At 35.4% G+C, this 72,089-nt stretch overlaps 1 long non-coding RNA gene and 2 pseudogenes across 1 annotated transcript; 2 read left to right on the top strand and 1 right to left on the bottom strand.

The window, feature by feature from the left end:
* Nucleotides 1-3,642: 3,642 nt before the first annotated feature.
* Nucleotides 3,643-4,857, top strand: LOC148872166 (wall-associated receptor kinase-like 2 pseudogene; annotated as a pseudogene).
* Nucleotides 4,858-26,513: 21,656 nt separating this feature from the next.
* Nucleotides 26,514-40,801, top strand: LOC148872167 (wall-associated receptor kinase-like 9 pseudogene; annotated as a pseudogene).
* An 8,357-nt stretch (nt 40,802-49,158) lies between these two features.
* On the bottom strand, nt 49,159-54,640 carry LOC148872168 (uncharacterized). The gene is made up of 4 exons (XR_016108002.1): nt 54,116-54,640; nt 52,751-52,887; nt 52,470-52,635; nt 49,159-49,336 (listed from the first exon to the last, which is right to left on the bottom strand). It is a non-coding gene; the product is annotated as an uncharacterized LOC148872168 (long non-coding RNA).
* Nucleotides 54,641-72,089: the final 17,449 nt, after the last annotated feature.

Genomic DNA, 72,089 nt, shown 5'->3' on the forward strand with positions numbered 1-72,089 from the left:
GATAAGATCTTTGAGATGATGCAAACACTAGGATGTGTGGCACCGCCCATCCGAGCCGTCCCCCCCTCATGCCACGACATGTACGAACGATGATCCTCATCCCAAGGACCCCAAAACGCATCAACCGGAAAGGAGGGGAATGCGGTCCGAGCGAGAAGAGAGGCACAGTAAGGTTCCGCCTCCACGGCTCGCTCCCGTGAGCCCGACAACCACACACACAGCCGTGCTACACCGCCATGCTACATAGCCACGCTACACCGTCACGCTACATTGCCGCACTACAAAACTGCACTGCATAGTCGCACTACACAGCCACGCTATACCGCTGCGCTACACAGCTGCACTACACCGCCGCGCTACATAGCTGCACTACACAGATGCTACATAGTCACGCTACACTACACAACCACGCTACATTGCTGTGCTACACAACCGTGCTACACATCCGACTGACTGAGCATGCACGACACATTGCACACACATCATCTAGGTCGCACAAAAAATGTCACGCAACATAGGCAACGCAACATTGAATCAGCTGACCTACCAATGGGCATGGCATGAAGCTCGGCAGTGAATCACTGACTAATAAAACTGACTCAGCCGACCTATAATGGCTCGAGCCCTTAACGCGTAGCTCGTAGCTAGCTCGACAGCGTATAGCCGAATCTGACTCGGCTGATCAATGACCAGAGCCCAAATCGGAGAAGATCGTTCCCGCCTCTGAGGATAGAGGGCGATCATTGTACTCTGTACTTTGGCGACAAAATGTCACAGAGCCACCTTAACAGCGTCTGGGCCACGAAGGGCCCCAAAGGCTCCCGAGACTAGAAACTGAGCATCCCAAAGTTGAGAGCTCGGAATACACTCCGGCCACACTATCCGGAGACCGAAGATCTCGACAACCCCAGACCTCGACTAAGGTAAGGCCGAGGAACCAACTTGTATGTATGCACACAAGTTCAGAACAAAACAATTTCATTAATTTAAGCCATTAATACAACAGGTTAAAAAAAAAGAAGATAAGACAATTCTAAGAGCAACCCGCAGCTATTCAATCCTCGGCGGGGGGGGGGGGTCGGCGGCCTCAACACCGAATCTCAGCTTTCCACCGGCATCAGAAAGCACCAGGTTGAGCTAAGCCCCTGACTTTGGAGCTCGGCACACCATGGTCGAGCATCACAGTGGCCTCAACACCAAAGCTTGGCATCCACCGACATTAGAAAGCACCCGGCCGAGCTAAGCCTCAGACTTCGGACCTCGGCACACCATGGTCGAGCATCATAGTGGCCTCAACACCGAAGCTAGGCCTCCCACCAGCAATAGAAAGCATGTGGCTGAGCTAAGCCACCGACTTCGGAGTTTGGCACACCATGGTCGACACCACATTAGCCTCAGCACCAAAGCTCGGCCTTCCACTGGCATTAGAAAGCCCTTCCTCGGCACCTGACCGAGCTATGCCCCTGTCTTCGGAGCTCTGGCACACCATGGCCGAGCATCACAGTGGCCTCAACACCGAAGCTCGGCCTCCTACCGGCATTAGAAATCCCTTCCTTGGAACCCAGCCAAGCTAAGCCCCCAACTTCGGAGCTCGACACACCATGGCCGAGCATCACAATGGCCTTAACACCAAAGCTCGGCCTCCCACCAGCATCAAAAAGCCCTTCCTCGGCACCCTGCCGAGCTAAGCCCCTAATTTCGAAGCTCGACACACCATGGCCGAGCATCACAGTGGCCTCAACACTGAAGCTCGGCATCCACCGGCATCAGAAAGCCCTTCCTCGACACCCGACCGAGCTAAGCCCCCGACATCGGAGTTCAGCACACCATGGCCGAGCATCATAGTGGCCTCCACACCGAAGCTCGGCCTCCACCAGGAATCAGAAAGCCCTTCCTCGACACCCGGTCGAGCTAAGCGACCACACAGCATTTTAGCCGAGGAACGAAGAGCCCTTCGTTAGCTCCACCAAGAAGACGGACCTCGAAGCTCATCTCGACACCTCGGTGCCATGCCGAGGTACCCGACCGCACAACACTTCGGCTGAGCACTCCCCCTCCTTGGCTCTAGACTGGGGGAGTGGTGTTCGGATTCTGAAGCTAGAATTCTTGGAGTCTGCAACCGACGTTTGAAGGACTCCTCGGCCACAACCCACATTGCGCAGACCTCACATTCTGGCCAACACCAAGGAACATCAAGTGGACCAGACTTCAACTAGACTTCGACTTGGAGTTCCTCAGCTGAGAAACAAGGAGTCCTGCCACGATACACCTCGACAAAACACCTCATGCCTCGACTTCAGAAATGGGGGAGTGGTGCTTGGGTCATAGCTGAGCTGGTCCAGAGAGACATGTGGCCGCCTAGTCATCACCCAGTCAGCCCAGCCCCATTAGCACAGCTCGGCCAGCTCTGCAGCACACACTCATTCCGTGGCCTAGGCCGGGCTACGCTATTACTGTGGTCCCCCATCTTATCCCCCTCAGCCACGTCATTTACCCGTGGCGCGAATAAGCATAACTACGAATAAAGAGGAGTAAGGAAGACAACTCACCAAGGATTAGGACTCTATCCTAAATACCTTGGCAGCTTACCTCATCTTGATAACCCCAAGAGCCCAATCTGACTAGGACATGGGTCCACAGCTATAAGAAGGTAGTCCGTGCTCAAGGTAAGAGGCCAAACTTCTGACACCCATACTACTACTTAGCTCAGACCAGTACCCTTATTGCTCGGCCCGACCATCTACCACCTTCTACTGACTTGGGCATCGGAGTATCTACCCAGGATAGCTCCTCGGGCCTCTGAGTTCTCCTTTCTTGGTCACAGGTCTTGAAGCGCGGCCTCGTCCTTGTAGCTCAGTACCGCCCTGTTGGCAAGAACTATCTGGTTGCTCTTCTCAGTTCGTGCATCACCTCGGATTGAGCAGCATCACTAGTTGAATGAAAAAGCCTAAGCAAAGGTTGATGCTTTGTACCACTACTAGTTTAACAAAATTTCAACTTGATTTTTTAAATTGGATAAAAGATTAGGCATTTAAGATTTTCTTTTCATTGGGAAAAATCCAAATGAACTTAGGCTTGATTTGGAAAGAGTACAAATGCAAATATGTACCATGCAAATACATATAAAATAATATAAAATATACGGTTTTTCACCTACACATTTGCATTTGTACTCCTTGCAAACTGAGCCTTAGTAAAAAATCCACAAAAGGAATGTAATATCTCTAACCTTCAATGGTGACATAAAGAAGAGGGGTCCCTCAAACAGTGAAGTGCAATAACCCAAGTGAACAAGTAAAAGAGAATGGAAAGTTATGACTCTTGCCAAGAGGGCATGAACTACAAATAGAGCATTTATGAATGAAATATGAGCATTTATGAATGAAATTTGCTTTTTTAGGATTTCTGTAGCAAGGGTCTTCAAGAAAAACTTGCCTATTGATATTACCTTTATACATTATAGAACCACTTAAGCATTAATAAACAAGATTCTTAGCTTACCACTCTATATCTACATGCATACATGACGCGTGCGTGATCAAAGACTTTTAAACAAAGTTAACACATGGGATTTGTTGCATTAAAATCTTCTATTTGTTGGTTTCCTCTTGATCATTATGTTATCTTAACCAATTATCTTCCATGGATCATGCAGGTGTATGTTTAGGTATGGTGTTACTTCTATCCAGTTATTGGTTATACCATGTTTTGAAAGAAGACAAATAAAGAAACGAAAAGAAAATCTCTATAAAAGAAATGGTGGTTTGCTATTGGAACAACAAACTTCATCAAAAGAAGGCAATGTCGAGAAACTAAAAGCTTTTACAGCAGATGAATTAGCAAAGGCAACTGATCAATATAATGAAAATCGAATTCTTGGTCAAGGGGGACAAGGTACAGTTTATAAAGGTATGCTATCAGATGGAAGAATTGTGGCAATCAAGAAATCCAAGATAGAGGATGAAAGTCAACTTGAACAATTCATCAATGAGGTTGTCATACTTTCTCAAATCAACCATATGAATGTGGTTAAATTGTCTGGTTGTTGTTTAGAGACAGAAATTCCTCTATTAGTTTATGAATTCATCTCTGGTGGAACTCTTTTCTACAATATTCATTATCAAAATGAGGATTTCTTATTAACATGGGACAATCGCTTAAGAATTGCCACAGAAGTTGCAGGAGCAATTGCTTACTTACATTCAGCAGCTTCAATACCAATTTACCACAGAGACATAAAATCTTCAAACATCCTCTTAGATGACAAAGGTAGGGCTAAGGTGTCTGATTTTGGGACTTCAAGATCAATTGCAATTGATAAGACTCACTTAACCACTATGGTACAAGGGACCTTTGGATATTTGGATTCCTGAATATTTTCAGTCAAGTCAACTCACGGACAAAAGTGATGTTTATAGCTTTGGGGTTGTTCTTGTGGAGCTCCTAACAGGGGAGAAGCCAATTTCTTTTACTAGACCATCAGAACGGAGAAATATTGTGACTTATTTTATTTCTGCAATAATGGAGAACCATCTTTTTGAAATTCTTGATGCTCAAGTCTTAAAAGATGGTAGAGAGTATGAACTCCAAAAGGTTGCCAACATTGCAAAGAGATGCTTGAGTTTAAATGGAAAGGAAGGGCCAATAATGAAAGAAGTTGCAATGGAGCTCGAGGGATTGAGGAGGTCTGAAGGATATTCGCATGTTGAACGAAACATTCAAGAGGTGGAATGCATCACAGATAAACCAATGGGCCTTTGGGATACAGGTTCAACTTCAACAGGATGCAAAAGTATGGAGAATAGTTTCAAAACACAAGTTGATGAGCAACCACTACTTCATAATCCATCCCTGTAGTCATCTTTACTAAGATATAGATATTAAAGATATTCAACTTCAGATGTTGTATTCTAAAGAGTTGCATTTGTGTTGTATGTCCTCTCTCTACCATAGGTGTGTTTTATACCATTTAGTTGTATGATCCATATTTTACTCTTGATATATTTGAAATATGAATAGTTTCTTAAAAGAATAATCGTTGAGCTATTAATTCGCACATCCAAGCTAATGGGTTTCTAGCTGGTTAAAGTTGACTATTAGCATTCTTTTTCTAATATATTATTCACTTGGTATGTGTAATTTGACAAATAATCTTTAGGGGGGGTCATAGAAGGAATAAGATGAATTAGGGGGTTATATGTGAAAAGAAAAAGGAGGAAGTATTTGAAATGTAATAAATTTTTCAAAAATTTTCATAAAACTATATTTTTGTAAAATAACATATTTGAAATTAAAAGATATAAAGTATTTGAATGTTTAATTAAAATGCATTAAATAATTATTGAAAATTATTAGAATATTTTGGAAATTTTAGGAAAATTTATTACATTTGATAATTTTGGAAAACCACTTAAAAAATTATATAATTTTCATTACAAATTATTGAAAATTATTAAAGATAAATGACTATGTGACATGGAAAACTATAATTTAAACAAATAATTACACAAATTATTAAGATAAATTAGTATAATATTGGAAAAAGGAAATTATTGGTTAGTTTATATTAGAAATTATAAGATAAATTAGTATAATTCTATAAGTAAACCATATAAAAAGAAAATACAATATTTAATAAAAATTTAAAAAAATTTCAAAATTACACAAGTACAATAAATTTTCCAAAATTTTCATAAAATTACATTTTTGAATATTAAAGACAATTTAGTGTACTTTTAGAATTTACCATGTGGTTAATACTTTATATCTCTTTTTCCACCATTTCTATCATCAAATTGAATATTGGGTTGACGGGGACAATGTTTTCAAAACTGGATCAAACCAGATGGTTAGATCTGAAAAATTGGGAATTGGACACCGTTTCACGTCAAAATAGCTTTTTGTCCAAAAACTGTTTATTTGGTTAGCGAACCGCTTCGGCTGCGCGGTCGAACCGTTAATCCGACAACAATTTTTGGCCTTTTTTTGTTTTTCTAATTTTTTATTTTTTATGTTAGAGCGGGTCATATGTTCGAATCGAACAGACAGGCTGTTCGATCTCATAACGGTTCCCTATCCGGTCCAATTTTAAAAAACCTTGGAAGGGGAGTGGGTGACTTACCTTGAGCTTGGCTTGGTGTGCGGCATGGCCTAGCCCATGGTCCAGCCCATGGACCAGCTCGACCCATGGCACGACATGGGCCCGTGTGGGCTTGAGACATGGGTTGCGTTGAACCGACCCCCCGAATTATCCTAGAGGAGGGAGGCATGGCCCAAGACACCTCGTGGGCCAGCACGATATGACTTGCACTTTATGCGGGCCACATGTGGGTTGTGTCGTGCCGGCCCAGCACGACCCAATTTACACCTCTACTCTCAACCCGCCCAATACTAGGGACAGGGCAGGGAAGTTCGAGGATTCTCCATCCTTAATGAGGAGTGGGGTGCCTTGCCCCTGAACTCGCCCGACATTGAGGAGTGGTTACTTGTGGACGTGGTGGGGATGGGGTAGAATGTCTTGACTATGGTGCAAGGAAAGGGATGGAGTGCCTTGCCCCTGAACTCGACTGACATTGAGGAGTGGTTACTTGTGGACGTGGTGGGGTGGGGTAGAATGTCTTGACTATGGGGCAGGGAAAGGGATGGAGTGCCCTACCCTGAACCCACCCCATTGTCATTCCTATATAATTGTTAATTATTAGTGGAATTAATAATGTTAGATTTTATAATTATTTTTATTTATTTAAAATTAATCCAAATTTCATTTAAAAATAATAAAAAAAATAAAAATTATTCAAATTACTACAAATTATTAATAAAATTAAATTTATTAAACAAATTTATTCATATTCAACTAACAATAATTACTTTTTATAAAATCAACATTAATTGAAAAATAAAATTATTAAATCTTTGGATTTTCCCGTGCATCACACGGGTCCCTGCTAATATAATAGTAAAAACGAAGAAGGATAGAAAAACCTAGGCCTCAAGTTTATTGGGTCCCGAAGAAAACATTGTCAGATTTTCTAGTGTTTTGGCCTTTTAGTATCTGATTGTCTTAATTTGAATTGTAATTTAATCCTATTAAAAAGTGATCTGAATCCGATCAATTTATCATTTGATCAAATATGGATGCACCTCCTTAGTATCTACTAAGGAGCTTTTGGAGTTGTGTCTCCCACCTATATAATGCATTTTGTCCTACTTACATCTGGCTTGGGCCCTGCCCATTGTAATTATAACATGAGTTTAACCTGATCCCACCCAAATTGTAACCCTATCCAGAAATCAACCCACGTCCAAAAACTTCATTTAAAGCTTTCCAAAATTTAACGTTTTTAATCTTTTCAGATCTTTCTATGCACGCATCTTCTAATCTTACTGATTTAACGTTTTTGTTTGGTTTGATTTTTGAGTTTCATTTTGTCTATCATTTGTTCCCCTTTTCTTCTATCTATCACGATCAAGATGCGTTGGTGTTATGGTTATGGCATCCAAAAAGTTAATCAAGATTATAATTTTGAAAGTGAGTGCCAGTTGGCAAAGTCTGTGGATGCAGTTTCCATGCATTGACCTAGATTTGTATACTGCCTTGACCTCCTCAAGTTCACTCACAAGTTTGATGTGAAAAAATGAAGTGAATAATTATCTCCCTCTTTTTCCCCATTCAAATGAACCAACTTCACTCACAAGTTTTTCCCCACCTGATATTCATGTCAGTGAAAGAATAAAGACAAGCTTTGCTAGCGAAGCTTCCGTTAAGCCGGGTCAAGGTAGACCCGAACTACATAATCCAATTTTAAAGCATCATATGTCAAAAGTAATTCAGACCCTAAGAACCATAAGACATTAAGTTTAAAATTAAAGATGGACGAGGAGCCAAATTGAAGTCTAAGTCGTTGAGTGAAGTCAACGGAAGAAGCCCATCAAAACTGAATAATTGGTTCATTTCAATGGGGAATGGGTGATATATATTGATGTGGCCCTTTATGTACCTGAAATGATGAGAGATCCATCATATAGATGGCCAAACCTAGTAGGCAGGTTGGGCGAAATTTCAAAAATTTCTCTCTCTTCCATGTGGAAATCACATTCCCTATTTAAGAAAACTGCACTTTCAATGATCAATCTTGAACCTAAACCAGACCAGATCTAAAACCAAAAAGTAGGAGAACGATATACCTGATACGGAGTAGTAGTAACCCCCAAAGAAGATGTTCACGCCCAAGGAGAATACCAAAGACTGCTCCCAATGAAGATGACACAACATAGGGTGGAGCATAATCAGTTGCATGGTTCTTCAGCAAGACCAAATTCTTCAGCAAGAACTCGATGGAGGGCAGGTGAGCACAACTTCTGATTATATTTTCTCCCAATAGATAAGATCAAGAACTCTTATTGATCGCTCCTACAGGTGGAGATCGAACTAGTAGAGGTGGCAAGAGTAGGAAGGGTAGAAATCTAAAGTAGTCGAACTACAAGATTTCTTTTTCTTGTGATCTACGAACCAGAAGATCTCTCTTCTTTTCTTTGTCTTGTGTAATTTTCGTTCGCTCCTTGCTGCTTTATTTATAACCTTTAAAGAGAGGTTCTCCTAATCCCATTAGGAGTTTCTTAATCCAAATCTTGTATTTGGATGTGAACTCTCTTTAAGAGATAAGGATAATCCCTTATCTTATCTGCAGATAAATATTAGCCCTCCTAATCTTATTAGGAGTTTCCTGATCCAAATCTTTATTTGGATCTGGACTCTCTGAGTGGATAGGGATAATCCCTTATCCTATTTGCTAATCTCCGAATCACAAAATCGCCCTCTTTTAATTAATCACATTAAGCTAGTTCGATTTGGGCTTTAGGCCCATTAACTCTTTATGCTCACTTATCCTCCAATTGGATATCCTTGTAATGCGTGGGACCCAAACATTGATCGACACATCAGCCACATGGGTTCAGCCCAGGCTCTGTTACAAGGCCTGGCTGAATTCACTATAGGAGACAGTGAACCCCTGAGTCCATCACCATGGGCTCTTAATAGGCCCAACATTTACACTAAATGGTCCTTAGGTCAAGCCACCTTATAAAAACCCAAGGACTATGGGTAGATGCAAGATTAGCCCATCGGGTATTACCCTCAATGGTTTTACACTCAACCTCTCAACCCATAATGATGAAACACTACCCGACAAGAGATGACCTCTCCCTCGGCTGCAAGGTACAGTGCTGCACTCTCTGCACACATGGATCCCGGTAATTAAAACATTTTGCAAACATTTTGAAACCATAATATATATATGTATATCTCTATATAAATATATTTTGTAAAACAAATTTCAACGATTGAAATCGACTACCGGCAGTTTTGGTTTCTATTAGAGAGAGTGCAACCCCGATCATTCACTTTGTCCGACAAAGGGGCTGATCCTGTCACTATGATCACCCACTCAGATGAATTCTCAGACTCTCCTAACATACCCAGGTTTTGACCCTCTCTAAGGATCTCACTAATTGGCATATCAAAGACAACGCAATCCGACACCTAGTGCAGTATCATAATCGAGTGTAGGGGTCAGGTGTAACATTTCAGTGTTGCTCATTTATCTCTAAGGTCCAGGGCAATACTGGAATTCTGGTCCAGTTCAGGGTCTCAAGAAAACCCACACTGCATGTACCTTAGGTCTCACCCTGGCAGGTGAGACAAGCCACCCCAACGATCTTGGCGGCACATCAGTGTCAGCCTTGGTAGGACAAAATCTCCCTAGATCTATCCAACGGCTGTGGAGATTCTAAACTTACATGAGTGTCATATGTGTCCAGTTTATGGGTATTACACAGAAACACACCACAATAATATGAATCAAATATGTACTTTATTCATTTACAATAAATGTCATAATGTACATCATTCTTATTGGAGTTAAGGGCATACACTGTCTAACAGCTCCCCACTACACTCAGGTCCAATCTGGTATAAGCCGGAGTCCCATGCTTTCCACGTGTTTCTCAAACACTTTCTGTGTTAGTGGCTTAGTCAATGGGTATGCTACATTTTCCGCTGATGCTACCTTTTGAATCAGGACGTCTCCTCTTCCAACTATCTCCCACAGTACGTGGTACTTCCTCTCGATGTGCTTTGACTTCGAGTGGGCTCGTGGCTCCTTAGCCTGAGCGATAGCTCCAGTGTTGTCAGATAACAATGGAATGGGTGATGTGCTGGATGGAACTACTCCTAATTCGTGAATGAACTTCTTCATCCAAACGGCTTCTTTGGCAGCTTCACTTGTGGTAATGTATTCGGTTTCGGTTGTGGAATCCGTCGTGGACCCCTGTTTGCTACTTTTCCAGCAAACAACACACGATCCTATCATGAAAACGTATCTAGATGTAGACTTTCTATCATCTGGATCTGACTGGAAATCGGCCTCAGTATACCCCTGGATCTATAGTGAACTACCATTGAATACCAGACAAAACTCTTTTGTCCTTCGAAGGTACTTTAGTATGTTTTTCACAGCAATCCAATGCTCCTACCCTGGGTTTGACTGGAATCTGCTTACCACACTCACTACCTGAGAAATGTCAGGACGAGTGCACAGCATGGCATACATGATGCTCCCTACGGCTAAGGCATAGGGAACATCGTTCATTCCCTCAATCTCCTCGAGAGTCTTGGGAGGCATACCCTTGAAGAGAGTGACTCTATGCCTGGAAGGAACATTTCCTTTTTTGGAGTTCTCCATGCTGTATCTCTTGACTATTTTGTCAATATAAGCAGATTGGGATAATCCTATTATCCTCTTCGATCTATCTCTATAGAGTCGAAGACCCAATATGTAGGAGGCTTCTCCAAGATCTTTCATGGAGAACTGCTATGAAAGCCATACTTTCACCGTAGTCAACATTCCTACATCATTCCCAATGAGTAGAATGTCGTCTACATACAGAACCAGAAATGTAACCTTATCTCCACTAGATTTCCTGTAAACACAGGGCTCATCTGGGTTTTGCTCAACGTCAAATTGTTTGATAGTAGAATCAAACCGGATGTTCCAACTCATAGAAGCTTGTTTAAGTTCATATATGGATTGGTTTAGTTTACATACCATGTGTTCCTGATCTGCAGCTATAAAACCTTGTGGTTGCTGCATGTAGATATCTTCAGTAAGATCTCCATTTAGGAACGCAATTTTGACATCCATTTGCCAAATCTCGTAATCATGGTATGCTGCTACAACTAGCAGGATCCTAATGGATTTAAGCATGGCCACCGGCGAAAAGGTTTCCTCATAATCGATTCCTTCTTTCTGAGTATACTCTTTCGCCACAAGACGAGCCTTGTAGGTCTCAACCTTACCATCGGGGCCCTTCTTCCTCTTATAGATCCATTTGCAACCGATTGCTTTCACCCCAGGGGCGGATCTACTAGAGTCCAAACTCCATTGGTCTCCATTGAGTCCATCTCACCTCTCATGGCATCTACCCATTTCAAGGAATCTATGTTCAACATAGCTTCTGTATAAGTTACAGGATCCTCCTCACTGGTCGTGGCTCTCCACCAAGTAACTTCCTGGCCATACCCGAAATGAACTAGAGGCCTGGAAACCCGGGTAGATCTTCTAGGTTGGTCATTACCTGGAGCTTGTGGGGACACTTCCCACTACCCCTGAGCTCTCCTCATCAAGAACAACTTCTTGATGATGGTTGTTCAGGATGTAATCATCTTCCAAGAAATGGACGTTTTGACTACAGAACACCTTCTATTCTCCTGGGTCATAGAATAGATAACCCACAGAGCCTCTGGGGTAGCCTACGAATAGGCAACGACTGGTCTTGGATTCCAATTTGTCCGCACACATTCTTTTAACTTGTGCCAAACAACCCCAAATCTTCAAGTGTCTCACACTTGGTTTCTTACCGATCCAAAGCTCATAGGGAGTCTTCGGAACTGATTTTGTTGGAACCCGGTTCAGCACGTATATCACAGTCTCTAATGCGTAACCGCAAAAGGATGTGGGTAACTCTGAGTGCACGAGAAGTGATCAGACCATATCTAATAAAGTCTGGTTCCTCCTCTCTGAAACACCATTTAATTGTGGCGTAGCAGGATGAGCTAGTTGTAATACTATCCCATTGTCCTTTAAGTAGTCTCTAAATTCATCAGAGAGATACTCGCCACCTCGATCCGATCAAAGGGTCTTAATTTCCCTCCCTAACTGCTTCTCGACCTCTTATCTGAATTCTCTGAACTTTTCAAAGGATTTAGACTTGTGTCTCATTAGGTACACGTAACCATTCGTGAGTAATCATCGGTAAATGTTATGAAATAAAGGTGCTGGTTATGTGTCCTAACATTCATGGGACCACATACATCAGTATGTATAAGGTCAAATGTGCATGTACATCTTTCAGGCTTACCGTTAAATGGCCGTTTCGTCATCTTACCCTGAAGGCAAGGTTCACAGGTTGAAAGATCTTCTCAATTAGAAAATCCAAAGGACCATCCTTTATCAACCTTGTGATACGATCTATGTTAATGTGGCCAAGTCGGTAATGCCATAGGCACATGGGATTAACTGTATCATGGGTTCTTTTCTTGGGGATACCATCCGACGTAGTTTCGGTTATGATAGTTTCCAGAGAATGATGGAGAACATAGAGACCATTCTCAAGTTCTCCGTATGCGAGGAATTTGTTATTTCTTTTGATAGTAATCATATTACTAAAGAGAACAGAATATCAATCTGCACACAGTTTTGAAACAAAAATCAAATTTCTTCTCAAATTAGGTACATAAAGACAATCTTTCAGTACAATAATTCCTTCTCTGAAAATTAACTCTACAGATCCTATGGCTGTAGCTGCAACACTTGCGACGTCCCCAAGTAAAGAGTCACATCTCCGTCACTCAGTCTTCTGCTTGTCCTGAACCCCTGCAGTGAGTTACACGCATGAGTCGAAGCCCCAGAGTCAATACACCAGGAAGCAGAAGTAACCAACAAATTGGTTTTATGACAATGGATTCAAAACTACCTTGTTTCTTGGAGTCCAGGTACTAAGGACAATTCCTCTTCCATTGGTTGGCCTGCTTGCAGAAGTGACAAGCATCTGATGCTTTGTCCTTCTTCTGCCTTCTGGACTTAGTAGCTTTCTTCAGAGGCTTTCTCTTGCTTTCCTCTTCTTCTTGCCCGATTTACCAGCTTCAACAAGCATGGCAATGGGCTCATCCTTCCTAATCAGTTCCTCGGCCCTCTACAACATATTGTTGAGTTCCTGGATGCTAACATTTAGCTTATTCATGTTATAGTTCATGATGAACTGATTGATTGAGGAGGCAAAGAATTTAGGATGGCATCCACCTTGGTGAACTTGCTGGTTCTTGGACATCTGCGTGGTCATGAACTGTTTCAAGACCTTTTGACGAGTAGAATGATTCTGCTCTTCATACATCGTCCTTAGACTGTCCAAGATAACCTTGGACAATTCGATCTAATCGAACTGTCGCTGTATTGGATTGTTTAAGGATGCTATGATATAGCAGTGGGCCAGGGAAGTTTTTTCTTCCCATTCTAGGTAGTCCCTCCTATCAGCCTCAGAAACCCCATCTCTCAGACGTTTCGGGGTAGGGGTTTTAGCTATTTTGTCCAATTTTTCAGATGTCAGGACTAGCATAAGATTATGGTACCAGTCAGCGTAGTTTGGGCCCTTAAGTTTGTTGTCATCCAACAATTTAGCGAATTGTCCGTTTGCCATTTCTGATAAAAAACAAATATTAGTCCACAACCTTATTTGATTCATGTTATCTACATAGATATGGCTTTTAATCTATGTTCCATTCCCATTTATTCATCTCTGAGATTTCCCTCCTATCTCAGTGACGGAGACTGCAAATTATTTCCCTAGAAATGTGGAAAATCACATAGGATGCATGGAGCCAACTGTTTCAGCTGCATAACCCCACCACCTTTCTATGAAGGATCATATACACTCATCTTATGAGCTTTCCCTTTGGCCTCTGTCAAACAAGGTTCATTGCCATTTTAGGTTAAACCTTTCTGTCCAATGAGTGCTCACCCATCATATTCGTGAACGCCAAGGTACCATGAGAGAGTCTCCATCTTAGCATAGCGCCTCCCCACATCGGTCTATGACGCCCCTATCGTCTTATGCAACATTCCAACAGATCCAACAGCAAATGGATAGCCCAATTTTATGGTGTGTTTCCTCATTACTGAAGGACCCATCTTCATGCTAATGACGGAAGGCCTTTAGAGATTTCATCATATGAATCTCCCTATCACATGCACTCATATTTTAGTGGAGGGAACAGAATATTACGCCCTAGTTTGATTTAGGTCAAACCAAAGTGGCTCCCACTGGCTTTCATAAAGTCAGATTAGATGAGCCCTAAACAGCTAGGGTTTCGTATGGTTCCTCTTGGGGAGGAAGCTGGAGTAGGGCCCACCACAAAGGGAGATAACCCAATGATCTTAAGGACACCATGGAAATGATGTGCATTCAGCCATGGTGTGCGCAAGAGCCACTATCGTATCTGCATGGGCCAAGTACTTATCGCCCATGAACGTTGCACATCACACATCCATACATCACATGCATGAAAATAAAATTGATCCAATCAATTAATAACTGTTTAATTCAAAATTTAATTGAAGATTATGATCTGAAATTAAATTACTAATAAAAGACATTCAAGAATCAGTAGAAGGGTTGTTCGTAGATCTGCTACCCTACAAAACAGAGTTAGTTCGCAGTTTGTAGTTTCTCAAACTGCAAATCACAGATGGCCGAACCCTAATCTGCGAAATTCCTCCCTTCTGTGCGATCTGCTTCGAATTTGAATGAAATAAAAAAGAGAACCCTAATTTTCTATTAATATTACATCAAATCGAATTCCTATACATTTAGTCTAAAATTAAAAAAATTAATTATAGACAAGAATGAATAGAACAGTAGAAGCGTAGACTTCTTGCGCCAAATCAAGATTTTGATCTCCACCGTACGAACAACCCATAAATCAAGATAAATATAAAGAACAATTCTAAATATAAATCAGATTTAAAAAGATTTAATTGCAGATCAATTGCCCTTAATCTAGGAAACGATTTCCCAGAAAATCAACAATCCGTGCAAATCGGGTAGAACGCCTTCTGCCCATTTGCGCAGTTCCAGATCTGGTTAAATTTGGTTCAAGATTTGAACATGACTCTAATACCACTGAAGGGATGAGAGATCCATCATATGGATGGCCGAACCCTGCAAGCAGGTTGGGCAAAATTTCAAAAATTTCTCTCTCCCGTGTGGTAATCATATTCCCTATTTTAGAAAATTGCATTTTCAAGGATCAAACTTGATCTTAAACCAGACAAGATCTGAAACCAAAAGGTAGGAGAGGGATATACCTGATACGGAGTAGTAGTAACCCCCAATTAAGGTGTTCATGCCGAAGGATAATACCAAGGACTACTCCCACTGAAGATGACACAGCGTAGGGTGGAGTAGAATTAGTAGGATGGTTCTTCAACAAGAACTCGATGGAGGGCAGATGAGCACGACTTCTGATTATATTTTCTCCCAAAAGATAAGATCAAGAACTCTTATTGATCGCTCCTACAGGTGGAGATCGAACTAGTAGAGGTGGCAAGAGTAGGAAGGGTAGAAATCTGAAGTAATCAAACTACAAGATTTCTTTTCTTGTGATCTGCGAACTAGAAGATCTCTCTTCTTTTCTGTGTCTTGTGTAATTTTCGTTCGCCCCTTGCTGCTTTATTTATAACCTTTAAAGAGACGTTCTCCTAATCCCATTAGGAGTTTCTTAATCCAAATCTTGTATTTGGATGTGAACTCTCTTTAAGAGATAAGGATAATACCTTATCTTATCTGCAGATAAATATCAGCCCTCTTAATCTTATTAGGTGTTTCCTGATCCAAATCTTTATTTGGATCTGGACTCTCTGAGTGGATAGGGATAATCCCTTATCCTATTTGCTGATCTGAATCACAAAATCACCCTCTTTTAATTAATCACATTAAACTAGTTCGATTTGGGCTTTAGGCCCATTAAGTCTATATGCTCACTTATCCTCCAATTGGATATCCTTGTAATGCATGAGACCCAAACATTGATCTACACATCAGCCACATGGGTTCAGCCCAGGCTCTGTTACAAGGCCTGGCTGAATTCAATGTAGGAGACAGTGAACCCCTGAGTCAATCACCATGGGCTCTTAATGGGCCCCAACATTTACACTAAATGGTTCTTAGGTCAAACCACCTTATAACAACCCAAGGACTATGGGTAGATCCAAGATTAGCCCATCAAGTATTACCCTCAATGGTTTTACACTCAACCTCTCAGCCCATAATGATGAAACATTACCCGACAAGAGATGACCTCTCCCTCGGCTGCAAGGTACAGTGTTGCATTCTCTACACACATGAATCCTGGGAAATAAAACCTTTTACAAACATTTTGAAACCATAATATATATATATGTATATCTCTATATAAATATATTTTGCAAAACAAATTTCAACGGTTGAAATCGACTACCAGTAGTTTTGGTTTCTATTAGAGAGAGTGCAACCCCGATCATTTACTTTGTCCGACAAAGGGGCTGATCCTATCATTATGATCACCCACTAAGATGAATTCTCTCGACTGTCCCAACATACTCAGGTTTTGACCCTATCTAAGGATCTCACTGATTGGCATATCAAAGACAACCCAATCCGACACGTAGTGCAGTATCATAATCGAGTCTAGGAGTCAGGTGTAACATTCCAATTTTGCCCATCTATCTCCAAGGTCTAAGGCAATACTGGAATTCTAGTCCGGTTCAGGGTCTCAAGAAAACCCACACTACAAGTACCTCAGGTCTCACCCTAGCAGTTGAGACAAGATACCCCAACGATCTTGGCGGCACATCAGTGTCAGCCTTGGCAGGATAAATCTCCCTAGATCTATCCAACGGCTGTGAAGATTCTAAACTAACACGAGTCTCATGTGTCTTGTTTATGCTATTACACAGAAACACACCATAATAACATGAATCAAATATGTACTTTATTGATTTACAATAAATGTCATAATGTACATCATTCTGATTGGAGCTAAGGGCGTACATTGTCTAACAGTACCATCAAATTGATGGGTATGGTATGCTTAGACAGCCACTTAGAACTTCGGAGATATATTAATATATATATATATATATATATATATATATATATATATATATATATATATATATATATATATATATATATATATATATATATATATATATATATATTAATAGGATAGGGGTGCTCCGTGCAGGAAATGAAATCTACTCCTACAAGTACATTCCCACGTGAGGACAACGTAGTAATTACAGTAATTAATGGAATCTACTGATTATTACAGTAATTAATTACTATAATTTAATAATTACTGTTTATTACAGCAATTTAATAAATATATAATTAGTGATTATAGTTAATAATTACTGTCATTATAAATATTGTTAATAACTAGATATTAACTTTCAAATTATAAATACTGTCATTAAAAAATACTGTTAATAAATTACTGATTATTACAGTAATTTAATAAATATATAATTAGTTATTATAATTAATAATTACTGTTATTATAAATATTGTTAATAAATAGATATTTACTTTAATTTTACTTTAAATTAAAATTACAAATATTGCTATTCATAAATACTATTAATAAATTTAGTAATTATTTTTATATTAAAAATAATTAATAAATACTAAGGTCATTGAACGGAGTCACCCTTTCAAAATTTAGGGTTGAAATGGTATGTTACTTTCATTTTTATAAAATCCAAAAAAAGATTTCCTCTCTTAGGTTAGGTGTGCCCATTGTAAAAATTAGTCAAAGTTAATTTGCACCCATAGTCCAATTATTGTTCCAATGTGAAGTAGAGAGAGAGAGAGAGAAGAGCATGAAGAAGGAGATGAAGGAGAGAGAGAAAGAGAAGGGGAGTTGCCACGTTCAATTTGTTGGGAGTAAATGGAGGACGATGAAGAGAGGAGAGGAAGGTAAGAAAATGAGTGGTAAAAATTAAAAAAAAAATTAAATATATGTGAAATAGAGGAATGGTTCCAACCATACTCGACTGGGCAATAGAGGAACGGTTCCCTATCTGGTCCAATTTTAAAAACCTTGGATAGGGAGTGGGTGCCTTGCCTTGAGCTTGGCTTGGTGTGCGGTATGGCTTGGCCCAAGGTCGGACCCTTGGCATGGCATGACCCATACTGGCTTGAGTCACGGGCTCTTCTGAACCGACCCCAAAATTATCCTAAAGGAGGGAGGCATGGCCCAGGACGCCTCGTGGGTCAGCACAATATGACTCGCACTTTGTGCAGGCCACATACGGGTCATGTCGTGCCGACCAAGCACCACCCAATTTACACATCTACTTGAACCTGCCCAATACTAGGGATGGGGCAAGGAAGTTTGAGCGACTCTCCATCCTTAATGAGGAGTGGGGTGCCTTGCCCCTGAACTCGCCCTAACATTGAGGAGTGGTTACTTGGGGACGGGGTGGGGATGGGGTAGAATGTTTTGACTATGGGGCAGGGAAAGGGATGGAGTGCCCTGCCCTGAACAGATCCCGTTGTCATTCCTATATAATTGTTAATTATTGGTGAAATTAATAAAAATGTTAGCATTTATAATTATTTTTATTTATTTAAAATTAATCGAAATTTTATTTAAAAATAATAAAAATAATAAAAATCATTAAAATTAGTATAAATTATTAATAAAACTAAATTTATTAAAAAATTGTTCATATTCAATTAGCAATAATTATTTTTTACAAATCAACATTAAATAAAAAATAAAATTATTAAATATTTTAGATTTTTTCTTAGATCACACAGGTCCCAACCAGTATAGTGTAAAAAAAAGATGGATAGAGAAACCTAGGCCTCAAGTTTACTGGGCCCCAAAGAAAACATTGTCAGATTTGATATAAAAAGAGTTTTGATAAATAACAAGTCATTTGCTAGTGATTTGAGTTTATTTGTCAGTTGATTTTTCGATATTATATATTTTCTATATCATATCATAGTGGAGACATGGTACTCAGTACGTCATGACTGATGTTGCTAAAGGATTGGAAAAGAAAAGATATGAATCATTGTACCTCAAGGAACGCGGATGTTACGGTTGGCAAAGTTTGTGGATGCAGTTTCCATGAATTGACCTAGAATTGTATACTGCCTTGACCTCCTCAACTTCACTCACAAGTTTGAAGTGAAAAAATGAAATGAATAATTGTCTCCCTGTCTTCCCCATTCAAATGAACCAACTTCACTCACAAGTTTTTCCCCACCTGATATTCATGTCGGTGAAAGAATAAAGACAAGCTTTGCTAGCTGTTTGATAATTGTCTTCCTGTTTTTTCTTGACTAGAGGCATATGGTAGCTACCGAAGCTTCCGTTACGTCTAAGCCGGGTCAAGGTAGACCCGAACTACATAATCCAATTTTAAAGCATTATAAGTCAAAAGTAATTCAGACCCTAAGCACCATAAGACATTAGGTTTAACATTAATTCTAGGATGGACGAGGAGCCAAATTGAAGTCTAAGTCGTTGAGTGAAGTCAACGGAAGAAGCCCAGCAAAACTGAATAATTGGTTCATTTCAATGGGGAATGGTATGCTTAGACAGCCACTTAGAACTTGGAAGATATATTAATATATATATATTAATAGGATAGGGGTGCTCTGTGCAGGAAATGAAATCTACTCCTGCAAGTAGATTCCTACGTGAGAATAACCTAGTAATTACAGGAATTAATGGAATCTACTGATTATTACAGTAATTAATTACTATAATTTAATAATTATTATTTATTACAGTAATTTAATAAATATATAATTAGTGATTATAGTTAATAATTACTGCCATTGTAAATATTGTTAATAACTAGATATTAACTTTCAAATTATAAATACTGTCATTAAAAAATTACAGTTAATAAATTACTGATTATTACAGTAATTTAATAAATATATAATTAGTTATTATAATTAATAATTACTGTTATTATAAATATTGTTAATAAATAGATATTTACTTTAATTTTACTTTAAATTAAAATTACAAATATTGTTATTAATAAATTTAGTAATTATTGTTATATTAAAAATGTTATTAAAAGTATTGTTATTGATTATTTAAGAAAATATTATAATTACTGACTATTATAGATAAATATTGTTAACTTAATTTAATTTTGGTAATTATTAATTTCATCAATATTATTAATAAATCCTATTCATAAATTTAATATTTACTGTTATATTAAAAATAACTAAATAATATTATTAAAACTATCATTAATGATTATTTAATTAAATAGTATAGTTGCTTACTATTATTGACAAATGTTGTTAATAACGTTCTGACAACCGATGGTTCGATCATCCGGTTCAAACGGATGGCCCGTTCTGACAACAAAAATTATAAGAAAAAAATTATGGAACTGTTCTGGCCACCGGTTTTTGGGTCAATAGTTTGATCATCTGGTTCAAATGGACGGTCCGTTTTGACAATAAAAATTATAGGCAAAAAATTGAGTTTGTGAGGTCCATTAAGTAGTATCATAGGTGTTATATATGTCATTCAAGCGTGTGATTCATACGACCCAAAAATTGAACCGTTTTGGCCACTGGATTTTGGATCGACGATTCCAACCATTTGGTTCAAATGGATGACCCATTCTGACAATAAAAAATTACAAGCAAAAAATTACGAAACCGCTCTGACCACTAGTTTTTGAGTCGATGGTTTGATCGTTCAGTTCGAATGGATGACCCATTCGGACAACAAAAATTATAGGCAAAAAATTGAGTGTATGAGGTCCATTAAGCAGTTTATATGTGTTATGTCATTCGAGCGTGTGACTCATACGACTCGAAAATGGAACCGTTCTAGCCACCAGTTTTCAGGTTGACAGTTCGACCGTCCGGTTTGAACAGACGACCCGTTCTAACAACAAAAATTGAAAAAATAAAAAAACGGCCAAAAACCATTGAACAGGTCAACAGGTTAACAATTCGACCACTCGGGTCAATGGGTCGTTGACCGATTCAATGGTTTTTGGCCAAGGATTGGAATTGGGGTAAAACGGAACTGGTTGCCTAGATGGTTCCCAATTAAAAAAAAAAAAAATGGATGACCCGTTCTAACAAAAAAAATACAGGCAAAAAATTGAGTGTGTGAGGTCCATTAAGCAATACCATACGTGTTATGTCATTCGAGCATGTGACTCATACGACCTGAAAACAGAAACCATTATGGCAACTAATTTTTAGGTCGACGGTTCGACTGTTCGGTTCAAATAGATGGCCCATTCTAACAATAAAAATTAAAAAATAAAAAAATGACCAAAAACTATTAAACGGGTCAACGGTTCGACTGCCTGGGTCAATGGGTCATTGACCGATTCAACGATTTTTGGCCAGGGACCGAGGTTAGGATAAAATGAAACCGATTTCCTAGATGGTTCCCAATTAAATAAAAAATAAAAAAAAAAGCCAAAAACCATTGAATGGGTCAACAGGTTGTTGGTCTGATCACTCATGTCAATGAGTCATTGACCGATTCAACAATTTTTGGCTAGGGACCGGGTCAACGGGTCAATGGGTCAATGGTTCCATTCCAGGCCCTATGAAGCAGGGCCCCTCCGCTAGTCTATAGTTAATCTACTAGACTACTACTCACTGCTTCCAAGTTAGCTGAAAAAGTAGGGTTCAGTTGAAGTTCATGTTAAGATTAGGATTAAAAAGTATGAATCCAACTTAATTTTGGGTTGGATTAGGGTTGAGGCCTTGATCAACCCAACCCAATTAGTATCTAACTTAATTTCATATTTGCATACATAAATATTATACAAATATATATTTATACATTATTATTATTATTATTATTATTATTATTATTATTATTATCTTATTATTAATTTAATAATATTTTGTTATTTTATTAATATTAGGGTTTGGGATTTTTTTTCATAAGTTATAAACAGTTAAAATAAGAATGGGCCATTCTGATTCTAATTCTAGGCACTTATTTCAGGAAACCAAACGGATCCTTAACATTTTATATTGCTTTGGGCTCTGGCCTTCCGGTTGGGTTTATTCAAATTTTGATAATTTATATTTAACATCAAATGATTTGTTCAATATCCAAGAATTCCTATTTTCCCTTCTTCAACCTTTGCTTCCTCTTTTTTCTCTGTTTTATGCAATCATGGCAAAACTACAACCTTCCCTCCCAAGTTTTGTTTTTGAATCTTACAAGGATTGCCAAAGTCCTACCCACTAGTATCCTTATATCCCTTCAATCCTTTCTTCATGGCTTAACGAATAGGCTTCCTATTGAAATTTCTTTTGTAAACCACATACTTTGACAAATTGTTTGTTTCTTGTTTTTGTTTACCTACTATACTATACTGTATACATTGGGGTTCGAAATTTAATGAGGTTTTGTTGAAAAATGAAGTTTTGTTGTAAAGGAGATTACAGCTGAAAATGCAAAGAAGAAAAAGTTTCTCTTTAATGCATTACTTTCTTTCTTTTTAATGCATTACGTTGCAAGAGATTTAACCTTCCAACAAATTCACCAAACCTTAACCTCCTTTAAAATAAATCCCTATTATTTAGTTACCCACAAAACATTCATTTCCCCTTTCTCTCTTGCACACCAAGGATGAATTTTCAAAAATGCAAATTTCAAACCCAAGTTATATAGACTCACCAAATAATGAACACTTGGTAGCTTCTAAATTCACATCTTATTATCAATAATTGTTGTTTTTTTTTTTACTTGGTAATTTTGTGATCCTTCTTCTTTCCTAGCATTGTGGCTTGATAGAATAAAGTTGTCATTTTCCAATTAAGGAATGGTGGCTTGGTTAAAGGGAAAATTTATTATTGGTTTTCCTGAAAGTCTTTCAATTGAACTGAAAGGTGTATATTAGAACTAGAAGCAACCTGTTCATCTATGTTTCAGTTAAGAACATTGAACTTCGTCACTTTTGTAGGTTTGAAGAGCCTCAAACTGGAACCTCACAGGGCTTATTTTGAACATTGCACTTCGCATCATCCACAAAGATGAGCCATTCTTATCGTTTATCATGTTATATATGTTATCAAATTTATCAATTTCTGGGTTGAGAAATGGAAGTAGGTAGCAAATTTCTCAAAAAATCCAAGCCAGATCTGTATTATCTATCTATATATATAATAATTTAGACCTAGCAAAAAGTTGATCCAACCCGCGACCCCAACCTAAACCAACCTGAAAAAACAGGGTTAGGGTCTCATATTTAGCTACTTGAATGTGAGAATGGCTCGACCCAGCCCAACCCGGAAAAACTGGGTTGGGTCGGGTCATGGATCAACCTGCTGACCCGATTATCAAGTCTAATAGGGACTATTTATGCATTGTTAGAAGTTTCCACTCTTTAATTTTTTCTATTTAGTCTTTACTATTTATTGTTTACTCTTTAAATTGTTAAATTTTAAGTTTTTTTTTATTTTGTATTTCGAATTTTAAGGTTAATTCCTTTAATTTTGGAATTTTTCATGTAGTTTTTCTTTATTTTTTAAATTTTAGTTATTTTTTAGGATGACTTGAATTGACCCATGGGTCAACCCTAACCCAAACATTTAGGGTTAGGGTCTAGCATTTGATAACCCAACCCAAAATTCAGCTCAACCCAAAATCAATCTGAAGTGTCTTGACCCGAAGTGTCTTAACCTGAACATTTAGTGTTAGGGTGTAGTGAGAACCCGTGTGATGCACAGGATTTGTTAAGCCAAAGCTAAATAATAAAAAGGGTCATTTACTAAAACACCCATATAGTTTGATGGATTTACTAAAATCTATCCTATAGTTTGTATTTTACTAAAACACCACTTATAATTTGCAATGGATTTAATCAATCTTCCATTAGATGACAGTGGAAAATGACAATGTTGACATAATGTTCATTTAAATAAATTTAATCAAAAGAAAATAAAAATAAAAATACCATTTTTTCCCCCTAATAAGACATGAACAACCACTCTATTGGCTATATTTGGTCTTTTTTTCTGTACAAAAAAGTTTTACGGGTATTTTTGAAATAAAAAATCATGGGCCTAATGGCAAAACAAACATGCCTTGATGAAAGATTGATTAAGTAAATATGTAAAACTATAAGGTGTGTTCTAGTAAATGATCCTAATAGAAACACATAAGAGTATGCAATTATTTAATATTTTCAACTTTTTAAATAATTAATAATTATTCATATTTTATATACTACTTTTAATAAATTTTTTATAATATAAAAACAACAATAATTAATTCTAGTTAGGTATATTCATCAACTCGACTTTAGTTGGTCGGTTTTCTAGTATTTAAGGTTGGTTTTAGTTCAAAAATTTCCAAATCGACCAAGTTGGGTCAGTTTCGCTTTGACCATTTGTAAACTGGACAAAATTGAATGACCTGACCATTGATATAAATTAATATTTTATATTTTAAATATAATTTTTAATATGGAAAAATGGGAAATTTACCATATTACTTAGTCTAAAATGTTTTATATCATAAATTTAATTTTTAAATTTATTTTTTAATAATTGCATTGTTATTTTTAAAATTTAACTTTTGAACCAACTAACCAAACCAAAAAATTGACCCAAACTAGTACAACCTGACTACGTCAGTTTTCACAAAGGGTCAGTCGGTTTTACCTAACCAACTCCCCAACCTGACCAGGTCAATTTGGTTGGCCAAACAGCCTAAATAGTATAATCTCAAAAAATAGTTTAATCACTAATAAATATTAATTAATAAGTTATAACAAAAATAAAATAAATACAATACGTACAACAAAAAAAATTAAAAGTTTCAATAATAATAGTTTAATCTCCAATAATTATTGAAAGTTTTCTGTTAAATTTATCCTTAATTATTGAAAATACATCTATCACAAAAAAATAATAAATAATTACTAAAATACAATAAATATTTATATTAGTATATCTAATTATACAATAAATATATATTAAGAGTTTAAAATTATTATTAATAAATATTAATTTTTATAAAAGTTATTTTCTCAAATTATTAACTGATATAAGAAAAATTAGTTATTTACGATATTGTGTAAAAGTATTAAATTATTATTAAAGTTATTTCATTATTAATTTTGTAAAATATTAAATTATTATTAATTCAAATACTATGTTATTGTTATTTATCTACTTTTCAGATTTTTTAAATTTATTACATAATTTCTTTATTTTAACTAATTTAAAATCTAGTTATGTTAAATATTTTGTTATTTAAAATATTTAGTTATTTAAATAATATGTAAAATATTTAAAATATTTTGCTACTTATTGAATTTAATAATACATGAAATTATAATTTATACTATTAATACATAATTTAATTATTAATTTTGTAAGAAATTACATTATTATTATTTTCAATATTATGTTATAATTATTTTTCTACTTTTAATAATTTTTTTAAATTTATTACATATTTTCATTTTGTTAACTATTTACAATCTAGTTATGTTAAATATTTAGAAATTTAAATATTTAAATAAGATGTAAAATTTTTAAAATTTTTTGTTATTTAAATTTTTTTATTTAAAGCTATTATATGTTATTAAAAATTTTTTATATAATTACATAGATATTTATAATATTTTGTTATTTAAGATATTTATTTATTGAAATATTTAAATAAGATTTTATTTTTTAATGATAAAGTTTTATTATTTGAATAACACTTAAATTGATAATCTAGAAAAACATAATTTAAATTGTTAGTACATAATTTCGTGATATATTTTGTAAAAATATAAAATTACTTTTTATGTTTTTAATAAATAGTTTAAAGTTATTATATAATTTTGTTAGATTATTTAAATAATTATTAAATTTTTTAATTCAAACTTTCTGTAGATAAATATAGATAAAAATTGGGGGAGAGGATAAAAAGGAATTAGAGATAATTTGGAAGAGAAACTTTGTACTAAACTAGAAATGTTTATGGAGATAAATACGAATTAGAGATAATTTAGGAGAAAGTGGGGGATAATGGGGAGGTAGCTTAGGAGAACATATTATTTAGGTTTTTGGGAAAGTACATCTCATTGGTTGTTTCAAAAATGACATGGAATTAAAAAAAATAAAAATAAATAAAAAAAGGAGAAAATTTCTAGACTTTCTTGTTTTAAAATATACTAGAGGGGACCCATGTGATGCACGGGATTTGTTAAGTTAAAGATAAATAATAGAAACATGTAATAGTATACAATTTTTTATATAATAATTAATAGTCATTTATATTTTATATACTACTTTTAATAATTTTTATAACAAAAAATTACAATAATTAATTTTAGATAGGGTTGTTTATCAAACTTAGGGATGGCAATTTTCCCATTTCCCCAATTACCATGGGGATTATCCCCGAATGGGATGGGGATGGGGATGATTTTGCCCCTCGCGGGGACGAAGTGGGGGAAATTTTCAACGGGGATGGCATGGGGATTGGGAGAGCACTCCCTGCCTGTGGGACCTCGATCCCCGTCACATGGGATTCCCACTAATATATGTATATATACGCATACATTTATATAGTATATATGTATATATGTACGTCTATATGTTAATATTTTTAAAAATATGGTTGAATATGTTTGAGTCTTTTCTAATAGGATTATAAATTTTAATTATTATATTTTTATTTTTTAAATGAAATAAAAAAAACAAAAAACATAATGGTTGACATTATAAAGAATCATGGGGAGTGGAGATCCCCATGGAGACGGGGATGGGGAGAGGCTCCTCGTCCCCACCCCACCCCGTTTCCATTCCTAATCAAACTAGTGAAACTGACCAACTTGATTTCTATTACTTCATATTGGCTTTGGTTCAACAATTTCCTATAGTTTCACTTTGGCCATTTGTAAATTGACTAAAATGGAATGACCTGACCATAAATATATATTAATATTTTATATTTTAAATATATTTTTTCAATACAAGAAAGTAGGAAAATTCCAATATTTCCTAAGCTAAAACATTTTATATCATAAATTTAATTTTTAAAATTTTTTTAACAATGCCATTGTAATTTTTTTCAAAATTTAAATTTAATTTTTAATTGTAAATCATTTGAACTGACCAACCAAACCAAAAATTGAACCAAACCGATATAACTTGAGTGACCAACTCCCAAACCTAACCAGGTCGATTTGGTTGGCCAAACAACATACAACTAAACCAAACCAACTGATGAACAATACTTCAATCTCTAATAACTATTAAAAATGTATAGAGGAAATACACAATAAATTAAATTTAAAAAGCCAAATAACAATAGTTTAAACTCCAATAATTATTGAAAATTTTCTATTAAATAAAAAAACAAAAATTGATTTATACATAATTATTGAAAATATATTTAACACATAAAAAATAAATAATTAATGAAATAAAATAAATATTAATTTTAGTATATATAAATAAATAATAAATATAGATTAAGTTTTAAAATTATTATTAATAAACATTAAATTTTTTTGAAAGTTATTTTCTAGAATTATTAATTGGTATCAATGAAATTAGTTATTTACAATATTATTTATTTATTAAAATAATATAATTATTTAAATTTTAAAATATTTATTACTTGTTGAATTTAATAATCCATAAAATTATAATAATATTAATACACAATTTTGTTATTTAACTATTTAAAATCTAGTTGTGTTTAATATTTCATTATTTAAAATATTTAGTTATTTAACTAAATATTTAAGATGTTAATCTATGTATTATAATTGACAGTTATTCAGTAACTATTTAAAATATATTATTAATTGATTTAATAATTATTTAAAATATATTTATCACAAAAAATAATAAATAATTATTAAAATACAACAAATATTAATTTTAGTATACATAAATATATAATAAATATAGATTAAGCTTTTCAAATTATTACCAATAAACATTATTGTTTTTGAACCAACTGACCAAACCAAAAAATCGTCCTAAACCAATACAACATGAGTGGGTCGGTTTTCACAAAATGTCAATCGGTTTCAGCTGACCAACTTCCCAACCTGACTAGTTCAGTTTGGTTGGCCAACTAGCCTGCAATCAAACCGAACCAACTCATGAACACTTATAATTTCAGCTAAATTAATAGTCTCATCTCTGATAAATAACAATAGTTTAATCTCCAATAATTATTGAAAATTTATAGCAAAAATAAACAATTATTGAAAATATGTTGACAATGAAATATACAATAATTACAAAAATACAATAAGTACTAAAAACATATTAACCTAGTCAATAAATAGTATAACCTCAAATAATATTTTAATCTCTGATAAATATTAATCAATAAGTTAAAACAAAAATACAATAAATACAATAAGTACAATAAATTAAATTGAAAATTTTCAATAATAGTAATTTAATCTCCAATAGTTATTGAAAGTTTTCTCTTAAATAACAAAACAAAATAAATTTATACATAATCATTGAAATACATTTATCATAAAAAACAATAAATAATTACTAAAATACAATAAATATTATTTTTAGTATATATAATTATATAATAAATACAGATTAAGAGTTTAAAATTATTTTTAATAAATATTATTTCTTTTGAAAGTAATTACTTGATATAAGTGAAATTAGTTATTTACAATATTATGTAAAAATATTAAATTATTATTAATTTCAATATTATATTGTAATTATTTTTCTACTTTTCACAATTTTTTTAGATTTATTACATAATTTCTTTATTTTAACTATTTAAAAACTAGTTATGTCAAATATCTAGTTACTTAAATATTTAAATAACCTATAAAATATTTAATATTTTTTATTATTTGAATTTTATTTATTTAAATCTATTACATATTATTAAATATTTGAAAAACATTTAAATTGATGATACGGAAAAACATATTTTAAATTGTTAGCACATAATTTCATGATATATTTTGTAAAAATAAAAAATTATTTATTAGATAATTTCATTATTTTAACTTTTTATTTGAATTTTATTTATTTAAAGCTATTACATCTTATGAAATATTTGAAAAACATTTAAATTGATAATCTAGAAAAACATAATTTAAATTGTTAGTACATAATTTCATGATATATTTTGTAAAAATCTAAAATTATTTTTTGTCTTTTTAATAAATATTTGAAAGTTATTATATAATTTGTTAGAATATTTAAATAATTCTTAAATTTTTTAATCCAAACTTTCTTTAGATAAATATATATAAAAAGTAGGGAAGAGGATAAATAAGAAATAGAAATAATTTAAGAGAGAAATTCTCTACTAAATTGGAGATAATTTTGGAGATAAAAAGGAATTAGAGATAATTCTGGAGAAAGTGATGGAGGTAGTATAGGATAAATTTTAGGAGAAGAGATTATTTAGGTTATTGGGAAAGTGCATCTCATTGGTTGTTTCAAAAATGACATGGAATTAAAAAAATAAAAAAGGAAAAAAAGGAAAACATTTCTTCACTGCCTTGTTTTAATATATATATATATATATATATATATACATATAAGGTGATTCTATTCTTCAATATAGAATTAAATATGGAAATTAGATGCAGAAGGTGTTATGCAATCAATGTATGAATAAGTTACCCCTAATAATCTAATAGTTAAGAATCAAAGAGGACGGAATTAAAGGGGGAAGAGTAGATATTCGTGTTTTAAAAAAAAAAGGTTATGTATAAAAATAGGTATTTCTTTAAAAATAAACAAGTAATGGAGAGTTCATTCATAATTTGTTAAAAATGATAAAATACTTACATGTGGGTGGGACAAGTGGCTTGTTTTCATTAGGTTATTAGAGAGGAGGGTATATATTAGTTAGTAGGAAATCCGAACTCATACATATAACCGCAAGCATCCTAGTTATTAATTGGGACAATCGGGTCTAACCCAATTAGACCCAATTATAGTTTTCTTTTTCTTTTTTAGTGATTACAGTAAAGATGAAGGGATTGAGAAAGAAAAGGAGGCGGACATGACCAAGTACATGTATGAACTAGAGTAACAGCATGTCAAGCAAGAATGTGAGCCACCTTGTTGCATTGTCTAAGGCAAAACATTAATGAGCTATGCAAGATATTGGATAGTATGTGTTAGGCAGTGTATGTCCTTAGTACCAATCATATTGATGTACAGATACATTTATTGTAAACGAATAAAAGTACATTATTGTTTCATGTTGATATTGTTATTTTTCTATGAAATTACTCTTTAAATTGGACACTTATGAGACTTGTGTTAGTTTAAAATGTTCTTAGCCGTTAGATAGACTTGGAGAGTTTATCCTGGTAAGGCTGACACTGATGTTGTGCCAAAGAAGCTGGGGTACTTTGTCTCAACTGCTAGGGTTAGACCCAAAGCGCATGCAATGTGTGTTTGGATGAAACACTAAACCCAAACCATTTTCTAATTATGTCTTAGACCTTAGAGATTGATAGGAAAAATTGAAAAATTACACATAACACCTAATCTTGATTATAGTATTGTATTAGGTGTAGGATTGGGCTATCTTTGATATGCCAATCAGTGAGGTCCATTGAGGATCAAAACCTAGGTATGTTGGGGCAGTCTGAGAATTTATTTAAGTGGGTGATCATAGTGATAGGATTGACCCCTTTGTCAGACAAAGTGAATTAAGGCTTACACTCTCTCTGATAGATACTTAAACTATCGACAGTGGATTTCGACTATGTTTGAGATTTGGTTTTGCAAATCTCAAACATATATATATATATATATTATAAAAAATGTTTGCAAAAGGTTTTAATTCATATAATCTATCCGAGCAAAGAGTGTGACATTGTACCTTGCAGATAGGGGAGAGGTTCTTCCCTATCGGGTAGTGTTTGATCATTATGGGCTGAGAGGTTAAGTGTAGACCTGTTCATGGACCGGGTCGGGCCGGGCTTTTATTCTTCATTAATGGAAATATGTTAGGCCCAAGCCCAAGCCCGGCCTGACCAACGGGTCTACAACTTGGGCCCGAGCCCGGCCCTAACAAAAAGCTCGAAGCTCGAGCCCGAGCCCGAAGCCCGACCTAATAAAAAAAATTAGAAATTTTCCCTATTCAATAATCAATAAATCAGAATTTATTTACATTAAAAAAAGAATATAAATTCAATATAAATTCTGAATTCAATAATCAATATAAATCAGAATTTATTTACATTAAAAAATAATATAAATTCAATATAAATTCTGAATTCAATAATCAATATAAATCAAAATTTATTTACATTAAAAAGAGAATATAAATTCTGAATTCAATAATCAATATAAATCAGAATTTATTTACATTAAAAAAGAATAATATTCAATATAAATTCTGCAATATAAATCAAAATTTATTTACATTAAAAAAAGAATATAAATTCTGAATTCAATAATCAATATAAACCAGAATTTATTTACATTAAAAAAGAATATAAATTTAATATAAATTCTGAATTCAATAATCAATATAAATCAGAATTTATTTACATTAAAAAAAGAAAATAAAGAAGGGAAAGAGGATGTGGAGAAGAAGGGTTCGGCTGGAAAAAGAAGGGAAAGAGGCAAAGAGGTGAATAAAAGAGGGGTATTCGATTAGGGCTTCTAAGTTTAATTATAGGTCGGGTCGGGTTGGGCTCGGGCTGGGCTATTTTGGCAAATCCCGAGCCCGACTCGAATTTATTACGGGCTGGGCTTTTTGGCCCGAGGTTAAGCCCACGGGCCCATATACCTGTTCAGGCCCATCCGGGGTCGGGCCGACCCGGCCCATGAACAGGTCTAGTTAAGTGTAAGAGACCATTAAGGGATGATTACTTGTTGGGCTTTATCTTACTTAAGTCCATTATCCTTGAGTCTTCATAGGATGACTGAATTCAATGATCATTTAAGTGTAAATGTTGGGCCCATAGTGATGTGCTCAGGGGTTCACTGCGTTTAGTAGTGAATACGGCCAAGCCTTTTAACAGAGGCTAGGCCAAACCCATGTGGAATTATGTATGGTCATTGTGGGGTCCCACGCCATACAAATCAGGCCAAAGTTGTCTATGCAACACCCCTGGGTCAAGGGCCTTATAGCTGGTGGGGCGAATTTGGGTTTGGATCTGGGTATGGAGAACCTAATCTTAAAAGAAGATAAGGTATATCTCTAATTACAGTCCAGATCTGATTTAGATCTAGATTATCTCCTAATTAGATTAGGAGATAGCTACATAAGAGATTATAAAAGAGGAGGGGGCGGACCAGTCCAAGACAACTTCATAATTTTGTAGTTTCTGGTTCTCTCTACACCCTTTTGTCTCCCAGTTCTTTTCTAGTTTGACCTCAGCTATTTGGGATGATATATATCAGCTTTTCCTCTGATTTTTCCAAGAAAAATTTAGGATATATCAGGCTCAATTTCCCTAACTCAATCCAAGCAGTTGGGTTGCAATTTTGTTGAAAACTATGTTACTGAACTGACTTCAGGAATACAATGAGTCATCTTCAGTGGAGATTGGTTTTATGACTGATTTAGGCATGAACTTCCACCTTGTGATCTGTGTTTGTGGTATCCATATCAGGTACACATCTCTTTCTTTGATTGGCTTCAAATCTGGGCCAATTCATTGCAAGACCGATTGTAAAAAATGCAGTTTTTCAAAACATCGAGAATTCGATTCCTAGAAGAATTAGGAATTTTTTGAAATTTCACCTAATCATCTACCATGGTTTGGCCATCCATATGATGGATCCTAATCCTTCCAACAACGGTATCAGAGTACTAGGTTTAGCCCTTGGACTGAACCAAACTGCATTTTAACCAAAATTCAAATCGACAAGAACTAGTCTAGCTGATTTGAGCAGTTAGCATAAATCTTTGAGAATTCGGTTCTTAGAGTGGGAAAATAATCTAAAATTTTTATATACATATTCTGATATATTATATAATTGTTCTATTATGGATTCTTGAAATCTTGGGTTAAAAGTGTGATGGAGATCAAAATCTTGATGGTCACAAGATTTGTTTACAACGAATTTATTAATTTGATTATGTGGTCTGTAATTAATTATTTTTCTTTTTTAGAAAGAATGTATTAGGTTTTTTTTATGTAAGCAATAAAAATTAGGGTTTTTCTATTTTTTTACATCAGAGAAATCGCCGGAGCTTGCAGAGAAGATAGAGATTGCAAATGGAGATCAATATACAAATTATAGTTTCGTAGAAATGCAGTTTTTGTCCATATTGGATTTGGACGATCACACTATCATCCCTAGCCTTTTATTTCTGATTATTTGCTATTTATTCGCTGATATTATTGTGAATCATAACCAAGAATTTCATATCATTACCTATGTGAATTGATGCATGTTTTAGACACCAAACCCTAGGCCGATCTGACATAGTTTTGGTTCAATCTTGTTGGATCGAACCCATGGTTCCTTGAGATCTGATCACATCCCCTTGGATCATGGTGGGTTTGATGGCCTATTGCATAGACCAATTCGGCCCATACTTAAAAACCCCCTTTATGTTAGAATAAATCAAGACTATCCCATTTCAGCATGGACTGCTACATTGGCCAAACTGTTTTTTGCAATTTAGCCCATATACCAAGATAAATTATTAGATAACTTGGTCCACTGATGTGATAATCATGTGTTAATCTAAATGGATATGAGTTTTACAAGTTTTAAATCGATATAGATTAATTATGTAAGTGTGTGTAATGTGTTGAATGGATGTGATTCGTTCATGGGCCATAAGTGCTTGGCCCATGTATTGACTTGTGTGGCTCTCCACAGTCATCATGGCTAAATGCACATTATTTCCATGATGCCCATGGATCATTATATGATCTATTTTTATAATGGGCCCCTTCAATAGTTTCCTCCCCAAGAGAAACCTCACGGGAACCCTATCCCATTAAGGGCCCATTTGAATCAGACTTTACGAAAGTCAGTGGGAGCCACTATGGTATGACCTAAATTCGACCTATGGACTGGTATACACGTTCCCTCATGATTAATATAAGTGCAATGAGATAGGGAATATCATAAGACAATTTCTCTAAAGGCCTTTCATCATTAATATGAAAACATGTTGAATTGGTGGGTGGAGATGCACCATGAAATTGGGCTATCTATTTCATTGAGATAATTAGTGGAATTGCTTCATGAGATGAAAGGGGCGTCATAAACTAGTAGGAGAGGCCTATCCTAAAATAAAACACTCTTCCATTGTACCTTAAGGCTCCCAATGTGATAGGTTTGCACTTACCAAATAGAAAGGTTTAACCTAAAATAGAAAGGTTTAACCTAAAATAAACCTTAAGGCTCCCAATGTGATAGCTAACCAGCTCATAACCATGTCATACAAATGAAAGGTTATATAAATGAATTGGAGGATCTTCACTCCCAACTTGACAATGACACCAAGATTGATACCGTCCTGAACACACTACCCTTATCCTTCAATCAGTTTGTCATTAACTACAACATGAATAAACTAAAAGTTAACTTGTGGGAGCTTAGCAATATGTTGCAAAGAGGCAAAGAACTAATTAACAAGGATAAGCCGATAGCCATGCTTGTTGAAGGTGGCAAATCTGGTAGGAAGAAAAGGGTAAAAAGAGGCCTCAAAAAAAGAGAGGCAAATTAGAAATGCAGAAGAGCAATAAGTTATCTAATAAATATCACTTCTATAAGCAGATTGGGCACTGGAAGAGGAATTATCCTTAGTATTTGGAATCCCCAAGAACAAAGAATGTAATTCTGAATCTCTTGCCATAGAGATCAATAAATTGGTCACTTCTTCATCCTAGTGTATTGACTCTGGGGCTTTTATTCATGTATGTAACACATTGCAGACGTTTAAGGAAAGCAGAAGGCTGAATGATGATGAGGTTGTGCTTAACTTGGGGATGACTGCAACTATTGCAGCTATTGCTATAGGAGCAATAGATTTAATTTTTAGAGATGGAATTGTTACATTAAAAGATTGTCTTTATGTACCTTTACTTAGAAAAAATCTGATTAGTTTCTAAGTTGTGTAAGGATGGTTATTCTATTTTGTTTAGTAATAAGATTACAATTAAATTGAATGACAAATTCGTTAGTCACAAAATGCTTGAGAATGGATCATTCTCTAAAAACAAATGTGACCGAAACTGTATCGGAACACATCCCCAAGAAAAGAGCACGGTATATAGTTAATCCTATGTGCCTATGGCATTACCGACTTGGCAATATTAGTATAGAATGTACCACAAGATTGGTGAAGGATGGTCCTCTAGATTTTCTCACTGTGGAAGATCTACCAACTTGTGAACCTTGCCTCCAAGAAAAAATGGCAAAAAGGCTATTTACATGTAAGCCTCAAAGAAGTACGGGAACATTTGACCTAATACATACTATATGTAGTCCCATGAATGTTTAGACACGAAACCAACACTGTTATTTCATAACTTTCACCGATGATTATTCTCGATATGGTTACATGTACCTAATGAGACATAAATCTGAATCTTTTGAAAAGTTCAAGAAATTTAGACAATAAGTTGAGAAATAGTTGGGGAGACAAATCAAAACCCTTCAATCAAATCAAGGAAGTGAATATCTCTCTAAAGAATTCAGGGACTACTTAAAGGACAATGGGATTATATCACAATTATCTCCTTTTGCTACATCACAATTAAATGGCATAAGAGAGAAAAAAAATCGGACTCTACTAGATATGGTCCGATCACTCCTTGTCCATTCAGAGTTGCCCATATCCTTTTGGGGGCATGCATTGGAGACTGCAATTTATGTGCTGAATCGTGTTCCAATTAAGTCAGTTCGAGAGACTCCTTATGAGCCATGGACTGGAAAGAAACCAAGTGTAAGACACTTGAAAATATGGGGTTGTCCAACATAAGTCAAAAGACAAGTGTAGACAAATTGGAATCCAAAACTAGTCGCTGCTTATTTGTAGGCTACCCCAAGGACTCCATAGGGTATCTTTTCTATAACCCACAAGAGGGCCCTGATGGAAAGGTTGAGACCTATAAAGCTCAACTTGTAGCAAAAGGGTACACTCAGAAAGAAAGAGTCGATTATGAGGAGACCTTCTCGCATGTTGTCATAATTAAATTAATCTAAGCTGAAACTCAAGGTTTAAGACTTTGGATTAGGCTTCGATCAATCCTCATTTCGACCCAACCTACCCAAGTTGCACGCATCGTAATATTCATAATTGGACTAGACCAAACCGAGTGCAACCCATGCATGCATTACTTTGGGTTTTCTTTTAACTTTTTTAAATAGTATTGAAGCGAAAGGAGGTATGAGGGATGGGCTACCCCCATTTAGTGTAATTTTGATAATGTATTACCAGTTTTTAAGGTTAACTGGCCTAGCCCAGTCCACACCTTAAGTGTTACAATATTTCTTTGGGCCTACAGACTTGCCCATGTTTAATTATAAAACCATGATTTTCTTACAAATTATATTTTTTATTTAATTCTATTCTATTATAAAAAACATATAACATTTCTATATATATTAATATAAAATTTCTTATCTAAATAATATATAATAATGTTTAGCATATATACATATATCTTACAAGTTGAGTTTATTAGGGATTGCTTAGCTTGAGCCCTATCCGCTAGGGTCGTCATTGGATTTCAAAAGTTCAATATCCAATTAGGCTTCAGATTCGATTATCCTAGATTTGGATGCTAGAACTTAGAACTTGCATCTGGTTAATAATTCGACAGGATGTGGATTTGATCCCATCCAATTTGATTAAAATTCACATCTAATAAAAATTTATTATTTTGTAGATATGTAGTATAATTATGTATAGACATAGATATTATGTGTAATTATATATATGCACACTTATACTTTAAAATTCAAAATCCAACCTAATAATAATCAAGTGTGGATGTAGGTCTAGATTTCATAATCGGATGTTGATGTGGATGCAGCTGGATTTGATTTGAATCCAATCCGTTTACAGCCCTACTACCCACATTATGTGCGACCTTGGTGCATATCTGAGCTAGACTTAACTCAAAAGAAAATAGTTGCTTGAGCCAGAAAACTTATAGATCTAATCGGGTTATGTTAAGCTATAAATAATTTGTTACTTTTTATTATTAATTTTAATTATCTTATAAATACTAATTTGTATTAATTTTTTAATTTTTAATAGTTGCTAAATAAAATCTGCTAAAATTTAATATTATTTATTAACTTTAGAAATTTGTTTTATTAATTCTACAGCCTTACTACTTGCATTATTTGTGGGCTTGGTGTAGATCTAAGCTAGACCTAGATCAAAAGAAAATATTTGCTTGAGTCCAAGGTTGGGCTAAGATATAAATGGTCATCCCTAAGAAAATATGGAATGTAAATAGTTTATTTTTTTATTTTTCATTATTGCTTACTTTTTATTATTAATTTTAATTATCTTATAAATATTAATTATATTTAAATAAGATTAAATTCTATTTTAGTTTTTTAATTTTTGAACTACTAATTAATTTTTATTAATTATAGTAATTAATTATTAGGTTTCAAATTATATATAGATTACTATTATCATTACTGTTATAATTATATATTAGTATTATTTATATATTTATTTTTATTATTATTATTATTGTTATAATTGTATGTATTAAAAATATCTTGTATTGTGTATCACATGTTATGGGTTTCTAGATGAGTGATAAAACAAGTTCGATCTATATTTTAAATTTTCATTAATTTGTTTATCATTTTTAATGGATCCTCTATTTTATATAAGTCTCTTGTGTAGTATGGGCACTATACACAGTAAAGTCTCAACTCATAAAAATTAATTAATTAAAAATACATTAATACAAAGTACAAAGTACAACCTTAAAACACAGGTTCTATTTGCAATATATTGAATCCATGCTTAAATCATAATATTATTAAAACTATCAATCAATATTTTTTGTATTTAAATTTTTTAGTTTTATTAGTGTTTATTAAGTTTGATTTTTAGGTGGAATTGAAATATTTTTAATATTTATTAGTTTTAAGTGGAAATTTAGTGGATTTTTTTTGTCTTATGTTTGATTGTTTAACCTCAACCTATTTATGTTGCATTATTATTCACACACTTCCTCTCTCTCTCTCTCTCTCTCTCTCTCTCACTTAAATGTCTTTTTCTAAATATAATAATAGCATGCATTAAAATAAGAGGCAATGGAAACCCCAAAGGTCTCTCTCTCTCTCTAATAGTGTACAGATTTATTGATTTAATCAAAACAGACAATGATTACTTTTTATATTTTTAAAACAAAACAAAATACTCAAAATACAAAAGATAGAGAAAACAGATAAATAGTTTCTTTCAAATGAGAGACATGCTAACATGGACTATCCAATATTATATATACATACATATAGATAATATTATTTTTATTTGAGATTCAATATTTATTATTTTACTCTATAATCATATCTAATTTAAAAAATTAAGTCAAATTTAATTTGTAATTTTAACGTTTTCATAATAACTTTCATTTGAATTAGGAAATTGAATTACAAAGATTAATATAGCCCCATATACTTTAGAGTGGAATTTTTTAGACAGCCATATATCTAATTTGGACCCATATCTCACATTTTCTGAGAGTAAACAAACATGTGTGAGGAAGAAAACTTCTATTCGAGAGAAGAAAGTATCCACTTCTTAGATACTATAGTTTGAAGACTTTAATATGTACACATATATTAGATTAGGTGTTTTTTCTAAGAAAATAAAGTAAGAATTAATTATCAAAACATGGGGGCGACAAATACAAAGCTCTACAATATATGTATGCGATTTCTTTTTTATTTTTTCACTCTAATATTTGCTTTCCTTTTAATACCCAAATAGGGAAAATCTATGATGTGGAAAAGATATGGTATGGGAAGAGTTCTGATCAATCAAAACTCACCCATGAATTTTGATAAATAACACCTGATTGGCTACTAGGTTTATGATTCCAGTTAACTGGTCAGAAGTTTTTTAGATATGATATCTTTTCCATATCATAGTTGAACCCAAATAAATATACTTCAAATGCAAAGGAGTAGCAAGCGGTAGAAAAGTAAATACTTCACAAGTCTTGCCTAGGGAAAAGAAGAGAAAATACTCTTTACGTTAATTTTCCTCTAACTCCACGTCAAAACACTCAACTTTAAATCTACAAAAGAATGCCATCTTATAAAATGTAATTCCACTTTTGGACTGAACTAATGATAGGAAGATTTAGAAAATAATTAAATTATAATGTTAAAATATAGGAAGCTTTGTTTGAAATTCATTTTATAGTATTAAATATATTATAGGTTTTTATAATATAAAAATATTTAAATTTATACATAATAGATTCTACATGTTTGTACGTGTATAATATATATAACATAAAATACACTATTTTCAATTTGTAATACATTTCTATCTAATTGGAATTTTATCATATATACATATATACATATAACTTCTACAATTTTCTGTTTCTAGTTATTCTTGACTCCTCAATTTCCTTGGATTTTGCAGGCGCTGGACTAGGTATAATGTTACTTCTCTCTAATTATTTTCTATACCAGGTTTTGAAGAAAAGACAAATAAAGAAACGTAAAGAAAAATTTTATAAAAGAAATGGTGGCTTGTTGTTAGAACAACAAGTTTTGTCAAGAGAAGGCAATGTTGAGAAAATAAAAGTATTTACAGTAGAAGAATTAGCAAAGGCAACTGGTCAATATAATGAAAATCGAGTTCTTGGTCAAGGGGGACAAAGGCAGGGCTTATAAAGGCATGTTGTCAGATGGTAGAATTGTGGCAATTAAGAAATCCAAGATAGTTGATGAAAGTCAACTTGGGCAATTCATAAATGAGGTTGTCATACTTTATCAAATCAACCATAGGAATGTGGTTAAATTGTTAGGTTGTTGTTTAGAGACAGAAATTTCATTACTAGTTTATGAGTTCATCTCTGCTGGAACACTTTTCTACAAGTAAGGATATCCCATTCTCATGGGACAACCGCCTAAGAATTGCAACAGAAGTTGCAGGAGCAATTGCCTACTTACATTCAGCAACTTCTACACCAATTTACCACAGAGACATAAAGTCTTCAAATATCCTCTTAGATGACAAAGGTAGGGCTAAGGTGTCTGACTTTGGGATTTCAAGGTCAATTGCAATTGATAAAACTCATTTAACAACTATGGTAAAAGGGACCTTTGGATACATAGACCCTGAATATTTTCAGTCAAATCAATTCACAAAGAAGAGTGATGTTTATAGCTTTGGAGTTGTTCTTGTAGAGCTCTTAACAGGGGAGAAGCCAATTTCTTCTACTAGGCCAGCAGAAGGGAAAAACTTAGTGACATATTTCATTTCTTCAATAATGGAGAGCCATCTTTTTGATATTGTTGATGCTCAAGTCCTAAAAGGTGGTAGAGAACATGAAATCCAAGTGGTTGCCAACATAGCAAAAAATGTTTGAATTTAAATGGAAATGAAAGGCCGACAATGAAAGAAGTTGTATTGGAGCTTGAGGGATTGAAGAGGATTGAAGGATATTCTCAAGTTCAACATAAAATTCAAGAGGTCGAGTGCATCATGGATAAGCCACTAGGTCTATAGGATACAGGTTCAACTTCAACAGGATGTAAAAGTTTGGAGAATAATGCCATATCACAACTTGATGTACAACAACTACTGCATGATCCAACCTTTTAGTCATCTTTCTTAACTAGGATAAAGATATATACTAGAAATATTGAACTTGTGTAGTTGTTAAAATGTAACATGTTGTGTATTTATATTGTATGGACATAATGTTTTAGATATGCATCATGTAGACTCTCCCATGCTTATGTTTACTCAAACTTTCTTATGCTTATGTGTATACATGCCCTTGTTGCTTCACTACAGTTGTGTTTTAGGCATACGAGTTAGCTATATAATCCATATTTGACACTAATAAATTAGGGTATAAATGGTATCTTGAAAGGACAATATTTTAGCATAATTCAAGAGAAAAAGATAATATCTTGGCTATTAGTTTACATACCCAGCTCAACACTAATTTTGATCCTATACAAGGAAAAACACTTACAATAGCTTTTCTTTTCTAATTACTAGTAAGTGTGTACATACTTTGCACACGCAATCTTTGATGATGACGATGATAGTAAATAGTATGTTTCAAAATTTTCTATATTTTTTTTATATTTCTATGTTTATAAAAATCATTCTTATGTGTTACACTTATTTTTGTTTAATGTGATGAATATGCAATATTACATATGTGATCAAATGTTTTCTACAATTTCTTTTTTGTATTTTTATACTTTTGTGTGCTTTTCTCTTTTTAAATTTTTATTATTATTAATTATGACATATAAGGTTGATGCATTTTGAAAACAAATTTCATTTTTGGGTTGGTTTTAAATTTGTATTTTATTTCTATCATCAATAAAAACAATAATTCTTTGTTATATTTATTTTTCTTTAATATAATTAATCAATATAGGATTATACAAAAGAATCGGAGTTAATACTCTAAATATAAAACTTAATGAGCAGGAACTGAATGATGAGAAATGTAGTAGCTTAAATTATATTTTGTGTCCTCACAATTAGAGAGGGACCAAATTCAAAAATAGGGGTATTTTGTCAAGAATAAGATTCAGTAAATGTTAATGGGAATTAATACCTTAAATAAAGGACTTAATGAAAAGGATTTCAATGAGCACAAAAGTGCTTCAAATTACATTGCTATCCTTACAATTAGAGTCTTAAGCTTAATATGTTATATTCTTTTTTAGGAAGTCTTAAGCTTCATTTATTTCCACAACATGAATACTTGACTTCTTTCAAGTTATATTCTACTTCCTCCCCATATTTACATGCCCTAAAAGCTAATACGTGGGCCTGATTGTTCGAGGATCTACTTACATGCCCTACAAAATGTTTAGGAAGTTTATTTACTAAACAAAATAATAATTGAACTTAAATCTAAAATTTCTGTTGTTCTTAGCTATTCACGTGCTGCACTATCCGTTTTGCATCCATGCGTAGCTTCACTTCTTTTATCCTTCTACCACGAGCTAGTTGAAAATCTCTTCTCCTGTTTGTACACTAATTCAGTTGCAAGTTATAATAGATAAAACTAGCACTCGGTGGTTGGAGTACAATTTCTACGTAAAATTGCTCTTAAACCACTAATGGCTCGCCATTGTTCAACATCTTGGGGCTGTACATTGTCCACTTGCAAGTGCTTGAAAGGCAGCCATATTAGTCCTTAGTAATACTACTTGTGCCTCTTGGTTTGTTGTTGGATCCTATGACCCATTAGTATAGAGAAGATAAGCATTTGGACGTTTCTGGTCTTCATGCATGTAAGTTTTGTCACTTGCCATGTTGCACTCTTGAGGCTATATATATGAGTGGGATCTCGTAACAGGGCGTCGGAGCAAAGAAGCTTGGCTGGAATTGAGTGCCGGTGGTGAAGAGGGAAACATCTTCCCTAGGGGCGGAATTAGGATTTTCTTTTGAGGGGGCCAAAATGTAATAAACATGGATAGGGGGGGCCAAAAGTTAGTTTTATCCCTATCTTGACTAAAAACAAAAGATACGTTGTTAGTTCGAGGAAACCCAGGCCTCAACATTAGCAAACGGGATTTCCTACACACTATTCCTACCCACTCTCTACCCGCGGTGACTTGCAGCCACACATCTAAAGAGATGTGTGCAATTCACGACAGGTAAAGAGTGAGTAGGAAATCTGGGTTCCAACAATAGTTTTGTTTAAGAAATAAAACCCAATGATAAACTCCATTGATAATAGTAAGACTATATATAGAATGTTACAACTAAGAGATGGAACTATTGGGAGTGTAAACTAGGTAGGGTTGCTCACGGTACGGTTAACTGAACTGTGAGGTATTTTTTCAAACTGAATCAACCTGAACGGTTTTTTAAATATCCAAACTGAAACCAAACCGATGAAATCGGTGGACCGATTAACCGTGATTCAGTTTTTTGGTTTTTTTTATGCATTTAAAAAAAATATAAAAAACTAAAACTGTTGGTGGTTGTTGTCGGTGCCAGACTGGTTGGTGCCGGTGGTTGTTGTCGGTGCCTGAAGTGAGAGTTTGAGAGGTGGCGCCCGGTGGAGACGTAGAGAGGATAGGTGAAAGAGAGAGAAGAGAGATACAGAAATCAGTCAGAGATGGCGTTGGACCGTTGGTGCTTGCTTGCCAGCAAGGCAGCGACCAGTGTTGCTACTTGGTGCTGCCATGTTGGTGGTTGGCACAGGCCGTGCGGCCGTCTGGAGTGGGGAATACAAAGAGTCAAAGAAGAAGAGTAAGAGAAGAGTCGAAGAAGAAGAAGAAGATTAGAAGAGAAGAGTTGAAGAATTGAGAGAGTGAGAGAGACAAAAGGGAAAACTGAGAGACTGAGAGAGAGAAAAGGGAAAAGACTAAGAGAAAGGCTATCGAACAACTTTCAATTGAAAGGTTCAAATTTCAAAGAGAAAGGCTGAAAGTCTCAGACTACCGAACTCTTTTATTCGATTTTCAAAAATAAAATATAATATAATATTATATATATTATTGTATATATATCGGTCGGTTCAGTTAACCATCGGTTTTTTTTTAAATGGTTAACCGAAACCAAACCAAAACTATCGATTTTTTAAGAATATCAAACTGAACCGACCAATTTGGTTAACCAATTTTTTGGTTTGGTTTCGATCGGTTCGGTTTTTCAATTTTTTTGCTCACCCCTAAAAGTAGGGAATAATGGCCAAACAAGTAAAAAAATAAAAGAGTCCTAAGAATCCTGAAATTTGTCGAGAGAACTATTTGACCACGTCCAAGTGGGCTTAAATGGCCCATGCACATGGTACAACCAAGTCAAAAGTTGTGGAGAGTCCCTTGGTGCATATGGTGAAGGTGGACGTGGTCATCCATAGAGAGTGCCTTGTACAACTTTTGACTTGGTTGTACCTAGTACATAAGCTATGAGGGAAGGTAGAGCTCATCCATACACCACCACATAGGGGGTCTTTTCTAATGGATGAATGCTAGTTGGTGTTGTAGCAAAACTAGGCTCATGACAACCATTTGCACCAAGTCCTAGACCAAGAGCCCACAAAGCACCATAAATACATTCCCAAGGTGCAATTAGTGGCTTCTATTTGTCCATCCATCTGGGGATGGTAAGACGAAGTGAGGTTGAAGGGACTGCCTTGTATTTGAAATATTTCTTGCCAGAAGATGCTAGTGAACATCAGGTCCCAAACACTAAATATGGATCTAGCTAGGAATGCCATATAGTTTGAAGATGTTATCGAAAAGAAGATCTGAGCAACCCTTTAAGCTATGTATGGATGTATTGTAAGAGCGATGAAGTGTGCAAAGTTGCTAAGATTGTCAACTACTACAAGAATGACAGATTTCCCAGGGTAAATGGGAAGTCCTTCAACGAAACCCATGGAGATATGGATGGAACTGATAAGGGGTGTAAAAACCCAACTGGATGTACTTGCCCTCCATTCACTCGCTGGAAAGTGTAGCAAGCTTTAATAAATTCACTCACATGGCACTTTGTATCCCTCCAATAGAAGGTGCTATGTAGTCGATGTATTGTCTTCAAGTAGCCTTCATGAGTGGCATTATATCTAGGATCGGTTCAGATTGTTCTTCCAAATATATTTGGTCCTTGTAGTAAAACAACCCAACTCGATAGTCCCAGCCTTAATGTTACATTGACTCCCTTATCTCTTGCAAATTTTTGAGCCTTTAGATGGTGGGGTTGTTCACCTACTCTCTTTTAATAGCTTCTAACCAATTAGGAATAGGCTCTGAAAGTGCCATGAGTTAACCCACCATTGTATCAATTGAATTCTTCTTTTAATTGTGTCATGATAATAAGTTAGCTACTGTATTTTTTGCATCTTTTTATATTCAATAGGAAAATCAAGCCCATGAGCTTATAGAGCCATATTTGATGTGTAGGATTTGTGATTTTCTGATTCCACAAATACATGATACTTCTCTTGTCCATTTTCACAATGAAATGGTGGCCCAAAAGATAATGTTGCCATTTTTGATAGTAAATACCAAGGTGTAAGCATCCAATTTTTGCCCGGTCCCCTCTTTAACCCACTTCTCACATTTTGGGTGCCAGATCAAACCCTACCAATGTCTTTAGAGCATGTCAAAATCCTAAAAAACCAAATCCAAAACACAAATACCCTCAAATCCACTGTTAAATCTACATGATTCCCTTTTGATAGTAACGTTGTGCTACATCACCACACTCGTAACACGGTCAGACTCCACCATATGAATCAAAACCCTAGCACGATTAAACCCTCCCAATAGTCATGTAATTTAAATCAATGCTAGTATACCAAGTTTCAATCTAAAATTTTCGTATTTGCCCATCCATCAAATCAAGATTCCATCTTGAGCCACCTCATTGGCCAAAACACCCACAATTCAGATTTCCTTGATTCCAACACCTCTAAAATCATCAGACACTCCAATTAGACTCCAAGGACATTAAGATACCCATCCACCAAATTCTAGACCTTAAAATCCCCATTTTTCCCTCTATACCAAACATTCAAAATCGACCAATCTCATTGCTCATTAGTTTCAAAATCCAAGATCTCTATCACAACACCTCCCCCGAGACACTTAAACCTTCCTAAAACCTCCATCAGACCCCTATCTACCATCCACAAAATTTTAGACATCAAAATACCCATTTTTCCCTTTATCCAAAAAGATTCTGAATTGATTATCCTCATTGGCCGCTACTCACCTATTTCAAGATCTTAATCATGGCACACTATCTGAGACCTCCAAATTTTACCAATACCTCCATCAACCTTCTGATTGACCATCGACCCAATTTTAACATAAAAAATACCTATTTTACCCCTAATCTGAAAAGATTCTAAATCAACCATACTTATTGGCCATCACTCTCTTATTTCAAAATCATCATTTTGTGCACATTTTACGACACCCAAACTTTTCCAACACCTTCACCAGCCTCCTAATCAATCACCCATCCAATTTTAGACCCTAAAATGGCCATTTTACCCTCTACTTAATAGGATTCCAAATTGACCACTCCCATCACTTGATACTCTCCAAATTCAAGAAATCCATCGTCATACATCATCTGACACCTCTAAACCCCATCAAAACCTCTTGATGTGTAGGATTTGTAATTCTCTGATTCCAAAAATACTTGATACTTCTCTTATCCACTTCTCACACTTTGGGTGTTGGATCAAACCTTACCAATCATTTTAGAACATGCCAAAACCCTAGCAAACCAAATCTAAAACTCAAATACCCTCAAATCTACCATTAAATCTACAAAATTCCCTTTTAATAGCAATGATTATGCAACATCACCACACTCGCCATATGATTAGAGTCCATCGTATGAAACAAAATCCTTGAACAACTAATCACACCACATTTCAACCCTAAATTCCTTAATTTCGCTATTCATCCATAAGAGATTCTATTTCAATGCATCTGACACTATGATAATTTTCGAGCCTAGAACATACGATCCACACATCCCTAAAATGATCAAACCCTCCCAGCCATGTAATTTAAATTCATGCTAGTATACCAAGTTTCAAACTAAAATCCCCTCATTTACCCATCCATCAAATCAAGATCGTATCTTAAGCCCCCTCATTGGCCAAAACACCCACGACTCAGATTCTCTTGATTCCAACACCTCTAAAATCATCAAACACTCTAATTAGACTCCAAGGACACTAAGATACCCATCCACCAAATTCCAAACCTTGAAATCCCCATTTTTCCCTATATACGCAAACATTCCAAATCGACCAATCTCGCTACACATTAGTTTCAAAATCATAGATCTCTATGACAACACCTACCCCGAGACACTCAAACCTTCCTAAAACCCCCCACTAAATTCTAAACCTCAAAATGACCATCTTGCCCCTTATCTAAAAAGATTTCAAACCAATTATCCTCATTGGTTACTACTCTCCAAATCCAAGATCTTTATCAAGATAGTCCATCCAAGGCCCCAAACCATATTAAAACCTCTATCAACTTTCCGATCAACCATCCATCCAATTTCATATCTCAAAATACCCATTTTGCCCTTCATCCAAAAAGATTTCAAACTAATAATCCTTATTGGCCGCCAATCTCCAAATCTAAGATCTCCATTACGACACCTCCCCTAAGACACTCAAGCCTTCCTAAAACCTCCAACAGACCTCCTATCGACCATTCACCAAATTTCTGACCTCAAAATATCCATTTTTCCCTTCATCCAAAAAGATTATGAATTAATCATCCTCATTGGCTACTACTCACCTATTTCAAGATCTTCATCGCAGCACAATATCCAAGACCTCCAAATTTTACCAATACCTCCATCAACCTTCTGATCGACCATCCACCCAATTTTTTACATCAAAATACCTATTTTACCCCTAATCTAAAAAGATTTTGAATCAACCATCCTTATTGGTCGTCATTCTCCGATTTTAAGATCTTCATTTTGTACACAGTTTACAACATCTAAACTTTACCAAAACCTTCATCAGCCTCCTGATCAACCACCCATCCAATTTTAGACCCTAAAATGCCCATTTTGCCTCTACTTAAAAGGATTCCAAATGGACCACCTTCATTACTCGATACATTCCAAATTCAAGAAATCTATTGTCATGCATCATCCAACACCTATAAACCCCATCAAAACCTCTTGATTGATGATCCATCAAATTCTAAACCTTAAAATGACCATTTTACCCTTCACTTAAAAAGATTCCAAATAAATCACCATATCGCTTGATACGCCTCATATTCAAGTTATCCATCGTCATGCATCATCTGACACCTCCAACCCATCAAAATCACCCAATTGATGATCTATTGCATTTTAGACTCTAAAATGACCATTTTACCCTTCGTTTAAAATGATTCCAAATGAACCACCCTCATGGCTCAATACTCTCCAAATTCAAGATATTCGTTATCATGCACCATCCAACCTCAAAACCTATCAAAACCTCCCAGTCAATAACCCAACAAGCTTTAAACCCTAAAATGACCATTTTATCCCTCATTTGAAAAGACTCCAAATCGAGAGTTCTCATCAGACATAATTATCCAAATTACAGATTTGCATCACAATATGCCCTCTGATACACATACACCATGCCATCACCTTCTTGGAGGTCCTGATTGACCATCTTTCATTTCCTATACCCAAAATGACCATTTCACTCCATCAAGAAATATCCCAATTTGACGATCCTTATTGCTCGATACATTCTAAATCACAATTCCTCGCATTGGCACTGCCTAACCATCAAACCCCATCACTCACTACAACAAAAAAAGGCTTTTAGTGGCGGACATATCCGCTGCAATAAGTAAAAAAATCTGTTGCTATAGAGTTATAGTGGCGGATCCCCAACGGATTGTCTTTCGCCGCTGTATGTCACATCAAGATAGGTTCTAGTGGCAGATATTAAAACTGCCACTACAAATAATCAACAATGGCAGATAAATTTATTATTGCGGCACATACATCCATCGCTAAATGGTTGTCCAATTGTCACAAATACTTATATCTGCTGCTATAAGTATGTAATTTTTATATGTAGCGACGGATATTTCCGCCACAAACATCTACCTTTATAATATAGCGGCAGTTATATCTGCCACTATAAATCTACATACTAATACAAAACGGTAGATATATCCGCCATTATAAATTCATGTTTTAATATAAATTGGCAAATATATCCGCCCCTATAGATCTATGACTTAATATATAGTAGTGAATATATCCGCCACTACTATATATTATTTGAGCCACTTTATTTATTCAACCCGTATAGTAGTAATTATACAAGAAATCTGCTCAATTTTGACATCTCGCAAAAATTGCAAATAAAAATATAACAAAGTGAATATTTTATTTAATGATAAAGGTACATCAAAATATTAGTTTCATACATTAATTCATAGAAAAATACCAAATTATTTTTAAATAAAATATTAAACAACAAAAATGTAAAATATTGATCACCAATATCTTCAGCAATGCCTTTTTATATAATTCTTGTATTGATTCAACCTGAAAAACAAAGAAAACAAATAGAAAAATTAGATTGTTTGTTATATATATCAAAATGAAATAAGTAATCCCGAATTCAAACATTTTACAAATATCTAAGGTTCATATGTTTAAAGACTAGTTAAAGACATAAAAAGAACCTAAGAATTCTACTTTACGATAATCCAAAGTGAAAACACTTAGATATGGAAGTGGGTGACGGATTGAATTGTGCACGAATTCATAGATTTAATTTGGCCATGAGTCTATTATTTTTAGATTTTTCATAAGAAAATCTTTTTGATTTTAAACAAAATTTCTTATAAATTTCTCAATTTGCTTTGTGGGATTTATTGATTTGAGGTATACTTTATCTCAAGGGTGCAAAAAAGGACCTATAACTGCACCAGTAAGTAGTGGCTTGGTATAAACAAATGGCTCTGAAAAAAGCAAGAGGAAAGGCTAATATGGTTTGTAATTTCCAGAAGTAAGCTTAGAGCTTGCAATTGTTTTAATTTTCAGTTAATGGAAGTTCCAATATAGCCTTCTCTAATAGTTGAATAAATAGGGGAGGAAGATATCATGTACCATTTTCATGGATGTATATAGGACGGTTGTCATAAACTTGTTTGGAATACTCCAACACACCTTGTAGACTAGATGCTTCAATGGGGAACTGAGCTTACCAATATCAGATAACAAGGTGAGAGTTAATTGGTTGGTGCACTCCATCATATATAGTAAGCTGCAGAATATGCAAGTTTAAAGTAAGTTCCATGGTTTCAATTAGAACCTACTAGAGAAATACCAAAGTTTGAATCGTCAAGTAACTACTACACCAAAGGATAGCCAATAGAAGGATGATAGTCAAAGCTATCAATCTGTCTTAATCAAGTTTCAATAAAAAGTCAAGTTTTGCGTCTGAATTGCACATTGGAGTTTAAGTTTATGAGTTTGCATTGACTCTGACATATATTTAATTTGCACTATGTTCATCTGAGTTAAGTCAGCTTACCTTTAAGCATCACAATCATGTATTTTATAAAATCTCTTTGATCAACATTGAAGCTCTCTGAGTGTTGTTGACTTGTTGTGATTGAGCTCAATGAAGTCATATGAGCCCTTAATTTGTTTAAATTGATTTAGGGCGAAAGAAGGGATCCTTAAGCAATCAATCTTCCTCACAGCTGCAGGGTAGTCTCCAAAAAATAAAGGATCCTTAAGTCCTCCGGCAGATGATGCATGTGCAAGCAAGATATTATGTGTAACAATTTATGGCTTTGTAGTTAATTTCCAATTGTGCATTTAATCCAAAAAGGTGAACAACGCCCAGGTGGAAACACTACACTGTCGTAACCTTCGGAGGCAAAGACATTGGGATCATTCAAAGTAGGTTCAATGAGACAATCTATCATTTAACTCTCTAAAGTACACATCTGCATAACGTGTAAAATCATTCCTACATCCATATAGGGATTGACATTATCATACTCATTATTTGATATTCAGTTTTACATTTGATGAATGATAAATTTAGTATCAACGAGATATCATATGGGGGTGAGAAAAACTACATAATCTTTTGGCTAAGCCATACACCATACTCATCTTCAAGCACTAAAGATAGGTAACAGTTGTTATCTTATGTGCTTGTACAAAATGAGTAGGCGGGATCCTTCTCTTCATTTAGTCTGGTTCAACAAATATGTCCAAGGGATATTGTGGTATGGAAAATATGTGAAGCTTTTCTTGTTATTCATACCCTTCAAGCCTGAACGAAATTAATGTACCTTTATCAGTAGTCTGGCCTTCTTCTGATGAATTTGAGTTGGGTGGGCCCTGTTCCAGGCAAGCTTGGGATGGCATACCAACTGAATTAAGATGCCTTGTTCAACTTCAAGCACACCTAGATCCTCATGTTTCATACCATCTGGTCCTTGATTCTAAAAGAAAATCCTACCATGGTTTACCTTAGGCTTATAAATCAAGAAGGCCAATCCAGAGTTCAAGGGAGACTTTCCTGAAAGGTTCCAGAAGCTGTACTAGGTCAGGCCCTTAAAACCGAAAAAGTAATCCTAGGGGGTTACACCTAGATCAGGTCCTTAAAGTCTGAAGGAGCGGTCTCGGGATTTGTTTAAATTAGCCATCAATATTGAATTTTGTTAATTCAGCCAACGATAGGCACCTATTTCCAAGTGCAAGCTTCAACCTTTGTGATGCACATGTTCCTAAAAGAAGACATTTGGACTATTTGATTAATAGCATGTAGCCATGTACCACTAAAAGAGGCAATTAGGTTCTAACCCAACCCAGGTGGCTTATTCACAAGGTGAACTAAACACACTGAGGGCTGAAGCTGTCACAAAGTTAATTACACAGGAGAGTAAAGACTAGTCATCCACTAGCAAAACTCAGCAAGAAGGTTCCAAAACTAATTAAGTTAAGAAAGAGGAAAAACTAAAACTAACATGAAGAGGTTAGTGATTTGGGAACCTACAAGAGTAAAACAACAAAAGGTTATTTATCAAGGTTCAAGTGAATTTTGAACTTACCTAAATTATCTCCAAACATCACAAGCAGGGGAAACATCCTGAGGGCTAACACTTCATTTGTGTTCTTATTATTTTTCTTTCTTTCTTTTAGTCTAGAGTACTTCAACTGGATCTGCAGTTACTTCAGCCTGGAGGTTTGCATTTCGTCCAAGAGAGACTAGGAGAACTATACCTGTACAACTGATCCAGGGTATACACCATCAGACTTGCATTTTCATAAAAGATGGTGATGCTTAAATCATGAGGGTCAACTTGCTATCCACCTACCCACTGACCTTCAATCTCTATGGTCACATGTTGAATGGCCTCTAATCCTAAATTATTTGACAACCTATCTCGGTGTGGGAATTCTCTTAAATGGAAGCTAAATTTTTAAAGACTGCAATCTCCATGAGGTTTTGCCACATAGTCCAGCCTAGGATCACCATTCAAACGTCCCAATAGGAAGGTCTAATTACCTAGCCTAACACATCTACTTTCATGTGAAAGAGGATACTTGTTACTTCTGTAGCACAAAATTAATCACAGGATGCTAGTGAAGATGATAGTTACAGCTAGACAAAACACTCAAGGCAACTAGTTCAAAGAGATATGATGCTTACTGTATTATCCCAAACCAGAAATGGAAGGCTGTACTAGCACCCAAACCCATAGGTGGGGTCCTTTCTATGACCGAATTAAGATTCATGCCTAGGCAGACTCCATCCTTCAAGTATTGTCTACAAAAAAGGGGCTATTTTCCCAATCAATCCACTTGAGGATAGGTCCCTGCTTATAATACATAAATAAATCCATTAATAAATGGAACTAATTTATAATGATTTTGTAATATACACATCATAAAAATGGAATTAATTAGTCCTAAAGTTTGTACAACACTTACAGTAGTATGATGCTGGGGGAATTGTAGTTATCATAACTGCATTGCAAACCATCCCAAGTGTAACTCTGGGAGGCATGCATCTCCTTGCCAGTTTCTCTTCACACCATATGTTTCTTTGATATTCAAAATGGCATCAACTAATTTTCCACAAACAAAAAGAAAATCAAACTCAAATACTATAAAACATTAAACAAGAAAAGGAATATTGAAATAAAACCTATAGTACCCGGATACTGTATAGTGTTAGATACACCCCACATCAGTCATCTAACTCAAGTCAAATAGTATTGTCACACAACAAACAAAGTTTGAACATCTGGCTGCTAGGATAATAATTAAGTTGGCTTCATATTTCAATTGTATAGAGATTTAGAACTTTAATTTAGATCGACATGTGCCGATCATACAAGGATTACAGGCACGGTATCAGAGATGAGGTGCAAATCATACAAAGAGTCCATGGAACAAGAGCTTGCTGCCCACCTACGAGATGAGATCAGACATCTTCAGATTGTGGACAAAAATAAATTTCTACGTATTTGCTTGCAAAATTAGGAGAAATATATAGTTGTAAAAAATTACAATTGCAGGGGGAGGGAGATGAAGGAAGCAGTTGTTTACTGTAAAAAAATAGAGAAAAAAAAAAGGAGCCCTCCTAAATTTTTGTCGAAGCCTGAAATGGAGAAACGAAATATTTCATGGCAAGAAAAAGCTTCTTTCTTTTTAAATGACAAGGAGGAAACTCACTCTTCCTCTAAATTCGCATTTTTGGACTGATGGAGGATCCCTTTCTTATTATGTATTGGATTACTACACATCCTTGAAGGCATTATAAAAGTCATTGTTAACTGCATTATAATTTTGAAGTGATTCAACTAACAAAATCAGGACTTCAAATTTGGGGGGAGGGGGGCCATTGAAATTTCTCCAACCTAAACAACTGAAATATTAGTTCTCAGCTCCATGTAATAAGCAAATCGGCCAAAATTGTTAGCTAAGGCCAAGGGGATTAACAAGTGTCTTTCAGGTCAAACTGAAAGAGTAATCAGCAAATACCACAAAATGGGAAAGCAATGAAAGAAAAAAGGAACCTGTAAAGTTCCAACCCATAATGTAGAACTGTAGATCTTGAACTCTCTTAAATAATGGCCACTGTATCTAGAACTACAAGCGTGTTAATTAAATACATTAGAGATATCAAAATAAGGAAGACCTACAAAAAATGTTAAGTCAAAAAATATATCAATGACTTAAGTCTAGCCCAAATAAGATGATAAAAATATCAATTTTTTGAAGTAGGAAAAGGACACAAAAAAGGGGTAGGAGCAAATATAAACAAAACCTTAGATGTTGAAAAGAAATTACCTCTAAAGGAACAAGCCTTCTTCAAGAGTACCCCTTAGGCTCAACTCTTGATGACCCAAATCCTTGCAGGAACCACAATGTTTTCCTGGGCAATTAATCATATCTATTCCCCCGATACGAATACTTCTCCAACCCATAATTTCTGTCTTTCTTCAGTCCCCTCACATTAACTAGGGTTATTGCAAAGGAAAAAGAGAACCCTAACGTAGAATTGAAACAGAAAAATAGCTAAAGAAAGGCAATGGCTGACGGTCATGGAGATGACCAGCAAGAGGATTTGACATCTAGGTTTCTGTTTACATTTTAGGATTCTGTGAATCGCCATTGAGATGCAGAGAATCAAGAAGCTCTCGATGATGAAAAGAGTGAGCGCTTACTCCAGTATATTCATCATCCTGCCAGTCCACTAGAGATAGAGAGAGATTGACAACAATGGGTACGTAGCACTAATGGCTGTCATTGGAATTTTGGGGGCCTCCGGTTAAACCTGTTGGTAAGAAAACGAAAATGAAATGTCTAATGATTCAAGAGTGGAGAAGATTAGAAGAACAATAAGAAAAGAAAGAACACAAAGGCCTGTTTGGTAATTCATTTTTTCAAATCATTTATTATATTTATAAGTACTTATTGGGGTGGAAATATTTAGTAAGCTACTTTCTTCATAAGTGTTTATATTTATTCAATTAACAATTTTAGCTTTTACTTCTCTTATACTATATACAATACTTTTCAATAATAATAATAATAACTAATGTTAACAATAATAATAATAATACGATGAAGAGCGTGACAACCTCTCCTTAGTCTCTCTCTCTCTCTCTCTCTCTCCTTTTCTTCTTCTTCTCCTTTGTTTTTGTTCTTCTATAACCATTGAACCACGAACAAGACACTCTTCATCTTCCTCTCCAAAAGACAACTAGCAGCGGTAGTTACTAGATCGAGCTCTATTTCAAAGATCTGAGATCGAGTTACGAGCTCTGCTTTAGAGATCTGAGATCGAGCTACGAGCTATGTTTCAGAGATCTGACTTTAAAGCATAGAAGAAAGAGGCCAAACGGTAGGTCCACCGGCCGTGATTCCTCACCGCCGATCGTTGCCGGTGGACCAACAACTGGTGCGCCACTATTGCTTGGGTTTGAGGATCGAATGAGTGGAGAAGGGAGAGGTATTTTAGTCATTATACAAATTTGTTAGGGACTGGTTTCGTCCTAATATTTTGGAGAAATACTTATTCAAGAAGTACTTAAAAAAAAAAGACAACTTGAAGTCACTTTTTCAAAGTACTTCTTTAAAAAAAGTACTTTTTTCTCACTTTTTTACCAAACACCCATTAGTACTTAAAAACCACTTAACGTGTGATCCCATGTCTTAAAAAAAATATTTCTTAAAAGTACTTATTAAAAGTGTTCTCAAACAAGGCCAAAATAGAAAATCAAAGAACGACATTTATGGCTGCTCTCAACAATGGTGGGACGAGGGAAAGCCAAAAAGGAGAGGTGTATAAGGCAGATGATAAATTCCGACCAATAGTGGCACTTTTTGGTAAATGCCATTGGAAGGGAGGTGTATAAGGCAGATTTATTTCCGTCGGAATGAAATATGCCGCTACACTACAATATTGTTGTAGTTGAGATAAATACCCTTTTATCCCTCCTATGGAAATTTTTCAAGCACCCTAGAACCCCATGGAAATTTTTATTACAAAATTTTCCATTTTATCCCTCCTATGAAAATTTTGATTCGAATAGACTTGTTAGTTGAGATAAATCCAGACATCTTGAGGTTTAGTCCTATCACTTGAATTCTACACATTACACCCCTTAGACTTGCCCTCTCATTGCAAAAACCCCTTGCACATTTTCATTTAGGTCCTGACACATCTTTAGAAATCACCTAAAGCCTCCATTTAAACCTATAATCAATCCTAGCCCTAGATTTGAGCCACACTCTTTTTCCATCCTAAGATCTACCCAACCGATGGCAAACCCTCCCCAAAACCCTAAATTTAAAACCCTAGCTACCTCCCTCCATATTTACCTCTCAATTTTGAAATTTGAATTTTAAATTTAAAATTTGGATTTTAAATTTTAAATGTCCATAAATGGGGGACCCTTTTAAAGAAGGTTGTTCCCTTAGCCTTAATTGTGGTAAAAGGGAGAACTAATAGAAAAACAACTGCCGCTAATACCAATTTGGCTGCCACTAAAACAACTTTTAGCGGCAATCGCCACTGCTGCTAATACTAAGTCAGCTGCCACTATAAGTTTGGTGCGTGTTTTTTAGCGGCAGCTGTGGACTTCTTTAGCAGCAGTCGCAACTGTGGCTAAAAGTATGCTTTTTTTTCTTAAAACCTTTTTTTTTTTCTAATTTTCATCAAATTACTTGTTTTCTCTATATTCATTTAAACTGAAATAAAATATAAAATAAAAAAAACATCAATTACAATAAATTTTAAAAAACTATTCTCCATTCAAAATATTTGAATTACAAATACATCTTAATTTCAATTTGATAAATTCTTGTTTACTTATAATCTGAATTTTAATAAAATACATATCTACTGATAAAAAAATTGATAAATTCTTGTTTGTACAGGAATTCAATAGGGTCTGAACCAAGCTCTCTTCTTCCACCCCTCGTGTTTCCAACCACTTGTTCTGATCGTACTGGCTAACTTGCTCACGGAGCTCTTGTGGCAGCAACCTCGTGTTTCCAACCTAAGAGCTTTGTTCTTCCATAAATTGCTGTTAGACAGGAGAAAGGTTAAAAAATAGAGGAAAAATAAGAAAGAGAACAACAGAAGAAACCATCCCATCAAATTTAGAAGACTTCACAGAAAGCATTTGCAGCTAATGTAGGCCATGAGAGAATGACTAAACTGCAAACTGATCCTTGTGTTGAATAAGATTAGACTTCACTTCATCTACATGACAATCAGGTAAGAAGTCAACGAGTAGGAGTCCTGCATTTGGACCCAAAATTATCGGGTTAAACTGTTAATGGGAAACAACATTATTTAAGGATAGAATAAAACAAAACAGACAAGTAACGTACAAAAACATACTTACCCTTGTAACCTGAACTGAAGAGATCACGTGCTCCCCATGCAGATAACCTGAGAATCACTGGTCCACTAAGCCCCCAGTGAGTGACTAACATGGGACCAACCTAAAACAATAAAGTATTAGTTACAATGCAAGACATGCATTCTGAGGTTTCCAAGCAATATATGCAGGCATGCCTGTGTAAGTTGTGGTATATGCCTTCCAATACTTCCTAATTTCAGCTTTGCTTTAACTCTGCTAAATGTAACCTGAGCATGGAAATTATATAAATGGATTAGGAAATTCTCCGAAAAAAAAGAAACAACAGCATCAATCCGAACTGTTATCAGCAACAGCAATTGAGATGTATACTCATGATTGGTTACATAGCTCATTGTACATGTCTTGTTTGTAACAGATCCAGAGTTGATGGTAAAAGACCAAAACTTCTTACCATTTACTCTTTCCTTTTTCTTCTTTCTAATCAGCCAACAATAGCAGAGAGTTGATAAAAGTAACACTGCAATGGCAATTGGGACAACAATAGCAACAATGGTTACAGCTGATGTTGTATTCCTTTTGAGGATAAAAAGAAAAACTTCATATATAGAACATGAGCTGACAAATTCATAAATATTCAAACTTGGAACTGGATATAAGGAAAAAATGCTAATACCAAGCAATTAGATTTCAATATTCAGTGAATAGTACTTAAGGTGGTGTTTGATAAAGCAGAAAAGCTCTTTTTACGGATCTGATATCTGAAAATAGCAAATCTACTTTTTCAGTTTTGCTACTTTGTAGAGACTGTAATATTAAAAAATAAAAAAGAGGGCATTTCAGTTTTTCGGACCTAGTCCACTGGAAATTTGCATGATTCACCCCTACACTATACCTAGTCCACTGGAAATCCAACCAAGAACTGTGGTAGCAAAGATATCAAAACCTTGGCTGAGTCCTTGGTTGAGAGTGTCACCTTGAGTTGGTACCTTGGCTACTATGGAGAACCTTGGCTGAGAGGGTGTCACCTTGGGTCAATACCTTGGCTATTGCTAGGTCATTTTGGCCAGGTTACTGGGCTTAGGTGAGGCTGGGCTCAGGTTGGGATAAGGTCATGTTAGACTCATTTGCGCATGTGTATACTTTAATGGAATAATTTTATTTTAGTTTAAAAAACCTTCATCATTTCAAGTTTAATTTCATTAGGATGGATTCACAGGAGGTTGAGGTTGAGGTTGTTCAGAAAAAAATTTACTTTCAAGAAATCTTTAAATGCCTTCAGTCTATTTCCTTATAAATTTATTAAAAAAAGTAAATGACATACTTAATTTAGGCAGCGGAATTTGAGCTATCTGTGAAAAACGAAAGTAAAAATAAAAAGAGAAAGAAAACAAAACCATGCATATAATGAAACCATATCATTTTGCAACAAATAAATTAAGAGATAATTTTGGTGATCAGGTGAAGGGACAGGACAGCAATATTCCAAATATGAGCACTATCACCACCTTTGAGATAGAATCAGAAATGCAAGAGCTGGTCCAATGTGTGCTCCTGCCCTCTGATGGTATTGATCCTGCAATCAAGAAAACATTCCTCACTGTTGCCAAGAGCTACTACTACACAGCCTATTGTTCGAAGAACATGATCAACTGCCACACACACATACACAACCCTAACAACTGAGAGTGGGACTGCGGTTATGGAAAGACTGGTAGTTTTTGTACTTATTGGAACCTCTAAACTAGAAATTTCTTCATTTTTATGTAGCTCTACTATACCATAAAAGAAAGTACCTAAATGCAAAATTTTTATTAGTAACTGATTTTTGTGAGAAAGAAAGAAACACATGACTATTGAAACAAGGCAAGTTGTTTGTCTTATGTTTTTTTTCATCAGTAAAAAAGAGCAGTATTATTAATAATAGAAAGGTGTTACAACATTGAGTAGCCTTGGCTACCCCTTACAACAGAAAAATGAAAATTCCCAGTGACTCTGCTCTTCAAGGTTACAGCTGCTCTTCAAGGTTAACTAGCACAATGGATTAATAGCTGCATATCATCATCCATGCCTTTATCCCAACTGTGGAACCTTTTAATACCTCTCTTAAATTGTGGGTGACATATTAAATATTTCTTTTTAAGTTTGAGTTATTAAAGAACTTGCATTTTTTTCATAAATTGCTAGGGGAAAATGTCCCTTGCCTCCTTTGCTCTGTCCCTGGAAGGTCTAAAGTTGATGCTTTTTTAAATCCCTCCTGTTGTTAGAAAATGTATTTTAACTCTTTTTTTTTTTTTTTTTTATCTATCCATTAATTACTTGCCTACTTTCAGAGAGGAAGAGAACTATATTTAAACAATAGCAAATATTGCAACCTAGAATTACTCCAGGTATTTGTTAGAACATTACATCATATTCAATAAGGTACACACCAGTGCACGATTAGTAAGATCAACTGATGGAAATGTCACAAAAGCTTGACCCCTCATTCTTCCCTCCTGAAATCCCAAGGGTTTTATGTAGTTTAGTGTATCATTAACAAAAGAACTTAAATAATATGAATAAAGCATATTTATGAGACCCAGAAAAATAAACTTATGATTCACATCATACACATGCCATCCAAAATCATGTCAAAGCAAGAAACACCAATAGGATCCACCATCATATGTACTAATTTTTCAAATCTCAATTACATGCACGCACTATGCAAACATAGTGAAAATATATAAAAGTTCTATTAAAAGGACAATATGGTATATGCAGATCTGTGCATCTTCAGAGCCTCTGGAATAAGAAGCAGCTTTAGCATATTACTACCTACATTTCTCCGTTGGGGTGGTAGAACTATGGCTTTCAAACTGGAGCTTGCTGCATCTGAAAGTTACAAACTCATCATTGCACCAAGTAATGGACCCTAGTATGATGTTTATAAACCTCTTCGGATCAATTCCTCGATGCATTGTGATCAGGTAACAAGACTCCAAGGTTGGAAAATGTACGAACTGATCCTTATGGACTTAGACAAAAGTTACAAACTCAGAAGAACAGAAGAAAGAAAAGGTAAAAAGCTGGACATAATCTGAATGATCAGTAAGATAAAACCTCAAACCCCCTTCAAAAGAAAGGTAGAATCCATGAAACCTCTACACTTAATTCCCAGTGTAAAATCTCATAGACCCCATTTCCATGTTTTAATATTTAACAAGAAATAGAAATTTTCATCTTTAAGACTCCAAGAATAAGTAGAGATGAACACAAACACCATTTTTGTGCACCTGGGCAGTAAAGCTATGGTACCTGGATACCTGTGCAATGGTTCCATATCATGTTGGATACTACAATTTTAGTGTAAGCTACATATCTGGTACTTATGTCCAGTAGTGGTCTTGCCATATCTGGGTAACATAAAGTTAAAGCACCACAAAAGTTCCAAAAGTTAACAAATTAAGAATGAACTTTCTAGATCATCGACCCAAGATCGATGCAACACAGGATGATGTGAACCAAAACATTTGTCTATGTTTGTTAAAGTAGAACATCCAGTGTTTATCCTATGCTGAGAAATTGTAGCTGAAATAGTTAGTATTGTACACCAACTTGAAATATGAAAGAGAAACCTGTACTGCTAAACATCTGTTACAACATAGAAAAAACTGAAGTAATGACCAATCTGTATGACAGGAGTTGGACAGTTTAATGAAGATTTAAAACCCAATAGTGCCGATATAAAAGCATGCAAGGTTATTTTCATACCTAGCAAGGACTGAAGCTATGTGCACCAACCACTAAGAGTGCAGAACAAATTTCAGACTTGGAAGAGAATTGCCTACAGGTAAATTATGGGAGAGATGGAAGAGAATTGCCTAACACCTTCTCTATCCCCCCTTGAAGTACCTAGAAGAGTCTTAGATTGGGCACATGTGAGTGAAATAAACCCCAAACTCAATTGGGATGTTCATTGATGGGCCCAACACCCCTGTGTCCTTGAAGTACCTTGTTGCATGAACATTGCACTGATTCCCATGCTAATTACATCACACTCAACCACAAAAATTTAAGAAGTGCCAAAACTAGGGACTTGGTCATTAACTCCTTTAAGTTGGAAAGTCGTCTCATCTACTATTATCCATGTAAAAAAGTTCTTCCTCAACATTTGGGTGAGAGGAGCATTCATCAAAAAAATAATCAAACATTTGGGTGAGAGGAGATGCCATCTTTCTATAGACATGAATAAACCTCCTGTAATACCTAAAAAATCCCAACAATCCTCTTATAGCTTTGAGAGATGAAAGCTTGGAACAATCTACCAAAGTTGCGACTTTGTCTTTATCGACTACAATGCTACCAGGGCTAATGATACCCCAAATGCTTTACTTCTTGATGGCCGAACTAGCATATCGCTTATTGGTCCTGTAGTAAGGCCAGGATCAAAGCTAGGTGACTAAGGTGCTCCTTCTAGATATGTCTGTATACCAAACTTTTGTCGGTAATTTCAGAATACATCATTCATAAGAAGAGGCTGAAAATTAAGTAGAAGGGGCATTTGTGATCCCAAAGGGCATTACGAGGAATTCGTAATGACCATGGTGGGTGCGAAAATCGGTTTTGTCTATGTTTGAGGGTACACATATTTGATGATAACTTGATCTCAAATCTAACTCGGTAAAATAACAAACTCCATACAGTTCCTCTAATAATTCATAAATCATGGGAATTTGGAACTTATCTTAAACGGTAAGTTGGTTTAGTACACATATTTGGAACTTATCTTTGACTAGCAACACCGAAGTTGAGTATGGACTATTGTTGTGTTGGATCATAACAAATGCTAGTAAATCAGCAACAATCTTCCTTATTTTTGTCTTTTGGAAATGTGGGTACCGGTATGGACAGACACATACAAGACTAGCTCATAGGATTCGAAGTATCTTGTGGTCTTGAGTGCAACTAGAGGGAAGACTTCTCGATGTAGCAAACATGTCTTGGTAATCGTCTAGGATGTTTTGCCACTGTGGATGTGGACCTAAAATGGTTATAGATGCTTCAGGGCCAACAATTCCTAGCTACAATAGCACCCCTTCTGTGGCTCTCTTAACTACCTGGTAATCATGACCAACCATGAAAATCCTTAAAGTTGATCATCCAATGATCATATTGTGCCAAAAATACCAACAACTAGAGAGGTAGAATTTCAAAAATTCATAGAATCCTAATGTTGAAATCATACAAGTAAGATAACTAGTTTTTCTCATTAGATAGATTGGGTTCTTGGATCATGAAACATCAGATATTTTGGATCAAGATTGAGTGTATTATCTAATTTTGATATCCATAAGTGTAGAAACCGAAGTAATGCTCACGCCCAAGCTTGAATCTTCCCGGTAGCACTACAACAAGTTGAAGATGGTGCAACTCTATCCTTGCAATCTTGAAATTCTTTCTCCAAAATTAAAGCAACAAAGGTCCAAACTTTCTCACGTTTTTGGGTAATGCTTTTGACTCAAAATAGATCTAGGATAGTTCTAGAAACAATGGATAGAAGGTCTGGTCAAATGGGGCTCAAAACCCTAGTTGATAGGTTTCACAATTGTGGAATCAAATTCAACTAGTAAGAGAGAACTTGCATAGTTTAATCCCTTCTAATTCCTCTCTATTTATAGACTTGTGAGGGATGCAAGAATCCTCTCCTAATCTATTTACAACTCCTAACTTATTTGTGATAAGATTAGAGAGAGTCTAACTCTTTTAAATCAACCAGTAGATTGGAATTAATGTAAATAGTCAAATCCTAGTCTTACTAGACTTATCAAAAGCATAATTTGACTAGGACTCTTATGTAAGACTCTTATTTATCCATTATCATTCTTTTAATTCTGGAAAAAGCTTAAATAGGAGATTATAGATTGTATGGTATGGAACCCACAACTTAATGGGAGAGCTAACATATCACATGCTTTATATAAGATAGTGGGACCAACCACTTAAGAACTTAAGTAATTAGGCCCATTAAGTGTTTAAACATTTAAAATGACTTGGAACCTTATAATCCAAAAGGCCCATGTCTATTTAGGGGTGTAAATGGATCGACATCGAATCCAATTAGAAAATTCAATATCCGAATTCGATGCAATATCCGACGAATATTAAAAATTAATATTCGTATTCAAATCCATTTAAATATTCGAATATTAGATTCATTTTGCATTAAACTAATTAATTATTTTAGGTAATTAATAAATATTTTATTTATATAAAGTATATAAAGTATATAAATTATTTATATAATTTAATTATTATATAAATTATATAAGACATTTAAATATTTTATATATTATATATAAGAATTAAATAATTGGTCAAATTCGAATATTTATCGAATCAAATCAGGTCATATCCGAATTCGAATCCAATTAACAATCGGTATAAATAGGATATTCGAATTCGACCGATTAAATATTCAAGTTATCCGAATTCGATTCGATTATGTCGAGTCTCAAATTTGAAATCAGATTTTCAAATACCGTTGACACTCCTAAGTCTATTGGTTTAGCCCATTATGTGATAATTAAGTCAATACAACACAATTCATCACTTGTAATCAATCTCTCTATTATAAACACTTAGCACCACATTAAGGGAAGGGATTTTCCCTTTCTTGTCTTTATGACATGTTGTCCAACTTCCAATACCATTAGGTTTACCATTGAGGATTCAAATAATCCTACCATTGGCATATTCAAGACTCCAAAGAGGAAGTTGTACAAAGAGTTCTCTGTGTTAACATAGTAATAGATCCTATCATATTGATCATTCACTACAAGAAAATAGACCTATAGCTACAAACAAAACCGTAGCTATAGATCTATATCTACGGACTAACTACGATAAAAAAATAGTAGTTGTTGCTATGATGGCTATAAGCAATTGTTACGAATGATAGAATCTGTAATTAAAACTAACATATAGCTACAGTCAATGCCTGTGGCTAAAGCTTGAATTAATAATATGCACACCTTTAGCTACAGTTTTTTAGTTTTCCATAGCTACAAAATTGACTTTCTAGCTACAGCTTATTTCACAACTGTAGCTAAATGTCACTTTATAGCTACGGTTTTGAGATGCCCATAGCTACAAATATGAATCTATATCTACAGTTTAATGTGATTGTAGGTAAAAAATATAAATCTATAGCTACATATTTAGATTGGGCGTATATAAAAGTGAACCTATGTCTGGTTTAAGTAATTTGTAGCAAACAAAACAAGAATCTATAGCCACAGTGTTTAACTATCTATAGCTAAGATTGTTGATCTATGGTTGATGGCTAGATCCTAGAATTTCTTCATTACTTTTTTCAAGTGTTTTTCTCTTGTATCAAATACAAGCACAACTTATTTCATTCATAATATAAGATGAAACTTGAACTCAAAATTCCAATAAAAGATTATATACTGAAAAACTGAATTACATCTCAAGCTGCTTTAATACATCCATGTGTTTAAAATCTATTACAAATTCAAGGTTCTTGAATACATAAAGTTCAACCCCAATAAAAAACATGACATGTAAAATTTGATCAAATTTGTCCCCATCCACACATGCGAAGTATCTCCTTTAGCATGTTAAACTTATAAGAAAATAATAGACAGTAAGTTAGAAATCACATTTTTTGGATTTCAGTGCTGATTATTTTTTTAGAAAACACCCAAAGGTATTACAATCACAATATGTACACAAGGAACTGTATTGTGGGAATATACACCATACAACCTAACTTCTATTGATTTACAAGAAGAGTTCCTTTAAGATAAAATAAATAGTCATAATTTCCTTTAGAACAAGCTTTGCATACCAACCAAAGATAAAATTCTAGCCTTCAACTTAGCTGGTAGTGCATCTTAACCTTATAGTTTTTTTTTTGTTTTTTTTTTTTTCTTTTTGTTTTTGAAAATAACTATGGCAATATAGAAACTTTTGCAACAACAACAAGACTAGTTGTCTTTATTGAGTTCAAGGATTTTAGTTTCACTGCAACAATACGAGTTTAACTAGTACTAATGGGCTTTGGACCTATAAGTACAACATTGGTTCCATTTGGAGCATCCCCAACTAACACTGAATCCCATGAGTAAGGTGGTAGCTTCTAACCCATAAGATATCAGTGGTTGGAGGCATCCTAAAGAAAAGTATGGTCGTTGGCCAAGACATTGCCCTTCAAAACCCATCAAAGTTCCTGAAGCATATAGATTATAGCCATACACATAGATATTCACTTCATTTTGTGTTAAACTTTCACCGATTTTTTTATTATCAACTAGCAGTTCCCAATTTAGAGTATGATGGGCAAAATGGATAGTTGCATCCAGAGTCTTATGTGCTGAGTGAATACATTAAGCTAAAATAAAATTCTATAAAATGGCTGCCGCCAAAGGAATTGATTGTGGCCTAAGGAACCAAGCACTTTCCTATAGTGAAGGGGTGGCCACCCCAAATTTATTATGATTGTGGCCTTACTTTATTATGATTCATTTTGGCATTGTCTTATAATACATCAGCTTCTCAGTCCGTGTTTTGTATTTCCCTATTTTGTGTTTTTTTAACCCCAAAATTTACTCCCAGTGGAGGGGTGGCCATCGCAAATTTATTCATATGGAAAAAACCTTGGATGTGGGGTCATGAAGCCTTACCCCTCAAAACTATACAGAGGAAACCTAGTTCATATAAACATCAGGTGTCCAGGAAACCTATAATCAACAAATTCGCAGAAAAGGAAGAACTAGACCATCTGCAGTAACCAAGTTCTGGATGTGGGAAGGAAAATTTTCTATGCAGTCATAAACAATTTTCTAAGAAGTTAAGCAACCAAGCTTTGCAAGTGCATCCTCTGGTTGGTTAGCCTCTTTATAAATATGTGCACAAAAGAAATCTAGTCCACTCCTAAGCTCATGTACTTAAGACAACCAAAACCAAAGCTTCCAATGGTTTGTACAATCTCTGTTAAGAATACCAATCAAGACTTTGGAATCCGACTCCACCATAATCTTATTCAAACCTAAAGCAATGACAAGGTTTAAACCATCCAGAAAAGCCATAGACTCTGCAACTAAATTAGTTTCAGAGCCATAAGTGCTAGAAAAAACACAAACATAACCATTCCTTCCATTTTAATAATACCCCCTCCTCTACGAGGGCCCGGGTTTCCTCTGGAAGCACCATCAACATTAAGTTTCAGAAAGCCTTCTAGAACCGCCATCAAGTGCACTACTTTGATGTTCCTTCCTTTGATCGGTTGGATCCATAGCCCTAAACCTTGCAAGAATATCTGCTGGTTGTAATTTACCTTACAGGTCAAAATTAAAGAAGAAGAAACCTCATGAAGCTACTGCACTACCACCCAAATCACCAACTTTGAGCATCTGAATTTATTTTTCATCTTGCTACTATTTCTCTCTTTCCATATCTCCCAAACAATAAAACAAGCAATCAGCCCCACCACAACAGTCCATTGATTCCAAGCTGATGTCGCTAAAAACCAACTAGAGAGAAGCTCCTTAATATTCTCATTCCCCCTGAAAGGCAACCCTAAAATTCTGCTGAAGAAGAACCATACTTTTCGAGCTAAACAGCCACGCACCAACAGATGGTTAATATCTTCTTCTGAAAGATCATGACAACACACACATCTAGACACCAATGGAATTTCCAGCTCTTTAATATCAGCATACACACTGACCTTCCCAACCATAAGTTTCTAGACAAAGAAACTTATCTTGGTTGGCACTAAAACACTCCAAACCACCTTGGACCAGTTCATAGAAGGATGGGCAGTCCTATAAAAAGACTAAACTGATTTTATAGAAAATTCCCCCTTTGCCTCAGCTAGCCAAACAATTTTGTTGTGGCAGTTAGAGAGCCTCACACTAGACCCCTGAATGCTATTTAGAACATCCTCCTCTAGAAAACCACGAAACTGATCTAGGCGCCGAGCCCCTTCTTCATCAAGGACATTACAAACCCTCAGCTGCAAATTTAGCCCTTCATGCTGAATGACTTTACCAATCAAGGGGCCATCCATAGTCCACTTATCAAGCCAAAAATTGATTTCTCCCCTACCCACTATCCACCTAGAAATATGAACTAAATCAACTCTTAGATCCATGTTTACCTTCCAAGTATTGAAGTGTAGCAAGGAGGAATGGTTGTATAAAAATGATAATGTTTTAGTACCTTGGCTCTAAAGAAATCAACCCATAGAGATTTGTCAAAAAGCACCCGCCACAGAGCCTTCATCCATAGAGCTTTATGAACATCATATAAACTCTTAATTTGGATGCCTCTTTCAAAGAAAGGTCTCACAATTTTTTTCTAAGCAACCCAATGTTGTTGATTGGCTGAGTCAGAATTGGTCCATAAGAAGCCTCTCAACAACTCTTCAAGAACCTTGAATTTGTAATAAATTGTAAACATATGGATGTATTGAAACACCTTGAGATGTAATTCATTTTTTCATTATAAAATCTTGCATTGGAATTTTGCATTCAAGTTTCATATTTTATTATGAATGGAATATGTTGTGCTTGTATTTGATATAGGAAAAAATGCCATCAACCATATATCAATAAATTTAGCTACAAATATTAAAAATCGTAGCTATGATTCATGTTTTTTTGGCAGCAGGCTACTTGGACCATAGCTATAGAGCAGCATTTATCTACAGTTGTTCTGTAGTCAAATTCGAAACCACACCTAGCTGCTATAGGTTAGTTTTAGCTACGGATGATCGACTATAGCTACTGTTTTCTGACTGTAGTTAGTCCGTAGCTACAGATCTATTTTCTTGTAGTGATTCTTTTATTAACATAACTCGTGCATCACATGGGTCCACTAATTTTGTTTATAATCAAGACCTTCAACCATTTTCTTTTTCACTCTCTCCCTGCCTCCTCCACTCTCCCCTATTCCACTGCCCACCGGCGGTAGTTGTGCTAGTGGTACACAACCATTTCACTCTCTCAACCTGCACTCCCTCCCCCCCCCCCCTCTCTCTCTCTCTCTCTCCTGTTTCTTCTTCCCTTTTCCACCAAATCGGCAATCCAACACTCCGACCGGGCCACCAACACCAACGTCTTTGCAAAACAATGATAGAAAGGTAAGTTCAGGACTGGCATTATTCTACAGGGATGTCTTAATTTTAAGGATACTAATAATATAATTGTACTAAACAATTAAAATGAATCAAACAATGCTTTGCTAGGTATCAATGGTTAAGTAAAAAAAATACACTTTTTCATACAACATATTTACTCCAGGTGTTAAGACTTGGTCAGGGAAACAAATGCACAACCACAACTATCAAATTCCTGAGTCAAAATTCCTAATCAAATAGTGTTGGTTTCCACCCCCATCTCCCCTTTACGCTTCAAGATTTTGTGTACCTCTTTTGGTTTTTCAAAAATCAAAAGCACCTATTCGATGAATCAAAGGAATCAGACCATTAAGAAGCCAATGAATCACAGGTTGCTAAACTAAACATATCAATGATCCGCCAGAAGCCAACTTGTTTATTTGTTGGTGAATCTATCAAGTGTAGCGAATCCTCTTATTTGTTGTTGTTTGGTAATTGGGATGTCTAGGCCATATGTAAAGCATATCCTGATTGATTCATGATTCATGATTCAACCCAAACCTGTCTGCAGAATCCTCATTCACTACTCATCACAAAAAATGACGAACCCAAACCCTCTAGATCTATCGATCTCACGACCCTGTTTTATTTAAGAAAGTAGGTCTCTAAATCGAGTTCAACAACCCTGTTTTGGCTGCAACCCCTTTTCGACATTGAGAATCCAAGCAATAGTGAAGAGGAAACAAAGGAGAGAGGGAGATAAAACAAAAGGGAAGGAGAGAAGTGTATGTGAGAGAGGAGCTGGAGGTGGAGGAGGCTAATGTAGCAGCAGGTTAAGGACCGAACCAGTTCTGTTTTCTGTTGAAAGGAAAAAGATGATACGAGTAAAATTGGGTTTTAAAAAGAATATATACATCACCTGTATATGAATTTAACGGAATATTAATAGATACAAATGGTAAAAGTAGAGCTAGTCAATTGTCAAAAACAATAAGGGAAGGATTAATCAATTTTTAAATAGTAGAGGTACACTAAAAAAATGAAGGGAAAGGTAGAAAAACCTTTACATAGCGTGTATAAATTTCCTTTATCTTTTCCTTCTTTTCCCTCCTTTTTCCTTCAAACCAAACACAGCCATAGTAAAATGTTATTGGCGGAAGGTTTTCTACATCAGATTTTCTTTTTCATCCCTAAATTCACTCAGGTGGAAGGTCGGCCATCTAAAAATTTTATTAACCATTATCAAATGAGGGATAAATCAAAACCCAACAACAAAACACAACCTTACCCTCTCATCCCAACCCAATACAAGGCTCAAGAAACAAACAAACAAGCTTTACGGTTTGATAATTATCTTCTTGTTATCGCTTTAGCTTGAGCTTCTAAGCCTGGTCAAGACCAAAAAATTTCAAAACACCAAAAGAAAAAGGCAAACCTCATTCACACCGTAACTACGTGATCGTCTCCGGCCTGTCAAAGTCATCAACGACATTAGGTTTAAACTTTAAACTATAATTAAATATGTGAAGGACGATCCTTCCATGAAGGATTCAAATTGGAGTCCAGGTCGTTGAGTTGAAATCAAAGGAAGAAGCCCGGCCGACTTATATTCTACTCATATATAGTAATTAACTTAACATAAACAATACACATATGGAAACTCATTCTCACAACTTAACAATGGCTTTGCAGGTTGTGCTTCTCCTTTCCCTGTGCCTAACAACTGCGACAACATCATCATCGTCAGTCATGTCAGAGCCGGCAAAGCCCGGCTGCCCAGATAAATGTGGGAACATCACCGTTCCCTACCCATTCGGCATGGGAGACGACCGCGCTGTTACAGAGAAGAATTTGGCTTCCAACTAATCTGCAACCACACTTTCATCCCTCCTAAATTGTATGCACCAGGTATTTCCATTCGTGAAGACAGAAAAGGGGAGGAAATCGATTATTGGTCTACTGATAAGGTAGTGGAAGTTGAAGAAGTATCATTGCAAGGCCAACTGCGCGTCTATTCATTTATGGGCTACAGTTGCTACAACAATTCCTCAATCGTTAGCCCTAACACGACCTCATTGCCTCATGAATATGAGCGATACGCCCTACACTTATTCCGACACCCGCAATATATTCACAGCCATCGGTTGCGACGCTCGAGCCTACATTGTTTCCGGCATTGCTAGTACCGTCTGGTATCGAGGCCGCCGGTTTCAACCAATCCAGGGATGGGTTATTGCCGGACCACCATCCCCAATACCAGGGGACTAAAGTATTTTGCTTGTACTCTGGAGGCCGTAAACAAGAATTTCTCTTCCTCCGATTTCAATCCATGCTTATACTCGTTCATGGCTGACAAGGAGTGGTACAACTTTTCGGTAGCTGATCTTTTTGGCTTTGATTTCTATACCAAGAACAGAGGAAGGGTTCCAACAGTAATGGACTGGTCAATAGAAAATGAATCTTGCGAAAATGTTACAATGAGAAACGCGACTACTTACGCGTGTGGCAACAACAGCGGATGTCATAAGTCTCCTAACGATCTTGGATATCTATGCAAATGTTTGGATGGATACCAAGGCAACCCTTATCTCCAACATGGATGCCAAGGTACTTGATTTTTAATATTTAATTTCACCTTCCTGAACTCTGACAGAAAAAAAGAGTCTCTCTAAAAATTTGATCTCCATTAGTCCAATTTTTCATAAATTGTTTGCAGATATAAATGAATGCTCGGATCCTACCTTGAATGACTGCTTACCATCAACGATTTGCACAAATACGGCTGGGAGACCATGAGGGCGACGGAAGACGAAATGGGAGTGGTTGCATCCCTATTCCTCCTCCACCACCTTCACAGACAAAATTTCGAGTGATTCAAGTCTGCATAGGTAATAAAATTTTCATTCCCGATAGCACGAAAGTGTTATTTCAATACCGCATCCATTAGAAAACAGAATTTCCACAAAAACCCAAACGATAAAAAGGTTTTGAAAACAAAATCATCCAGGGAGATAAGTAGCAAGGGCAGAACCAACTCAGGCAGCCATGGAGATTTGGAAAACACGACAAAATCATGGTGTTGACTGTTGAAGGCCAATTTTGGTCGTTGAATCTAACGCCCTCCCCTTTTCTTTTACTTTTTTCTACAACAACAATCTGTGTTGTTGCTGCTAAGGATGGGGCCGAGGGGATTTGGCTGGTGTCCGAGGCAGACGGCTCCCACCTGTGAGCAGGAGAAAAATAAGCGTCATAGGCCCTAAGTTTTATGTCAGGGGCGGAGATTCGAACGGTCAAGTTAGCCGAAAGTTCTCATGAAATTCTGAATACAAAACGAGCAAGTGAGAGTAAGATCCTTTTACCTTGAGATGAGCACCCCCTTTATAGCTGACCTTGCCATGGAGTGGTTGGAGGCAATTAGAGATGTGCAACTACGATCCTATCTGGCTGATGCCATGTGGTGTGATATGGGGCCTGTCAAGTACACCTACATCACTTGCCTCCCACTCTCGAGGTCAGGCAGTGCATTAAGCAGAGGCCTCAACCTTAGTTGAAGAGAGTACTATATAGTTGTGTTGAGGCATCGGATGGCGTGTTGAGCAAAGACCTCGGCTTCAGTCGAAGAGAGTATCATGCAATTGTGTGGAGGTGTCGGTCTTGGCTATTGAGGACTCTTCTTGGCGACTATGTGGCGACTATTTTCTTGTTTGCTTCTCGCCTAATTAGAGGATCACGATGGGCCGAGAGCGTAGGATCGTGGCCAACACGGGTGTGAAGGGTCCACGTTCGCTAGCCATGCCACGTA

Source organism: Nelumbo lutea, chromosome 2, assembly GCF_056320005.1.
Source record: "Nelumbo lutea isolate HS-2025 chromosome 2, American lotus-T2T, whole genome shotgun sequence".
Taxonomy (NCBI): Eukaryota; Viridiplantae; Streptophyta; class Magnoliopsida; order Proteales; family Nelumbonaceae; genus Nelumbo; species Nelumbo lutea.